This window comes from Nicotiana tabacum, chromosome 3, assembly GCF_000715075.1.
Source record: "Nicotiana tabacum cultivar K326 chromosome 3, ASM71507v2, whole genome shotgun sequence".
Taxonomy (NCBI): Eukaryota; Viridiplantae; Streptophyta; class Magnoliopsida; order Solanales; family Solanaceae; genus Nicotiana; species Nicotiana tabacum.
In genome coordinates this window covers 5,214,813-5,286,901 of record NC_134082.1, presented here as the reverse complement: position 1 = coordinate 5,286,901, position 72,089 = coordinate 5,214,813, and the positions used below count along the sequence as shown (strand labels likewise).

The 72,089-nt window shown below is 37.9% G+C and overlaps 4 protein-coding genes across 4 annotated transcripts in view; 3 read left to right on the top strand and 1 right to left on the bottom strand.

The window, feature by feature from the left end:
- Positions 1-899, top strand: part of LOC107772680 (large ribosomal subunit protein eL14z) — a 3,385-nt gene extending 2,486 nt beyond the window's left edge. Inside the window, exons 4-5 of the mRNA XM_075249115.1 lie at positions 106-218; positions 666-899. Of these exons, the coding sequence (XP_075105216.1) occupies positions 106-218; positions 666-722 (170 nt within the window). The 3' untranslated portion in view covers positions 723-899. The remainder of the gene's footprint in view (positions 1-105; positions 219-665) is intronic.
- Positions 900-35,445: 34,546 nt separating this feature from the next.
- Positions 35,446-41,165, top strand: LOC107773829 (vacuolar protein sorting-associated protein 2 homolog 3-like). Its single transcript, XM_075249114.1, has 11 exons — positions 35,446-35,626; positions 36,341-36,385; positions 37,983-38,017; positions 38,209-38,259; positions 38,359-38,463; positions 38,559-38,630; positions 39,187-39,258; positions 39,372-39,452; positions 39,794-39,829; positions 39,950-40,005; positions 40,906-41,165. The coding sequence occupies exons 1-11, from the start codon at positions 35,593-35,595 to the stop codon at positions 40,955-40,957; spliced, it is 639 nt and encodes a 212-aa protein (XP_075105215.1). The 5' UTR covers positions 35,446-35,592; the 3' UTR covers positions 40,958-41,165.
- Positions 41,166-43,751: 2,586 nt separating this feature from the next.
- On the top strand, positions 43,752-46,749 carry LOC107773278 (uncharacterized). Its single transcript, XM_075249113.1, has 3 exons — positions 43,752-44,178; positions 46,084-46,277; positions 46,378-46,749. The coding sequence occupies exons 1-2, from the start codon at positions 43,816-43,818 to the stop codon at positions 46,243-46,245; spliced, it is 525 nt and encodes a 174-aa protein (XP_075105214.1). The 5' UTR covers positions 43,752-43,815; the 3' UTR covers positions 46,246-46,277; positions 46,378-46,749.
- Positions 46,750-46,998: 249 nt separating this feature from the next.
- On the bottom strand, positions 46,999-53,659 carry LOC107772563 (casein kinase 1-like protein 10). The gene is made up of 14 exons (XM_075249112.1): positions 52,991-53,659; positions 52,804-52,844; positions 52,269-52,338; positions 51,808-51,956; positions 51,608-51,703; positions 51,323-51,393; positions 49,384-49,445; positions 49,210-49,273; positions 49,019-49,103; positions 48,706-48,832; positions 48,502-48,575; positions 48,352-48,412; positions 48,127-48,260; positions 46,999-47,553 (listed from the first exon to the last, which is right to left on the bottom strand). The coding sequence occupies exons 1-14, from the start codon at positions 53,064-53,066 to the stop codon at positions 47,293-47,295; spliced, it is 1,371 nt and encodes a 456-aa protein (XP_075105213.1). The 5' UTR covers positions 53,067-53,659; the 3' UTR covers positions 46,999-47,292.
- Between the last annotated feature and the right edge of the window lie 18,430 nt (positions 53,660-72,089).

The following is a 72,089-nucleotide window of genomic DNA, read 5'->3' as shown; positions in this document are numbered from 1 at the left end:
TTCTAGACAATATGGAGCAGATATTACTTTAGCAGTTCTTTGTCTATCCTATATGTTAGAAAAGTTTGTAAGGTTGACTATTTTCATTTGCTTTATGTCCTTCAGATGTGAAGAACAAGTGGGAGTCCAGTTCATGGGGAAGGAAGTTGATAGTGCAGAAGAGGAGGGCTTCACTCAACGATTTTGACAGGTTTAAGCTTATGTTGGCAAAAATCAAGGTACGATTGCATACGTATTCAAGTTAACTTCATCTAACTGCATTAGCCCACTCATACCAATAACTCAGTGGACTTCATGCGAAATATGGTTTACATGAAAGGGTTAAAAGAATGGTTTTCATTAATTGAAAAAAACTAAATGCATATGCCAGCCGAGGGTCTTTCGGAAACATCCTCTCTACCCCTTCGAGGTAGGGGTAAGGTCTGCGTACACACTACACTCCCCAGACCCCGCTTGTGGGATTTTACTGGGTTTGTTTATTAAACGCATATGCCAGGCTTGTGGTAGAATGTGTTTCTTACTTAGTCTCGTGCCAAGTATACTCCTGAAACAACATGCATGTTCTTGTGTAAACAATCCGAATATCACTTGGCTTACTTTTAATTGCATAAGTAATTTACCCTTGTGGGTTGTATCAATCTGATTCACTGGTGTTGATATTGCAGAGGGCTGGTGTCGTGAGACAGGAGCTTGCAAAGCTTAAAAAGGAGACAGTGGCTTAAGAACTTTCTGAGTAGCCACATTGGTTTAGAACAATTTTGGAAGTTGCATTTTTTTTACCTTGGCGAATGTATTCTCAATGAAAGAACCCCTGTTCTGTTTTTCTTTTTCCTTGTTTTTTCGACTGCTTCGAAATTATCTTTCTAATCTATGATGATGAACTGAGGATTGCTTGCTGAGTTGTTTCAAAATGTCTGTCATAGATTATTACAAGTAATTAGTGTGTTAGCCCAAGATCCTGAAAAATCGTTTATCAGGAGGCTGTCTTTTTAACAAAAACATATGATAACATGTCCAAAGATCCTCATATGGTGCTTGGATTTTTGTTGGTTTACTTTTGGAAATCAATATTGAGAGAAGGTAGTATTTGGACTTTGCATTTTGTCTAGTTTCTAGAAGCATTCAGCTGTAATAATTATTGAAAAATAAAATCTTCTTTGAATAACATTCAACTTTTGGAAACATTTGTAAGGTGAAATAGTATAGTTGGAACCTCTGAAAATTAGTTGAATTAATCATTGTTAGAATAGTTATGTAACCCTAATTCTATATGTGAGTATATATGTTATGTATATATATATAGGGCTCATTGTATCATGTTTAACATATGAGAATAATATCAATCATATTTTTTCTCGTGCATTCTCACATGATATCAGAGCTTTAGTGAGAAACCTATCGTTGTGCATCATTTCAGCGACTTCCAAGAAGAAAGATCTTGTCGCCGTGCAATTTTTCGGCGACTTTCGGCGACTTAGAAGGTTGCCCGTAATCACATCAATTTTTGTTGATGTGTGCAAAAAGCCAACACCACCACAAGACTCCTCAGGCTCCGGCGATCAAACCCCAGTAAATCCCATCGGAAAACTCACGCGCCCCCACGCGCCAGAAACTTCCCGGCGAGATCTGCCTTGCGCATGAGCACTATTCCAGCCATTTTTTGAAAAATTTCCAGTAGGACAGTCAGATCGCCTAGTAATTTCGAGTCTATCCATACCCTTTTCGTTTGATTCCGACCACTTTGAGTTTTTCCAGTGACTACACTGACTTTTTCCGGCAGCTACAGTAATTTTCCGGCAAAAACAGTGTTTTCTTCATCTGTTTCAGCGAGTTGTCAGTTGATTCTTTCTGTTATTTGGTGATAATCCAACGATTTCTTTGGGAGTCGATGCTTTCGGGTCTAAAAATTCGGGTTCTGGCAGTTCCGGTATTATGATTACCTCAAAACCTTTAATGGGAGGTTCAAACTACTTAGCTTGAACTTCGTCTATCGAGTTGTGGTGTAAAGGTCAAGGAGTTCAAGATCATTTAACAAAAAAGGCTAGTGACGGTGATGAAAAGGCCAAAACACTTTGGGAGAAGGTTGATGCTCAGTTATGTAGTATCCTGTGGCGATCTATTGATTCCAAGCTGATGTCCTTGTTCTGTCCATTCCAGACATGTTATTTAGTTTGGGAAAAGGCTCGTAATTTATACACTAGACATATCTCGTTTTTATGATGTAATATCGCGAATGACAAGCTTGAAGAAACAGGAATTGGATATGTCTACTTACTTGGGACAAGTACAGGCAGTCATGGAAGAATTTGAGACGTTGATGCCAATTTCTACTAGTATTGAAAAGCAACAAGAGCAACGACAGAAGATGTTTCTAGTTCTTACACTCGCAGGACTCCCTAATGACCTTGATTCAGCACGCGACCAGATTTTGGCTAATCCGACTGTCCCCACAGTTGATGAATTATTCTTTAGATTACTTCGCCTTGCTGCAGCACCAAGTCACCCAGTGAGCTCATCACATACACTTGACTCATCTGTCCTCGTATCCCAGTCAGTGGACAATCGGGCATCTCAAACTATGGAGAATAGACGAGGAGGAGGTCGTTTTGGAAGATCTAAACCCAAGTGCTCTTATTGTCATAAGCTTGGACACACTCGTGACGTGTGCTATTCTTTACATGGCCGCCCACCCAAAAATGCTTATGTTGCTCAGACCGAGACTACATGTAACAAGGGATTTTCTTTATCTGAAGGGGAGTATAATGAGTTCCTTCAATATCGAGCAAGTAAGCAGACATCTCCACAAGTAGCCTCTGTTGACTGATACTTCTGTTGCTGGTAATTCTTTTACTTGTGTTTCCCAGTCTAGTACTCTTGGACAATGGGTTCTGGACTCAGCCGCTTCTGATCATATCTCTGATAATAAATCACTTTTGTCAAATATTGCGTATTTTACTTTAGCCAATGGGTCTCAAACTAAAGCAAAAGGTGTTGGACAAGCGAATCCCCTAGCCTCTGTCATGCTAGATTCCGTTCTTTTATGTCCCTGGCTGTCCTTTTAATCTTGCATCTGTTAGTCGTTTGACTCGTGCCCTCCATTGTGGTATATATTTTATTGATGATTCTTTTATTATGCAGGACCGCAGTACGGGACAGACGATTGGAACATGACTTGAATTAGAAAGCCTTTACTACCTTAACTCACTCAATTCCTCCAAGGCATGTCTAGTTACAGATCCTCCGGACCTAATTCACAGACGTTTAGGACATCCAAGTTTATCCAAGCTTCAGAAGATGGTGCCTAGTTTGTCTAGTTTATCTACATTAGAATGTGAGTCATGTCAGTTCGGGAAACATACCCGAGCCTCCTTTCCTCTTAGTGTTGAGAGTCATGCAGAGTCTGTTTTTTCTTTTGTTCATTCTGATATATGAGGTCCTAGTAGAGTCAATTCAACCTTGGGATTTCGTGATGTTGTTAGTTTCATTGATGATCATTCAAGATGTACTTGGATTTTCTTAATGAAAGATCGTTCTGAGTTGTTTTCTATATTCCAAAATTTTTGTGCTGAAATTAAAAATTAATTTGGTGTTTCCATTCGCACTTTTTGCAGTGATAATGCCTTAGAATATTTATTCTCTCAATTTCAGCAGTTTATGACTTCTCAAGGAATTATTCATCAGACCTCTTGTCCTTATAGCAAAATGGGGTTGCAGAGAGAAAGAATAGGCACATCATTGAGACTGCTCGCACACTTCTCATTGAATCTCATGTTCCGTTGCATTTTTGGGGCGATGCAGTTCTCACAGCTTGTTATTTGGTTAATCGGATGCCTTCATCTCCCATCCAGAATCAGACTCCGTATGCAGTATTGTTTCCCCGGTCACCCTTATACTCTGTTCTCCCTTGTGTTTTTGGGAGCACTTGTTTCGTTCATAACTTAGCCCCTGGGAAAGATAAGTTAGCTCCTCGTGCTCTCAAGTGTGTCTTCCTTGGTTATTCTCGTGTTCAGAAGGGATATCGTTGTTACTCACTTGATCTTCGTAAGTAGTTTATGTCCTCCGACGTCACATTTTTTGAGTCTAAACCTTTCTTTACCTCTTCTGACCATTCTGGCCACCTTGATATAACCGAGGTCTTACCTATACCGATCTTTAAGGAGTCTACTATAGCTCCCCCTTCACTTTCCGCCACAGAAATCTTACCCATTCCAACCGTTGAGGAGTATAGTGTGGCTCCTCCTACACTTCTTGCCATAGGAACACCACTCTTGACATATCATCGTCATCTGCACCCAGCATCAAGCCCAGCTGATTCACGTCCTGCACCTGACCCTGCTCCTACTACAGACTTGTCTCTTCCCAGTACACCGATTGCACTTCGGAAAGGTATACAGACCACCCTTAATCCTAATCCCCATTATGTCGGTTTAAGTTATCGTCGTTTGTCATCACCCTATTATGCTTTTCTATCTTCTTTGTCATCTGTTTCCATCCCTAAGTCTACAGGTGAAGCATTGTCTCATCCAGGATGGCGACAAGCTATGATTGACGAGATGTCTGCTTTACATACGAGTGGTACTTGGGAGCTCGTCCCTCTTCCTTCAGGTAAATCTATTGTTGGTTGTCGTTGGGTGTATGCAGTCAAGGTTGGTACGGATGGTAAGGTTGATCGTCTTAAGGCTCGTCTTGTTGCCAAGGGATATACTCAGATATTTGGGCTATATTACAGTGATACCTTCTCTCCCGTGGCTAAGATAGCATCAGTCCGCCTTTTTCTATCCATGACTGTTGTTCGCCATTGGCCACTCTATCAGCTGGACATGAAGAATGTTTTTTTACACGGTGACCTTGAGGATGAAATTTATATGGAGCAACCACCTGGGTTTGTTGCTCAGGGGGAGTCTCGTGGCCTTGTATGTCTCTTGTGCCGGTCACTTTATGGTCTAAAGCAGTTTCCTCGAGCCTGGTTTGGTAATTTCAGCACAGTTATCCAGGAATTTGGCATGACTCGGAGTGAAGCTGATCACTCTGTATTCTATCGGCATTCTTGCTTCGAGTCTCTGTATTTATCTGGTGGTCTATGTTGATGACATTGTTATTACCGGCAATGATCAGGATAAAATTACTCAATTGAAGCAACATCTCTTTCAACACTTTCAGACTAAGGATCTGGGCAAACTAAAGTATTTTCTGCGTATTGAGGTCGCTCAGTCTAGCTCAGGTATTGTGATCTCACAACGAAAGTATGCATTATATATTCTTGAGGAGACATGAATGACAAGTTGTAGACCTATTGACACTCCGATGGATCCGAATTCTAAACTTCTGCCAGGACAGAGGGAGCCTCTTAGTGATCCTGCAAGATATAGGCGGTTGGTTGGTAAATTAAATTACCTTACAATGACAAGACCTGACATTTCCTTTTCTGTGAGTGTTGTGAGTCAGTTTATGGATTCTCCATGTGATAGTTATTGAGATGCAGTTGTTCGCATTCTTCGGTATATAAAATCAACTTCACGCAAAGGTTTATTGTTTGAGGATCGAGGCCATGAGCAGATCGTTGGATACTCAGATGTTGATTGGGCAAGATCACATTCTGATAAACATTCTACTTTTGAATATTGTGTCTTAGTAGGAGGAAATTTGGTATCTTGGAAGAGCAAGAAACAGAATATGGTTGATCGGTCTAGTGTAGAAGTAGAATATCAAGTAATGGCTATGGCGACATGTGAGCTAATTTGGATCAAACAGTTGCTCAAGGAGTTGAAATTTGGTGAGATTAGTTAGATGGGACTTGTGTGTGACCATCAAGCTGCTCTTCATATTGCGTCAAATCCAGTGTTCCATGAGAGAACTAAACACATTGAGATTGACTATCACTTTGTCAGAGAAAAGATACTCTCGGGAGATATTGCTACAAAGTTTGTGAAGTCGAATGATCAGCTTGCAGATATTTTCACCAAGTCTCTCACTGGTCATCGTATTAATTACATATGTAACAAGCTCGGTACATATGATTTATATGCACCAGCTTAAGGGAGAGTGTTAGAATAGTTATGTAACCATATGTATTAGGAGTAGGACATGTTATGTGTATATATATAGGGCTCATTGTATCATGTTTAACATATGAGAATAATATCAATCATATTTTCTCCCGTGCATTCTCACAGAAATCATAAAGACAATGAACTTTATATGACTCAATTATTCCTCTGTTAATAGCTGACTTTCCACAGACAAGAGTTTCATCAAAAGTTAACACCAATTGTTTCTGAAAAGAAATTATCAGCACCTACTATTTATTTTAAACTTGTGGATGTGTGATACATATCATTTAATCACAGTAAAATATATGTATACTCACTTTAGTTTATAAATTTTAGAACTAAATTACGTGGTTTAATATGTATTCTCACTGCCTTTGTCTTCAAAGAAATGGAATAGAATAGATTGTCATCAATTAACTGAGAAGATAATAAGGAAAACTAAAAACTCCTACTAAAAAAATGGATTGCAATGCAAGGAAGGTTGCTAACCAAGGATAGGATGATGAGGTTGCACATTAACGTTGCAGATACTACTTGTTGCTTATGTGAGAACCATGCACAGGAAATTGCAAGGCACCTATTTGCAGAATACTCTTGGATAAAGAAAGTTCGACAACAGCTGATGACATGGCTAGGAATTGTGAGCGTAACTGTGTTAAAACAAAAATCAGAAAACTGTTAGAAGAATAAAGAAATGTATAAAATAGTAAAGAATCAGAAATATTCCGAGTCCACAATTTTTCTTATGCGTCCTTAAGGAATTTTAATCCCCTCACACATTGCCAAGGTAATGGATTAAATCCTCCCAGGATAAAACGGAATAAACCTTCCTGCAACAGTGGCAATACAAACTGTAGGATACCAACGAACTCAAAGAACGGAGCAAAATCACACTTACGAATTTGAGAGAGAGAGACTGCGAATTAGGATGCCGTATATTCTGAAAGAAAGAAGTTCTGGAGTGTTTTTCGTATCTTGAAGATGCAGCTTTGCCTCAGAATTTATAGGCAAATATCAGAAGAGGTGTCTGGAAAGGTGCCTTTTTAGAAAATACGCGGCCAGAGAGCCTCTCTGAATCTGGCTGTCACGATTCTACCACGGTCGCGGCAGAACCGCGGCCAGCGAGGCCCTCTGAACTTTCAGCAGTGTTCTGGCGTATTTTCAGCAGTGATTTGGCATTTAATTAATTATTAAATAATTAAATAAATTTTGTCCAAAAAATAATCCAAATCCTGAATCTGACTGCCGCGATTCTCCGAAGCCGAAGCCGAGCGAGCGACGACGACGGCGCGAGGGTTCATTCTCTTCAACTCCTTAAGAGCTGAATCTTAAGGGTTCATTCTTAAGAGCTTTAAGAAGTGAATCTATATATTAGCACACAAATGTGATTGTCCTTCACCAATGAGAGACAAAGTGCAAGACAAAAGTTCACTTCTTCAAATTTTCATTTTTCCTCCATTTTATTTCCCTCCATTTCCAATTCACACTTCTTCTACTTTAAAACAGGAATTGCTATACAACTAGGAGAGGTTAAGCAAGTGCTGGAGTGGATAAATCGAAGACATTGGCCAAGATTAAAGCAGGAAGTGGTGACAAAAGTGTGAAGTGCAATGATGTATCATGCGTGGAGGGCCAGAAACTGGAAAATTTTCAAAGGAATAAAAATACATATAGAGATAGTTGTGACACAGATCAAGAAGGAAACCATAGAGAGAATAGAGATAGTTCAATTGTCAAAAAAGCTCGTAAATGCCAGAGTACGATTCAGAAACTTATTTGTAATTAGATGCAGTCGGAGGCCTAGTGTTTTGCAATACTCTTCCTAGAAGGTGATTGTAAAACTAGGTGCTCTTTAAATGTATAGATTTGTTTTGTTATGGTAATATTCACAATTATTACCAAAAAATATAAAATTGTTGTTCCCTCTGTACTTGTAAATAATGATTCTGGAAATTAGAATGTTAGCTTTGTCGCACCTCCTTTTTCCGCGCCCGCGAGGGTACAAGGGAGTTTTCTCCAATTAAAGGACAGTCGAAACGGGATTTGTTTGTTTGTTTCAGAGTCGCCACTTGGGAATTTTAAGGCGTCCCAAGTCACCAATTTTTATCCCTGAATCGAGGAGAATATGACTCTGTCTATTTAACAGTCTACGCACCAGAAATCCGGATAAGGAATTTTGTTAACCCGGGAGAAGGTGTTAGGCATTCCCGAGTTCCGTGGTTCTAGCACGGTCGCTCAACTGTTATATTCGGCTTGATTATTTTGATTTGTTAAATACATTTTTATTGCATGATTTTATTGTTACCGCTTCTATTTAGATTTAAAGACCCTTCTTTGAATCGAATCACGCGTACGTATATTCGTATTATAAATTATATTTTTACGTGAAAAATCGTGTTACGCGTACGTATACACAATGATATTGATAATATAATAATTATTATAATTATTTTCGAAATTATGCTTTAATAAAATCAAGAACATTCGCCCCTTTTGTATAATTAAGTAGTGAACCTCACATCTCGGGTTTTTATGAAATTAATAATGATATTCTCCGAGGAATCCCTTTTATTAAATATTCGATCGAAGTTGCGCGAACGCATAATCCGAATTGCTTTTAGAAATATAATCAGGTTACGTGAACGTATCCCTAATCACAAAAATATTCTTGATAAGGTTCTCTACAAATTGTTATTATGTGTTGACCGCGAGTCTTGTTTTACACATATGAATCATATACCTCAAATTTTAAAGAATTAATGGCGTGAAGAAGAAAACAGACAATATGTATCTAAAACTAACATTTTTTGTGGATACAACATTTGGATATCCATAAATCGAATGGTGTATAAAATTGGGAAAGAACTTAAAATGATAAACAAATTAATAGTTTCCGCAGAATCTTCATTGTTTCATTTAAGGCGAACTCTTCTTCTATATATCTTTTACATAAAATGCCACGATTTGTTTATAAATCCCATATCCTTCTCATGTATTTGTTTTAGTCCAAAGTTATAATTATTTAGTTGATTTTTTGATTACGAAGATTGAGTTTGAGATAAATAAACCAATTCTTATTCTCTGCCTATGCGAATATTTGCAAACACTAACTCTATATTTTGTAAAAAAAAAAATCATCGACATTATTTCATACATTAAAAGAAATGAGTTGATTTAACTACGCCATTTGTTATTAAGAAAGAGAATTAATCTACCAATTGATTTAATAAGACGACATCATCTAGCCTTAAACAAAATTGGATATTTGACAAAATAAGCTAGTAATGTAATTTCTGGGTATTTCCGTACTATTCTTTACTTAGCTAACAATATCACAAGATTTAATTAATGGCCAATTTTCTGCAATGTTCCCTATCAATTCAAACAGTAAATGTCATCACTAGTCCTCAAAACATATAAGATTATCGTGGAATTTACTACTCCAGAAGGTTAATTAGTTAACAGTTTATCATGTCAAGTATAATACTATACTAACCAATTAAAACAAAACTGAAACTTAAACTAATAAAATTTAAATGAGTAGAAGACATCCTTATAATTCCAAACTTCATTTACTTGCCATGTTGAAGCTTTTCATGACATGAATTTACAGATATGTACCTGATATTGGAAGCAAAAGAAAATGATGATGAGAATCAGCAGCAGTAATAACAGTACAATAGCAACGACTACCCAGCAACAGTAACAACCCAGTAACAGACCGGTGGAGTAGTAATCCCAAAAATAAAAGCTTTAAGCTTTAAATGAAACAACAACCATTAATACTAATTTCAAACAAAGAAAGAAAGCAGTAGATTTTTTTAGTTTTATCTTTATTTTGAAAGCTTAAATATTTTTTCGGAATTTTTCTCTCTTCTATTCTCTGTCCGTTTTTTCTCTCTATCTGTGTGTGTATTTTTTTTCGTATCTCTCTCTATTTCTGTACTCTCTGTATTCTATGTCTTGTGTTCAAGACTTCATATATATAATCCCATCCCATAAATCTTTTCATTAATTAAAATCAATACTTTTTCTCTACCCAACCCATTATCTTCCCACTCATCCCCATTACATTAAATAAACATATCACACCACCCCATTATATTTTGTCCCCCATGCTTCACTTAAAATAATACAAGATTCCCCCTTTAAATTAAATCTTGTCCCCCCTTTATATTAAATAACCATATCACAACCCACCCCATTTTATTTTGTCCCCCATGCTTCATATAAACAATTACAAAATGTACAATTCCTAAACTACCCCTCTGACCCTATTGCAAATTACTATTTTACCCCCGAAAGTACTATAAATTACCAAACTACCCATCAGCTATAACACATCAATTAATCAAACTTAACCAAAATATAGACCATATGATCAATTTCTAACAATGTTCAAACAACAATATGAACACGGATGAACATCATAACAACAATATCACATGAACACGATTTTAACAACATTTCAACAACAAATCACATGAACACAAATTGAACAACAAAGAACAACTAAAATTTGATTGAACAATATTTTAGCAACAAACCTATTTTCGGATTTAAACAACAACAACAATCAAACAAGTACATTTAGATTAAATTCAATAATATTGAACTTAAAATCAACTCTAACAACATTACAACAAACAATTCTTATATTAAACTTTAAACAAGATTATGAGAACAATTCAAGCAATAATCATAAATGGTAAACAAGAAATCAAACTATACAAAATTCGGATTCAAGATCATCCAAACAAAGTATGAACATGAATGAATCTATTTTAACACAACAAACATGACGAATTAAACGATTAAATCAATATATTCCTTTAACACAACTAAATTCTTTAAACAAATAACAAGATCGACGAAGAAACAATTATGAACTTAAACTTGAACTTAACAATATTAACAATTTCTAACAATACATAAACACATGAAGCAAATTGAAGAAATATTTAATTAAATTTCAATTTGTATCTAACAAATATCAAACTAACAAATATTCACTTAAACAATAATACAAACATGACATGAATATGAAAACAACTAATTAAACTTCCATTTTAAAATCTGAAAATTAATTTAACAAATAACACATGAACATGAACTAAAAATTAATTCAAACGATAAACAAAACAAACATTTGTTGATTTTAGATTCGAAAATATCAAAACAAAATACGGACAAAATAAAACTCAAAAACTACTAACCGGATCGAAAGACGAACAACGACCAAACAAACAACGAACTTGACGATGAACTCACGACGTACAGGATCTTCACTTGACGAAAAACCCTCGACCTTTGCCGGACTTTAACCGGACTGCCTTGCGTCGTCAACAACAGTACGAAGCGGCGAGCAGCAGCACGACATCGAGAAGCAGAAGCAGCGGCAGAGGAAGGAGGAGCAGCGGCAGCGTCGATGGAGCAGCAGTAGCAGATGCGTGAGCGGACAGCCATGGCATCTTGGTTCGTTTTGTGTTGTTCCGGCGTGGCTGGGGGTCGTTCGGAGGTGGTGTTTGGACGGGAAAAAAAAAATCTAAGCAACCATAGCAGCAGCTCGACGTGCTCGAAAGGAGGAAAAGAAGCAGCATGGTCAGCCATGGACGTCGAGCTCAAGTTTGAGCTCGACGAGCTTCGTCAATGGCGGATAGGGCTAGGAATTTCGGACGAAGAAGAAGGAGATGAAGACGATGTAGCCATGGGTGGTCGGATTTAATGGAGGATCGCTGGAGAGGTTTTGGAGAGGAAGAAGATAGGGTGGCCATTGTTGGCTTTCTTGAAGCTTGAGGAAGAAGAAGAAGATAGGGGGGGGCAGATGGTTTAGAAATTTTTTTAGGGTTTTTGTCTTCTTCTTTTTTTTTGTTTTGTTTTGTAAAATGCAAGACAAAGGGGTTTGGGTCTTTTGGGTTATGGACTGGGTCGACCCAGTTCGAAATGGACTGGGTCGTAGGGAAGATTGGGCCATTTTTTGGGCCTATAGCTTGAAATTGAAGAAGAGGCTCAATTCCGACTTTCTTTATATTTTCGCTCTCTTTTCTTCTTTTATTTTTCTAAAACTAAATTATAAAAATACTTAAACTATTATTAAGAACTAAATTAAGTTATAAAGGCGCAAATTAACTCCCAATAACAATTAACGCACAATTAAGTATTAATTAAGCATAAAATTGTATATTTGGACATTAAATGCTAAAAATGCAAACGATGCCTATTTTTGTAATTTTTAATTTTTGTAAAACAATTTTAATTACTAACAATTGTAGAATTAAATCCTACATGCAAAATGCGACATATTTTTGTATTTTTTATTAATTTAGCGAATAAACACGCACAGACAAATACAAATAATTCTTCAAAATATCACAAAATATCACAAAATTGCACACCAAAGAAAAATCATTTTATTTTTGATTTTTTTGGGAGTAATCCTCATATAGGGCAAAAATCACGTGCTTACAGCTGCCCCTATTTGCCCGGAGACACGAAGGGTTTTCGTGCAAAGATAAAGCGAGCGATTTTTGCCCATCCGAGTACTCCGTTGAAGCATTTTTTGAAAAAGATTTGACCGAACCTTTGCTTCAAAGGTTTCCTACATATCCTGGGCTAAACAGGAATCAGGTCAATGTAGTTCGAGAAATTTTGGTAGCTGGGACTACCGTTGGACTGCAATGTTACTGTTGTTGCATGCTATTACTACTGCTTACCGATCTCCTTGTTACACCGTGCTTAAAAAAACAAGAAGCTAGGCTAGAGTAAAATTTGTTTTTGTTGCCTTGCTTCCTTGTCTGCTTGCATTTCTTCCGGTGCTTTACTTCTTTTGACACATGTACTTGAGTTTGTACTGTGACCTCTTGTTGCAACCTTCTGTTTCCCGGTGCCGGGGAATTTTATTGTTTCTTGCTGGGGATTCCTATTGTAACCCTCTGTTTTATTGTCCTCTGACTTGATCTTGAAATGTATGCCTCTGTTATCTGGGCGGGCTCCCAACTTCAATACTTGAAAATTAAAGACTTGAAATGTATGCCTCTGTTATCTGGGCGGGCTCCCAACTTCAATGCTTGAAATGTAAAGACTGAAATGTATGCCTCTGTTGTCTGGGCGGGCTCCCAACTTCGACGCTTGAAATATAAAGACTGAAATGTATGCCTCTGTTATCTGGGCGGGCTCCCAACTTCAATGCTTGAAATGTAAAGACTGAATGTATGCCTCTGTTTTATGGGCGGGCTCCCAACTTCAATGAAATGTAAAGACTGAATGTATGCCTCTGTTCTATGGGCGGGCTCCCAACTTCATCAACTGAAATGTAAAGACTAAAATGTATGCCTCTGTTATCTGGGCGGGCTCCCAACATTAACAACAACTTTTAAAAATAAGCGTCATTCCTCTCTTCAGGCGGGCTCTTGACTTCAAATACACAACTTTTAAAATAAATGCCTTTCCTCTCTTCAGGGGGCTCCTGACTTCAACAACAATTTTGAAAATAAATCGCCATTCCTCTCTTCAGGCGGGCTCCTGACTTCAACAACAACTTTGAAAATAATCGCCATTCCTCTCTTCAGGCGGGCTCCTGACTTCAATCAATACATCGCCATTCCTTTCTTTAGGTTGGCAAGATTTCAACAACTTTTAAAAACGCCTTTCCTCTCTTCAGGCGGGCTCCTGACAACAACTTTGAAAATAATCGCCATTCCTCTCTTCAGGCGGGCTCCTGACAACAACTTTGAAAATAATCGCCATTCCTCTCTTCAGGCGGGCTCCTGACTTCAAACCATACATCGCCATTCCTTTCTTTAGGTTGGCAAGATTTCAAACACTAAATCGCCATTCTATTCTTCAGGGGGCTCCTGACTTCAACAACTTCTTCTTTTTTTTTCAAATTCAAACTTCTTCTTTTTTTCAAATTATCCTAGGAGAAAATTCATCAAACTAGGATTTGATATCTTATCTTAGGAGAAAGATTCATCGGACTAAGATTTGATATCTTATCTTGGGAGAAAAATTTCATCAGACCAAGATTGTGACTCTAGGAGATAAATCGTCAGACTAGGTCCATTTTGTTGTGATCTTAGGAGAAAGATTCATCCGACTAAGATTTTATCTTGGGAGAACAATTTCATCAAACCAAGATTTTGACTCTAGGAGATAAATCGTCAGACTAGGTCCATTTTGTTGTGATCTTAGGAGAAAGATTCATCTGACTAAGATTTTATCTTGGGAGAACAATTTCATCAGACCAAGATTTTGACTCTAGGAGATAAATCGTCAGACTAGGTCCATTTGTTGTGATCTTAGGAGAAAGATTCATCCGACTAAGATTTTATCTTGGGAGAACAATTTCATCAGACCAAGATTTTGACTCTAGGAGATAAATCATCAGACTAGGTCCATTTGTTGTGATCTTAGGAGAAAGATTCATCCGACTAAGATTTTATCTTGGGAGAACAATTTCATCAGACCAAGATTTTGGCTCTAGGAGATAAATCGTCAGACTAGGTCCATTTGTTGTGATCTTAGGAGAAAGATTCATCCGACTAAGATTTTATCTTGGGAGAACAATTTCATCAGACCAAGATTTTGACTCTAGGAGATAAATCGTCAGACTAGGTCCATTTTGTTGTGATATTAGGAGAAAGATTCATCCGACTAAGATTTTATCTTGGGAGAACAATTTCATCAGACCAAGATTTTGACTCTAGGAGATAAATCGTCAGACTAGGTCCATTTTGTTGTGATCTTAGGAGAAAGATTCATCCGACTAAGATTTTATCTTGGGAGAACAATTTCATCAGACCAAGATTTTGACTCTAGGAGATAAATCGTCAGACTAGGTCCATTTTGTTGTGATCTTAGGAGAAAGATTCATCCGACTAAGATTTGATATCTTATCTTGGGAGAAAATTTCATCGGACCAAGATTGTATCGGGAGGGAAATTCATCAGACTAGGACTTTTTATCCTAGGAAAAAAATGTAAAGATCAATGATTTGAGAAATTACCTTCGTAATTCCTTCTTTTCTTTTCTCCTTCCTTCGCGCTGCTTTGTTCTTGCTTGCTGGGGATAATACCACTGCGGTAGTTTTCTTTCTTCCCCTCCTTCAAATTCAATTTTTTTTTCTCTTTTTTTTCAGAATTTATTTTCTCTCAACACTGCTGGGGATAAAAGTGTTATCTTCTTGGGATAACGTCGTTGAGGATAACGTTGCTGGGGAATTTTATCCCTTCAAATCGATGCTTCATTCTTCTGGAAGCTCCTAGGGATGATAATGGCTTTTGTTTTTCTGAGCACAAATGTCATCCCTTTGTTCTGTCTGCTGGGAATCAATTTCCTCCATTGGAAACTTATTATAATGGGGCAACACTGGTTCAAAGACCACTTCCCTTGAGACTGGTGTTATTTTTTATTCTTCCTCAAATGGGTACCTGACTTCCAAAAAAATTTCCAAATGAAAGGAAAATTTTCTGCCCCAGTTTTACAGTCTCCTTTATGGCATGCATTTCTGTCATCAATGCCATTTCTTTTACCTGTTTCAAAACAAAATTTATTAGCTTAAATCATGGTAGTTGGTTGTGATACTCCACTGGGACGGCTTTTCCCTTTTTCCTTCCTTGCTCTGCATTCCACAAGGGATGATATTATTTGCTGGGGATAATCCTTTTCTGCTGGGGATATCCCTCTTCTTTCGTGGCATGGCTCGGAGACTTGCATTTTCCCGACCTTTTAGTCTCGCATGAATTTTCCAAGTCATGCTTATTGCTCTCCTTGTTTTGTCCACGGGCCTTGGCCTTGAGGTTTTAATAACCTCTGATTTTGGCAAGGATATCCCTCTTGACACTCGTCAATCCTTTTGTCAATTCCCTTTTGCTGGGGATATCTTTCTTGACACTGGCCTTGTGCTCGTTCCTTGCTGACTATACCACTTGGATGTACTAGCCAGATCTCATCTTGCATAATTGGAAAGCTGATGGCCTATTTTGAAGTCATTTCCCACTGGTTCTGACCAAACAGACTCTACTGGGGAATTTTCTATGAAAGGAGAAAGATAAAAAGCAACAGAATAAAAGACAAAGGAAAAAGATGACTTTTTAACAAAAGAAATTATAAATAAAAACCTATCAAATGCAGACACCGACTATAATGGTCATGACATGCATATGTGGCCTATCCTCCGTCGTCAATCGTCTTTCAAGATCTTCCCTTGACTATCCTCCATCTGATTCCCAATCTTATTCGACTTGTAGTGCCCAAAAGGTTTTCACCATCAAGTCTCTCTCATTTTGGTTTTTCTCTCAGCTTTCATCGCCTTATGGTGTCCGTGAAGATTTTCACCGATAAGACTCTCTCATTTATATCACTTTCCAGCTGGGGATTTGGAGTGTTGCCGGTATGACTCTCTCTGCTGGAGATTAGAGTCCTTTCTGCTGTGGAACAGAATATTATGTTCGCTGGTAAGACTCTCATTTGTCTGACTTGGCATCTTTTGCAGACTGATCAGAAGGTCTTTCTTTGGACCGTAATGTGGTTTTTTTTGGATAGGCTTAGAAAGAAAAGGTATTAAAGGCTCAAAAAAAAAATAAATTTGGGGTTTTAAAATTACAACCTTCGGAACCAATTTTGCTTACAACGAGTACAACTCTTGCCCCAGTTTCTTGCTTGGAGATTATTTATTTATTATTTTTTAATTTCTTTTAATACCATGACCGAGCCGTGAGGCGCCTACGTATCCTCTTTGAGGAATCAGGTCAAACGTAGTTCCCAATTCCTCTGTTTTCTTCTGACTTTCTTTTGTTTTTTTGTTATCATTTTTCTCTCATTTTTCGTTTTTTTTTTTATTATTTTTTGTTGATTTTTTCTTTACCTTCCAGGCTCGTATTTCCTAGTCGTTGCTATTGATTCCGAACGACGGGTATGAAAGAAAATAAAATAAGGCTCAAAAGGGGTAACGAAGGATAAAGTGTTTAGGTAGCAGAACAAAATGCCTTCGTCATTCCAGTCTTCAAAACATGCCAAGTGCAAACAACACAATTGAACATAGATTTATAGTCTCTTCCGATGGTGCTGGACTTGACAATTATGTTAAACACTTGCTTTTTCATTTGTCATTTCTAAAGCACTGCTGGGCGACACTCTCACTCTCATGCACGACCCTCATGCCAATTTGGTGAATCTTGCATTTAACGGTTTTCTTTATGTTTTACTTGCCCCAGTTCCACATGGCTCGGGTTTCAAATAATATCAAACTGTTCTTATTTCCCTTAAATGCTTTGATCACCTCTCCAGGGTTTTATGATTAACTTTAAAGACTAGGCCCAAACTGTGTGCGCATGTCATGTCCCTAGAATCGGCATTGAACGAAAATGACAAAAGGACTAAATAAAAAGATGACCGGAAATAATAAAAGACCGGCTTTTGTATTAGACTTCCGGCGAAATGGTTAGAAAAACAAACAAAACAACCAGAATAAAATCTTAACACAACATCAACGAGACTTAAACAAACTGATACGACAAAAATGGAAAGATAAGAAGGTTTGACACAAGACAATATTCGGATTACAACCCTAAGAATAATCCGGATAACAGAAATGACAACAAAATAAACCACCAACAGCTTCTCTCTTGCTAACCAAGGAACGGAGCGTCCTCCCATTTTATCAAAATTGGCATCTTAGCCACTAAGCTTTGCATTAGTATTGCCAAGACCATTATCAGCTTCCATATCATCAACCTCCGTCAACAAGTTCTCGATAGGGTTTGAGTGCTCCATGTTACTGTTATCGATCACAATCCGCCCTTCTTGGATCATTTTCTCTACTTCCCTTTTCAAATTACGACAACTCTCAATGTTGTGCCCTATGACATTGGAGTGGTACGCGCATTGCGCTGCCGGATCAAAGTTTCTTGCATGTGGATCTGGAGTATATGCGGGGAGCGGCTCAATCAAGCCAGCATGCTTTAGCCTTTCAAACAGACTTGCATAAGATACTCCGATAGGGGTGAGAGCCTTTCCTCGTTTCAGCAACCTTTCGTTCCTAAATGCTTGATTGGGCCGGAAACCTGATCCAGGGGGCTTCCGGTAGGCTTGTGAGGGTGGATAGGCCTTCTGTGGAGCTGGGTATTTGGAAAGTGAAGCCCATCTTTGGGAACCTCGTGGAGAGAAGTAGCATTGGGGAGGGGAGTAGCGTGGACGAGTGATGGAGCTACTCGGGTAGCTAGGAAAGCTGTCATAAGTGGGTTGGGATGGAGAGTATGGGGGATGGGTAATGCCAGAGTTTGAAAAGCTTGGCGGTGGTGGGGGTGGTGCTTTCCCAGTTATCCATGCCTGATACATGTCTGCCACATGTTGTCTAAGCATTTTCACTTCTTCTACCAACCCGTTGTTCTGTTCGACCAATTGTTGTCGGTCATCAGTACCGACCCATCCTGTTTTGATGTTCTGTGTCATTTGCTTTGCAGGGAGGAGTTACCACAACCAACCACTTTTCTATATATGAACACAACAAAAAGAAGTCACCACATTAGTGTCAGGGCATTTGACAGATAATCATATATTAGAGATGCAATGCACCTAAGCAATTAAACTGTTCTATCAGAAATGCGATGCACTTGCGCTTTCCTTTATTTTTCTTTCTTCCCTTTTTTTTTCTTTTTTAGTGGTGGTCGAAACTTATAGAGATTGCCTACGTATCATGACCCCGCATGAATCAGACCTTGCGTAGTTCGGACCAATAGACTGGGTAAGAACAATGAAACACATTTTTTCTTTGGAATTATCAATTTTCATAATAAAACAACTGGATTTCAAAGGTTTAAAGATGACCTACAAACTTGAAAATCAAACGACCCACATATTCTAATCAAAAGATTTATAACCTCAAAACAAAAAGGTCAGCTTCCTTTCCCCGTTTGGACAAATGCAACCAAACGATTATTTTTGCAAATGTGGCCCCTTCCAAATTTTGAGGCCGGAGAGGATTATTTTATGACACTTTACACACTTGTCCGTCTTTTACGAAAATAGCCTTTCGACAACTGAAAGATACTCTGAGGCTATTTCGGCAAGAACGGTTTAAGACGCGGCCGAAGCTGGCTCGGCTTATTTTGACCAAAAATCTAAACGGTATTCACCCGACCGTTGACTCTTTGTTTTTTTTTTCAAATTACAATAAAAAACAGGTGTTGCAACACGGCCCTTCAGCGCCTCGGGGACGAAGATTTTTTAAGGCTGTGTGGGTCAACTGGACAAAAATCCTAAACATGACCCAAAAAGTGGCTGTTTATGCAAAGTCAACCTTCCGGCGTCCTTTTCGGGAACATTCGGCTATGTCTTGACAAAACAGCATCACCCGACTTCTTTATGACAAAATTAAAATTTGACATATATTTTTTTTTATATTTTTTTTAGCAAAAGGGGAGGCTGGACACCGCCCGACTTATTTATGACAAAATTAAAATTTTGACACGTTTTTATTTATTTATTGGTTTTTGGTTATTTTAGCAAACAGGTGGGGTTGGACCCGATGAGGGTTGCCTACGTATCTCACATCCGGTGAGAATAAACCCGCGTAGTTCGGGCAGGTCATGAATAAAGTAAGTAAACTAATTTTAAATTATTATTATTTTTGAATTTGTAAAAGAACTGCTTTAAAAAAAGAAAAGAAGTATATATTTTTTTTGGATTTTTGATTGATTTTCTTTTTGAAAAAAATACTTCTAAGAATTCCTTTTCTTTTGATTTGAACTTTGAGAATTTCAAAAGTAAAAGGAAGATATTTTTTTGTTTTTTCTTATTCTAAGAAGAAAGAAAATATTTTTTTTTTGAATTTTACCTTTAATAAAAGAAATGCTTTCTAAAAAAAATATTTTTTTGAATTTTGAATTTTCTCTTCAATTTTTTAAAGAAGAAGGAGAATATTTTCGAATTTGTTTTATTTTATAATGTAAATATTTTTTTTAATAATTAAAAAGACTTTCTAAAGAAGTCAATAATGGAAAATATTTTTGGATTTTTTTTGTTTTGAAAATTGGGAGTCTAAAAAAAACTTTTCCAGACTTTTTGGGCAGGACAAATATTTTTGCAACAAATAAAGATATATATACATTTTTTGGAAATAAAGAAAAACTTTTTGGACTTTTATATATATATATATATATATATATATATATATATATATATATTTTTTTTCAGCAACAAATAACAAAACCACTTTCAAAGCACGACTATTTTCATTTTCTTATTTTGAATTTTTCAGAAACGAATAAAAAAACTATTTTAAAAGTAAGACTCTTTTTCATTGTCATTTTCAGGGGAAGACAAACTATTTTCCTTTATATATATATATTTTATTTTTTTGAAAAATAAGACAGAACAACGATTAGACAGAACAACGATTTTTTTTTTCTATTTTTTCTTTGGTTTTAATAAACAAACTAATAAAACATTTTTTTTCATTTTCTCAAAATTTCGGCAGAGTTTTGACAGTATTTGGGCATTGGTTTTTTTTTTCAAAAATAAACAGTCAATTCCCTAACCGCTATTTCTTTTTTTTCAATTTTAAAATATTATTCCTGATATTCAAAAGTCAGTCAACACACAAATCCGGATCAAATAAATGCGCAAGTAGCAGCAAGTAAGATGCATCAGGATGGTCATTTGTTTTTGGTACACCTGTCCTAGACAGACCCAACCCCTGTGTTGAGTCTCCAAAGTCAAATGCACGTGATGCAAACAATCGCTCCTACTAGGGATCCGGCATGAAGCTGAGTTATTCTAAGTGAAAAAACCTGAGGCATATTGATCTAGCCCTGGCTTACCCAAGTGGACAGCTTGAGCCGAAATGGGGGCAACGTACCGGGAGCACGAAAGTCTGTCCGGCCTAGTTACTTGTCCCAACTTCGTCTTATTTGGTATGACTTCTAACAGAAAGGTGGGCCACGCGCACGTGTACACCATAAATTCAGAAGACTCAGAAAGAAGAAGGGTTTCGTAGCAGTTTTATATACACAATTCAGATAATATTAAAGCGGTAAAAGCATCATTTAGCACATTAGGCATATATCATGTAAAAATCAGATAAAAAATAAAGCCAACTATAACAGTTATTTTAAGCTCGAATTCTTGAACCCTGAACCAGTGGTTCTGGGTTTTATCCCCAGCGGAGTCGCCAGAGCTGTCGCACCTCCTTTTTCCGCGCCCGCGAGGGTACAAGGGAGTTTTCTCCAATTAAAGGACAGTCGAAACGGGATTTGTTTGTTTGTTTCAGAGTCGCCACTCGGGAATTTTAAGGCGTCCCAAGTCACCAATTTTTATCCCTGAATCGAGGAGAATATGACTCTGTCTATTTAACAGTCTGCACACCAGAAATCCGGATAAGGAATTCTGTTAACCCGGGAGAAGGTGTTAGACATTCCCGAGTTCCGTGGTTCTAGCACGGTCGCTCAACTGTTATATTCGGCTTGATTATTTTGATTTGTTAAATACATTTTTATTGCATGATTTTATTGTTACCGCTTCTATTTAGATTTAAAGACCCTTCTTTGAATCGAATCACGCGTACGTATATTCGTGTTATAAATTATATTTTTACGTGAAAAATCGTGTTACGCGTACGTATACACAATGATATTGATAATATAATAATTATTATAATTATTTTCGAAATTATGCTTTAATAAAATCAAGAAAATTCGCCCCTTTTGTATAATTAAGTAGTGAACCTCACATCTCGGGTTTTTATGAAATTAATAATGATATTCTCCGAGGAATCCCTTTTATTAAATATTCGATCGAAGTTGCGCGAACGCATAATCTGAATTGCTTTTAGAAATATAATCAGGTTACGCGAACATATCCCTAATCACAAAAATATTCTTGATAAGGTTCTCTACAAATTGTTATTATGTGTTGACCGCGAGTCTTGTTTTACACATATGAATCATATACCTCAAATTTTAAAGAATTAATGGCGTGAAGAAGAAAACAGACAATATGTATCTAAAACTAACATTTTTTGTGGATACAACATTTGGATATCCATAAAATCGAATGGTGTATAAAATTGGGAAAGAACTTAAAATGATAAACAAATTAATAGTTTCCGCAGAATCTTCATTGTTTCATTTAAGGCGAACTCTTCTTCTATATATCTTTTACATAAAATGCCACGATTTGTTTATAAATCCCATATCCTTCTCATGTATTTGTTTTAGTCCAAAGTTATAATTATTTAGTTGATTTTTTGATTACGAAGATTGAGTTTGAGATAAATAAACCAATTCTTATTCTCTGCCTATGCGAATATTTGCAAACACTAACTCTATATTTTGTAAAAAAAAATCATCGACATTATTTCATACATTAAAAGAAATGAGTTGATTTAACTACGCCATTTGTTATTAAGAAAGAGAATTAATCTACCAATTGATTTAATAAGACGACATCATCTAGCCTTAAACAAAATTGGATATTTGACAAAATAAGCTAGTAATGTATTTTCTGGGTATTTCCGTACTATTCTTTACTTAGCTAACAATATCACAAGATTTAATTAATGGCCAATTTTCTGCAATGTTCCCTATCAATTCAAACAGTAAATGTCATCACTAGTCCTCAAAACATATAAGATTATCGTGGAATTTACTACTCCAGAAGGTTAATTAGTTAACAGTTTATCATGTCAAGTATAATACTATACTAACCAATTAAAACAAAACTGAAACTTAAACTAATAAAATTTAAATGAGTAGAAGACATCCTTATAATTCCAAACTTCATTTACTTGCCATGTTGAAGCTTTTCATGACATGAATTTACAGATATGTACCTGATATTGGAAGCAAAAGAAAATGATGATGAGAATCAGCAGCAGTAATAACAGTACAATAGCAACGACTGCCCAGCAACAGTAACAACCCAGTAACAGACCGGTGGAGTAGTAATCCCAAAAATAAAAGCTTTAAGCTTTAAATGAAACAACAACCATTAATACTAATTTCAAACAAAGAAAGAAAGCAGAAGATTTTTTTAGTTTTATCTTTATTTTGAAAGCTTAAATATTTTTTCGGAATTTTTCTCTCTTCTATTCTCTGTCCGTTTTTTCTCTCTATCTGTGTGTGTATTTTTTTTCGTATCTCTCTCTATTTCTGTACTCTCTGTATTCTATGTCTTGTGTTCAAGACTTCATATATATAATCTCATCCCATAAATCTTTTCATTAATTAAAATCAATACTTTTTCTCTACCCAACCCATTATCTTCCCACTCATCCCCATTACATTAAATAAATATATCACACCACCCCATTATATTTTGTCCCCCATGCTTCACTTAAAATAATACAAGATTCCCCCTTTAAATTAAATCTTGTCCCCCCTTTATATTAAATAACCATATCACAACTCACCCCATTTTATTTTGTCCCCCATGCTTCATATAAACAATTACAAAATGTACAATTCCTAAACTACCCCTCTGACCCTATTGCAAATTACTATTTTACCCCCGAAAGTACTATAAATTACCAAACTACCCATCAGCTATAACACATCAATTAATCAAACTTAACCAAAATATAGACAATATGATCAATTTCTAACAATGTTCAAACAACAATATGAACACGGATGAACATCATAACAACAATATCACATGAACACGATTTTAACAACATTTCAACAACAAATCACATGAACACAAATTGAACAACAAAGAACAACTAAAATTTGATTGAACAATATTTTAGCAACAAAACCTATTTTCGGATTTAAACAACAACAACAATCAAACAAGTACATTTAGATTAAATTCAATAATATTGAACTTAAAATCAACTCTAACAACATTACAACAAACAATTCTTATATTAAACTTTAAACAAGATTATGAGAACAATTCAAGCAATAATCATAAATGGTAAACAAGAAATCAAACTATACAAAATTCGGATTCAAGATCATCCAAACAAAGTATGAACATGAATGAATCTATTTTAACACAACAAACATGACGAATTAAACGATTAAATCAATATATTCCTTTAACACAACTAAATTCTTTAAACAAATAACAAGATCGACGAAGAAACAATTATGAACTTAAACTTGAACTTAACAATATTAACAATTTCTAACAATACATAAACACATGAAACAAATTGAAGAAATATTTAATTAAATTTCAATTTGTATCTAACAAATATCAAACTAACAAATATTCACTTAAACAATAATACAAACATGACATGAATATGAAAACAACTAATTAAACTTCCATTTTAAAATCTGAAAATTAATTTAACAAATAACACATGAACATGAACTAAAAATTAATTCAAACGATAAACAAAACAAACATTTGTTGATTTTAGATTCGAAAATATCAAAACAAAATACGGACAAAATAAAACTCAAAAACTACTAACCGGATCGAAAGACGAACAACGACCAAACAAACAACGAACTTGACGATGAACTCACGACGTACAGGATCTTCACTTGACGAAAAACCCTCGACCTTTGCCGGACTTTAACCGGACTGCCTTGCGTCGTCAACAACAGTACGAAGCGGCGAGCAGCAGCACGACATCGAGAAGCAGAAGCAGCGGCGGAGGAAGGAGGAGCAGCGGCAGCGTCGATGGAGCAGCAGTAGCAGATGCGTGAGCGGACAGCCATGGCATCTTGGTTCGTTTTGTGTTGTTCCGGCGTGGCTGGGGGTCGTTCGGAGGTGGTGTTTGGACGGAAAAAAAATCTAAGCAACCACAGCAGCAGCTCGACATGCTCGGAAGGAGGAAAAGAAGCAGCATGGTCAGCCATGGACGTCGAGCTCAAGCTTGAGCTCGACGAGCTTCGTCAATGGCGGATAGGGCTAGGAATTTCGGACGAAGAAGAAGGAGATGAAGACGATGTAGCCATGGGTGGTCGGATTTAATGGAGGATCGCCGGAGAGGTTTTGGAGAGGAAGAAGATAGGGTGGCCATTGTTGGCTTTCTTGAAGCTTGAGTAAGAAGAAGAAGATAGGAGGGGGGGGCGGATGGTTTAGATTTTTTTTTAGGGTTTTTGTCTTTTTTTTGTTTTTGTTTTGTTTTGTAAAATGCAAGACAAAGGGGTTTGGGTCTTTTGGGTTATGGACTGGGTCGACCCAGTTCGAAATAGACTGGGTCGTAGGGAAGATTGGGCCATTTTTTGGGCCTATAGCTTGAAATTGAAGAAGAGGCCCAATTCCGACTTTCTTTATATTTTCGCTCTCTTTTCTTCTTTTATTTTTCTAAAACTAAATTATAAAAATACTTAAACTATTATTAAGAACTAAATTAAGTTATAAAGGCGCAAATTAACTCCCAATAACAATTAACGCACAATTAAGTATTAATTAAGCATAAAATTGTATATTTGGACATTAAATGCTAAAAATGCAAACGATGCCTATTTTTGTAATTTTTAATTTTTGTAAAACAATTTTAATTACTAACAATTGTAGAATTAAATCCTACATGCAAAATGTGACATATTTTTGTATTTTTTATTAATTTAGCGAATAAACACGCACAAACAAATACAAATAATTCTTCAAAATATCACAAAATATCACAAAATTGCACACCAAAGAAAAATCATTTTATTTTTGATTTTTTTGGGAGTAATTCTCATATAGGGCAAAAATCACGTGCTTACAAGCTTATGAACGTAAATATAAATAAAACAGAAATTAATTCGAGCCCACTGAATTCACAGTGTTTCCTTAAGGAATTTAATTCCCTCCTAGTACCCAAGGTTATAGATTATTTCCTCCCAGGATAGAACGAATTACACACTGGTGTACTTCAAACCCCAGTGTTTCAGCGAACACAAAGTTCGGCAGCAAATCACACTTATGGATGCTTTGTTTGTAGTTAAAAACAAAGCAGAATAAGGAGGACAACTCAGAAGTCGAATGAAAATTCGGAGAGGAAGGAATGCAAAGTATAGCCAATGTTGAATTCTTACTGAAGAGAATATCATATTGCAATTTGTTTTTCCAGTGTATATGCAGTGTATACAGAGTGTATATCCAGTATATGTAGAGTGTATATCCAGTGTATACAGAATGTATATTAAGTGTATACAGAGTGTTTCGAGTGTTTTTTCCGATGTGTTCTCCTTTCTCTCCAACTTATGCTCTATTTATAGCAGTTATTTGAGAGAAATCTGCCCCCTCCATGGTGCAACAAGCACTAGGCTATCATGGAGGAAGCACTTACATGGTGGAATGTACACTTGCTTGGTGGGAGGAGCACTTGCACCATTGTGGGAGGTGCACTAGGCTGCTTATTGCTTAGTGTTGCAACACAATACACGGATTGGAAAACATCTGTTACAACACAGATTATATCACGTTAATATTCACTATTAACAAATAGATTTGGTCCAAAAAATTAATCAATCGATCGATCATTTGACCAAATCCGAATCGAAATCCAAATCCAAATCCCATTTTCCATTCACTCTAATTTTAAGACTATTTCATCTTAAACAAAAACTCAACAATCCCCCACATGAATGGGGAATGGCTATATCACGGAAGTATGCATGAAAAACTTGTGTGATTTGCAAGCAAGAATTAATTGCATCTGAATAAGTAGGTTTCCCTTTGAACTTTCCGTAGTGAACTTATGTCGGATATACTCGGTCAATCGGTAGATTTGATATCTTTGAACCGTCGAACTTTAGTGTATACCTAGACAACTATAAGTCACACAATCAATCCTTTAACCGTCTTTGGTTCTCATTGTTGTGTTCGTTTCAGCCATGAACACTACCTGTTTTCATAAGTGCGTAGAGAATTGGCCTTGCTAAATTCTCCTTGAAGCGGCTAACACTTCACACTTACATAGGTAATTCCTAAATGTGTCATCCCGTAGATACACAATTTGATATACCATGTATCAAATTTAGAAATCATTAAAAAGCCTTAATGCTTTATCCTTGTTACTGAACATTGTCTCATCACGAGAATGGACTAAAAAAAATTTTTGTTGACAATGTTGAACCGTCATTAATGACTTTGTTTGATCTCCTTGAACCTAGATCTTGGGATCTCCAGTCTTCTAGGTAGAGTTACCGCCACAATGACTTGTTCTCGGCCATAGTCCCATTCCCCTCGATGATTTCTCAACTACCTCTCTAGTTAGGACTTTTGTAAGTGGATCCGACACATTATCACTTGACTTTACATAGTCAATCGTGATAATTCCTCTAAAGAGAAGTTGCCTAACGGTTTTATGTCTTCGTCGTATATGACGAGATTTACCGTTATACATAACGCTCCCAGCCCTTCCAATTGCCGCTTGGCTATCACAGTGTTTGCATATTGGTGCCAATGGTTTGGGCCAAAATGGAATGTCTTCCAAGAAATTTCGGAGCCATTCAGCTTCTTCACCGGCTTTATCTAAGGCTATGAACTCAGCCTCCATTGTAGAGCGGGCAATACATGTTTGTTTGGACGACTTCCAAGATACCACTCCTCCACTAATAGTGAATACATATCCACTTGTGGACTTCGAATCAGTTGAACCGGTGATCCAATTTGCATCACAATATCCTTCAATCACCGCAGGATATTTACTGTAGTGCAAATCAAAGTTTTGGGTATGTTCTAAGTATCCCAAAACTCGTTTCATTGCCATCCAATGAGATTGGCCTGGATTGCTCGTGTATCGACTTAGTTTACTTATAGCACAAGCTATATCTGGTCGTGTACAATTCATGATGTACATTAAGCATCCCAACACACGAGCATAATCCAATTGTGATATGCTTTGGCCTTTATTCTTTGCTAGTGCAAGATTTGCGTCAATTGGAGTCTTTGCAACTTTAAATCCCAAGTGCTTGAATTTTTCAAGTACTGTCTTAATATAATGAGATTGCGACAATGCCAGATCTTGAGGAGTCTTTTGGATCTTAATCCCCAGAATTAAATCCGCAATTCCCAAGTCCTTCATATCAAACTTGCTAGTTAGCATACACTTAGTAGCATTTATGTTGGCAATGTTATTACTCATTATCAGCATATCATCCACATATAGGCAAACAATGACTATGTGATTTGGAACATTTTTAATGTACACACATTAATCACATTCATTTATCTTAAAACCATTTGACAACATTGTTTGGTCAAATTTTGCATGCCGTTGTTTGGGTGCTTGTTTTAATCCGTAAAGGGACTTAACAAGTCTACATACCTTATTTTCTTTACCTAGAACCACAAACCCTTCAGGCTGTTCCATGTAAATTTCTTCCTCCAACTCTCCATTTAAGAAGGCCGTTTTAACATCCATTTGATTAATTTCAAGACCATACACTGCAGCTAATGCTACTAACATTCGTATGGACGTAATCCTTGTAACTGGGGAGTATGTATCAAAGTAGTCAAGACCTTCTCATTGTCTATACCCTTTGACAACAAGTCTTGCCTTAAATTTATCAATAGTGCCATCATCTTTCATTTTTCTCTTAAAAATCCATTTAGAACCCAAAGGTTTATTTCCAGGAGGAAGATCAACCAATTCCCATGTATAGTTGTTCAATATGGATTCTATTTCACTATTGACTGCCTCTTTCCAGAACAATGATTCCGAAGAAGACATAGCTTCTTTAAGTGTTCGACGCTCATTTTCCAATAAGAAAGTCACAAAATCTGGTCCAAACGAAGTAGACGTTCTTTGACGTTTACTACGTCTTGGATCCCCCTGATTAAATGTACTTTCTTTTGTTTCTTCCCGAGGTCGTTTAGATCCTTCACCAATCAACTCGCATTCCTTTTTATACGGATATATATTTTCAAAGAACTCAGCATTATCTGATTCTATAACCGTATTATTATGAATGTCGGGATTTTCTGATTTATGAACCAGAAATCGATATGCTTTACTATTAGTCGCATATCCTATGAAAACATAATCAATTGTTTTCGGTACTATTTTACCCTTTTGGGTTTAGGAACTTTCACCTTTGCCAAACACCCCCACACTTTAAAATAATTCAAGTTGGGCTTCCTTCCTTTCCATTTTTCATATGGAATGGATTGTGTTTTACTATGGGGTACTCGATTTAGTATTCGATTGGCCGTAAAAACGGCTTCCCCCCACAAGTTCTGTGGCAAACCAGAACTTATCAACAATGCGTTCATCATCTCCTTTAATAAACGATTCTTTCTTTCCGCAATCCCATTGGATTGGGGCGTGTAAGGGGCTGTTGTTTGATGAATAATTCCATATTCTAAACATATTTGTTCAAAAGGAGATTCATATTCACCACCCCTATCACTTCTTATCATTTTGATTTTCTTGTTAAGTTGTGTTTCAACTTCATTTTTGTATTGCTTGAATGCGTCTATTGCTTCATCTTTACTATTAAGTAAGTAAACATAGCAATATCGAGTACTATCGTCAATAAAAGTTATGAAATACTTATTTCCACTGCGAGATGGTATTGACTTCATGTCACAAATATCTGTGTGAATTAAGTTAAAGGATTTGAATTCCTTTCAACTGACTTATAAGGATGTTTAACATACTTAGGTTCCACACATATTTGACATTTTGATTTTTCGCATTCAAACTTAGGCAATACTTCCAAGTTTATCATTTTTCGCAAGGTTTTATAATTGACATGACCTAAACGTAGATGCCATAAATCATTTGACTCAAGTAAGTAAGAAGAAGCTGAAGTTTTATTATTAGTTTCAACAACTATTACATTCAGCTTGAAAAGACCCTCAGTAAGGTAACCTTTTCCTACAAACATTTCATTCTTACTAATCACTACCCTTGTCAGATACAAAAACGCACTTGAAACCTTGCTTTACAAGAAGTCCAGTAGAGACTAAGTTCTTCCTAATCTCGGGAACATGAAGGACGTTGTTCAAAGTCATGACCTTGCCAGAAGTCATCTTGAGAAATATCTTACCGTATCCTTCAATTTTTGTTGTAGCAGCATTTCCCATAGAGAGTGTCTCTTCGGGTCCAGCAGAAGCATATGTACAAAATGCTTCCCTCACAGCACAAACATGACGAGTGGCTACAGAATCAATCCACCACTCCTTTGGGTTTCCTACCAGGTTGCATTCAGAAAGCATGGCGCACAAGTCATCAACATCATCATGCTTTTCTACCATGTTTACTTGACCCTTTTGCTTGTCTTTCTTCCGAGCACGACACTCCGTAAATTTGTGTCCGATTTTCCTACAGTTGCAGCAGTTTCCACTGAACCGTTTCTTGCTTGGGTTGTATTTCGGACCAGAAGCCTTCTTTCTCTTTTTGTTATCTTCAACAATATTTGCTCCCATTATTGTTGAATTTCCACGGCCTCTCCTTTCAGCAGCTTTATTGTCCTCTTCGATTCTCAATCGAACAATGAGATTTTCAAGGGACATCTCCTTTCGTTTGTGTTTCAAATAATTTTTAAAGTCCTTCCACAATGGAGGCAACTTCTCAATTATTGCTGCTACTTGGAATGCTTCATTGATGACAAGACCTTCAATGAAAATTCCGTTAGTAAAATTACTAAAAATTTTACTTTCAATATCAGCATTTCTTTGAAATATACCTTCAGCAAGTAGATCATGAATAATCACTTGCAATTCCTGAACTTGGGTAATAACAGACTTGCTATCTACCATTTTGTAGTCCAAAAATTTTGCGGCGACGAATTTCTTCATCCCAGCATCTTCAGTTTTGTATTTCTTTTCAAGCGCATTCCACAATTCTTTTGACGTCTCCATGACACTGTATACATTATACAAATTATTCTCCAGTCCGCTAAGAATATAATTCCTGCACAAGAAGTCAGAATGCTTCCACGCCTCAATCACGAGAAAGCTATCATTCTCTGGAGTTTCATCTGGAAGATCAGGAACATCTTCCTTGATGAACTTCTGTAGACATAACGTAGTCAAGTAGAAGAACATCTTTTGCTGCCAGCGCTTGAAATCCATCCCGGAAAATTTTTCGGGTTTCTCTGCCGGTGCCAACGCCGGAGTTCGACTTGTCGATGCGTTGGCAGTCATCATCGGAACAGCTTGGTTTCCGCTTTCATTTGCCATTTTTCTTTTTCTGTTAAAAATGACACAAACAAATGTTTAGAAAACGTTTTAAATTTGGAGGGGAAAAAAATCACGTAGATTTTAATTTCCAACAAACTGCCACGAAGGCTTTACTCTCCAAACGGGAGTACACAAAAACCACAAAGGTTATAGTTTCCAGAATAATAAAAGTAACACAAATACAGAAATTAAAATTATTAAATTCCTTAAGATTGTTGTTCTCTCTGTACTTGTAAATAATGATTCTGGAAATTAGAACGTTAGCTTATAAACGTAAATATAAATAAAACAGAAATTAATTCGAGCCCACTGAATTCACAGTGTTTCCTTAAGGAATTTAATCCCCTCCTAGTACCCAAGGTTATAGATTATTTCCTCCCAGGATAGAACGAATTACACACTGGTGTAGCGGTACTTCAAACCCTAGTGTTTCAGCGAACACAAAGTTCGGCAGCAAATCACACTTATGGATGCTTTGTTTGTAGTTAAAAACAAAGCAGAATAAGGAGGACAACTCAGAAGTTGAATGAAAATTCGGAGAGGAAGGAATGCAAAGTATAGCCAATGTTGAATTCTTACTGAAGAGAATATCAGATTGCAATTTGTTTTTCCAGTGGATACGCAGTGTATACAGAGTGTATATCCAGTATATGTAGAGTGTATATCCAGTGTATACAGAGTGTATATTAAGTGTATACAGAGTGTTTCGAGTGTTTTTTCCGATGTGTTCTCCTTTCTCTCCAACTTATGCTCTATTTATAGCAGTTATTTGAGAGAAATCTGCCCCCTCCATGGTGCAACAAGCACTAGGCTATCATGGAGGAAGCACTTACATGGTGGAATGTACACTTGCTTGGTGGGAGAAGCACTTGCACCATTGTGGGAGGTGCACTAGGCTGCTTATTGCTTAGTGTTGTAACATAATACACGGATTGGAAAACATCTGTTACAACATGGATTATATCACGTTAATATTCACTATTAACAAATAGATTTGGTCCAAAAAATTAATCAATCGATCGATCATTTGACCAAATCCGAATCGAAATCCAAATCCAAATCCCATTTTTCATCCACTCTAATTTTAAGACTATTTCATCTTAAACAAAAACTCAACAAAATTTTCATGCAGGGATAAGTAGTTTGTCTCTTAACATTAAGATTTAACTTTATTATTAACTTTTTATGATATTTCAGTTTTTTTACTGCACTACAAAAAATAGTACTCCTACTATTATTATCTAATCACTAATTAAGTGGGAAAGAAATGCAACCTTGAACTTTATGTCTATATTAAGGTTAAGATCAACTATGTTATTAACTTTTTATGATGTTTCAATTTATTTATTCTTACTCTGCAGAAAAGGAAAAAAAAACTTCCACCATTGTTTTTTGACTAATTAACAACAATAACAACATACTCAATATTATCCCACACCATTGACATATGAAGAGGGTAGTGCGTACGTAGACCTTACCCCCATACCTTGTAAGGATAGAGAGGATGTTTCCAATAGACCTTCGGCTCAGGAAAGTATAAGCACCACATTAATGAAAATATAGACAATAAGGGATGGTACCAAAAAGCCATATAAAAGTAAAATAAAAACAACATGATAGTAAGGTGATCAACAATAAAAGAAAATGTTAGTCATAAAAACTTATTACCAACAAAAGAGAGATTGCGTGCCAATACTAGTGTTATGAACACTCTAGACTATCTACTCTACTACCCTAATCCTCGACCTCCATACCTTCTATCAAGGTTCATGTCATCGGTCAGCTGAAGCTGCGCCATGTCTTGCCTAATCACCTCTCCCCACCTCTTCTTTGGCCTACCTCTACCTCTTAGTAGGACCTCTAATGTCATTCTCTCACACCTCCTCACCGGGGCATCTACGCTCCTCCTCCTCACATGACCAAATAACCTAAGTCGCTCTTCCAGTATCTTGTCCTCAATAGGGGCCATACCCACCTTGTCGCGAATAACCTTATTTCTGATCCTATCTAACCTGATGTACCTGCACAACCATCTTAACATCCTCATCTCTGCTACCTTCATCTTTTGGACATGAGCGATTTTAACTGGCCAACACTCTTCCCCATACAATATCGTTGGTCTGACCACCACTATGTAAAACTTACACTTAAGTTTCGGTGGCACCTTCTTGTTACACAAAACATCGGAAGCGAGTCTCCATTTCATCCATCCCGCCCCAATACGGTGTGTGACATCTTCATCAATATCCCCACCCCTCTGAATAATAGACCCAAGGTACTTAAAACTCCATCTCCTTGGGATGACCTATGGGTCCAGCCTCACCTTCCCTTCCCTTCCTTGAGTCTCACCACTAAACTTACACTCTAAGTATTCTGCCTTGGTCATGCTCAACTTGAAACCTTTAGATTTCAGGGTCTGCCTCCATACCTCATATTTTGGGTTCACACTGTCTCGCGTCTCGTCAATCAATACAATATCATCTGCAAATAGCATGCACCACGACACCTTCCCTTGGATGTAGCGCATCATACGCCCATCACCAAAGCAAAAAAAGGGCTGAGTGTCGACCCCCGATGCAACCCCATCATAACCAAAAAATGGTTCGAGTCCCTACTCAGCATCCTTATTCGGGTCTTTATTCTATCACACATGTCCTTAATCAACCTAACGTAGGTAACATGTACACCTCTAGCCTCCAAACATCTATACAAAACCTCCCTAGAAACTTTACCGTATGCTTTTTCTAAGTCGATGAACACTATATACAATTCCTTCTTTCTCTCCCTATACTGCTCCATCAATCTCCTAACAAGGTAGATGACTTCTGTAGTCGAACACCCCGGTATAAACCCAAATTGGTTCTCGAAAATAGACACACTCCTCCTCACCCTTAGCTCTACCACTCTCTCCCAGACATTCATAGTATGGTTAAGTAGCTTGATACCCCGATAGTTATTACAATTTTGGATATCACCCTTGTTCTTGTATACAGGAACCATTGTGCCACCTCCACTCTTCGAGTATCTTCTTCGTTCTAAAAATAATATTAAATAACCTAGTGAGCTACTCCAAGCCTGCCTTGCCCGCACTTTTCCAAAACTCCACCGGATTTCATCCGGCCTGGTCGCTTTGCCCCTGCTCATCTTATGCATAGCCCCCTCCACTTCATCAACTCTAATCCGCCTACAATACCCAAAGTCACAACGACTCCCGGAGAGTTCCAAATCACCTAGTACAATGCTCATGTCCCCTTTGTTGTTCAAGAGACTATGGAAGTAGGTCTGCCATCTCCGACGGATAAGCCCCTCATCCAACAAAACTCTACCTTCTTCGTCCTTGATGCACTTCACTTAGTCCAAGTCACGCGCCTTCTTTTCTTGCGCCTTGGCTAACCTGAACAACCTCTCGTCCCCACCTCGGCCCTCAAGTTCCTCATACAAACGACTAAAAGCTGCGGTCTTGGCCGCCGTAACTGCTAGCTTTGCCTCTTTCTTAGCCACTTATAATGCTCCCTATTCACCCTCTTATCCTTCTCGTCCACACTTTCCACTAGCTTCAGATACGTTGCTTTCTTGGTTTCCACTTTTTCTTGCACCTCTCAATTCCACCATTAGTCTCCCTTGTGACCACCAGAGTAACCCTTTGTGACCCCTAATACCTCTCTCGTGGCTTCCTTAATGCACTTCATAGTCGTGGTCTACATAGTGCTTGCGTCCCCGTTACTCCTCCAAGCCCCCATAGTCACCAGCTTGACCCCAACTCTTTCGCTTTAGCTTCCGTCAAGGCTCCCCACTTGATCTTATGTTGGCTATACATCGCCCTCTTCCTCCTTTTTCTCGTGATCTCAACGTCCATGACCAGGAGCCTATGAAGGGTCGAGAGGTTCTCACTCAGGATGATCTTGCAATCCGTGCAAAGACCTCTATCAGACTTCTTGCGGAGTAAATAATCAATCTGAGTCTCGGCCACCGAACTCCGAAAGATGAACAAGTGCTCTTTCTTCTTTGGAAAACTCGAGTTTGCTATCACCAAATCAACTGCTCTAGCAAAGTCCAACAAAGACATTCCTCCTTCATTTCTATCTCCAAAAAACCAAAGCCACCATGCACATCATCATACCCCAGAGTCCCAGACGTTCATATCTCCCTTTCTATCTTTGACTAATTAAGTGGGGGGGGGGGGGTGCAACCGTGAACTTACTGGCTATTTTTTGTAAAAACCAAAACTTATGGGGCTTTGAGAAAAATATAGAAAGTCTCCTCTCTCTCGGAGTTGACTTATTAAATATATCAAAGGTACAAATTCCCAGGTAGCTTCCCTTCTTCTGTTTAACCGTACAGTGTATATATAGTCTCACCGCGTATATACATATATTTTCACTCCTATATATATCATCAAACCCAGATTCCCAATTATCCATAAATCTTCCTCTGTTACACAGTGTTGGTTCAATCAACAATGAACATCTTTTCCAAGAAACCCAATGCTAAAGGTTCGATTTTTAAGTTCTTGATTTTCATAAAAAATAAAAATTTGAAGAACCCCTTTTGTTTATTCATGTAATTTCTACCTTAGAATACACAATTACACATTATATGATTTTTTTCGACACATATAGATGATTCATTTATAGAGGATTCATATAACAAATAGTGACTGGTTTGGGATTGCGGAGTAGTTGATTGATTGATTGTTAAGTTCTTGTTTTTCATAAAAAATCAAATTTTGAAGAACCCCTTTTGTTTGTTTCTATATTGCTACCTCTATAATACATTTAGATGATTTTTATGTATATTGAATACTGTCTGGTTTGGGATTGAGGCATAGTAAATTGATCGATTGTATGTTACTTAATTATGACAAGAGGGGTTGCTCTGATGGTAAGCAACCTCCACTTCCAACCAAGAGGTTGTGAGTTCACGTCACCCCAAGAGCAAGGTGGGGAGTTCTTGGAGGGAAGGATGCCGAGGGTCTATTGGAAACAGCCTCATGAGGTAGGGGTAAGGTATGCGTACGCACTATCCTCCCCAGACCCCACTAGTGGTATTATATTGGGTTGTTGTTGTTGTATGTTACTTAATTATATTTGAGCATTTAGTATTCTTCATGGAATTGACATTTGATCTTCTGCTGGGTATTGAGCATCCACAAAATTGAGCTGTGTTTATATTTACTAAGTGTTCAAGTTTGATATTTTTTTTGGCAGAGGCACTTCGGGAGAGTAGAAGAGAACTGACCCATGCTACCAGAGGTAAACCGTTTAAAGTTTTAGTCCCCCACCCCCACATTGAGCTCATAGGTGGATTCAACATATAAGCACATGGGCACCCACTGTCTCGAAATCAAACTATATAGATGCAGAGGTGAATTCAGGATTTAAACGTGATGACTTCAAAGTTTTTAGCACTGAACAGATCGGGCTTTGAAATTATGGTCCAAAATATTTAATTGTTAGAATTTTAATGTTTTTTTACACGCATACACACACATCATGTTTCAGTGTAGAAATAGCATGTTTGGTTGAACCGGTAGCTAATAAGCTACATCCGCCACTGTATACATATACAGAAAATTCAAAGAAAAGTTATAAAATATGTTAAGCGGTACACACTGCCTTTCAATATTCGTCTTTGACTGAGCTAGCTTTTTGATCACTTTGTAATCATACACTCTGGCTGAAGCTATAAAATGCCTCAATTGTTAAAACTTTCCCCATTAGTTTTTCTATGTTATTTTCACAGATTTATAAATGGCCTTTTGTTCACCTTTATTTGACAAAACATTGTGTAGAATGACGGGGAAAAAATGCAAGGGGTAAGGTACTATTTGAATTGTAAGTAGCATATTTGACCTTTTCATTTACACTCATAGTGACGATTTTCTGGAATTCATTAAATTATTAGGTAATTGTAAATGGAGGAGGCTTGCGGTAGATTGATATAATGGCTAGTGTAAAAATAGTCAAATATGATTTGAATACTCCATATACAAAGAAGTCATATAGTCTACCCTGGCAGTGTAGTTGATGTATGAGATTAAGTTGTTAGTTCATTGGTACCAGATGATATTGTTGGGGCTTTATGCAATTGCACCAATAGTAGTTCAGGTAGTTGATAGAAAGTAATGCTTAATCTCAGTGTTTCGCATATCGAGATATATGAATACCTAAGGTATACAAGTGATATGAGCAGTGAGTCAGTGACTCTCCGAGCTAAGAGAGTAAAACGGGTAAACTCGCCAGCAGAGGACTTAAGAATTACTCTAATCTCAAAATAAACGGAATGCCCTTGGAAGGTCTCCAAAATAGTGAAGGTCCATTTACTTCTTTGTTTGAATGGGTCTGATATATCTTCCAGATGTTCCCATTGTCATCAAGCGTCTTCTAATTGCTAATTATAAATCACAACTATGCTTAGTATAAGATTAGTCAAGACCTATCTGTTTGTGCAAGCAGTGTAAAGTGGTGTTTGGACTGTGCTCACATTTCAGTAATTGTGGATTAAATTCTTTTCTTGCCCATTTTTTGTACCTATGCCGTCAATTCTACTAGAAGGACTTTATAAGTAGTGCACCTTTATGTAGCTTTAATAAGTCAGGAAGCCAGTTGAGATCATGTTCAAAGGAGGGTAAATTAGGCTAAACCGTTCTGTAAATAGGGAAGTGACTTGATAATAATTCATTGATAAGTTGTAATTTCTTACCCATCGGAAGACAAAATTTCTGTGAATAGAGAGGGAAGGTTAGGAAGACTATCGCATTGGTATCTACAATTTCAGTTCTCAATGTGTGAAAAGGCTTCTTTTAAGTAATTGGCGAGTAACTCAATTTAGTTTAAAATTGTGATGTAGGTATTGAGAAGGAAATTTCTGCTTTGCAATCAGAGGTATGTCTAGAGCTTCTTTCTGTTGCTAGCCTATTCTTGAAAGTATTTTGAGTCTGTTCGAGAGACAGAAATTTATGCAATTTTAGAGCTTATACTGCCTTTTTCCTTTATATCGCACTCCCTTTACTTACTGTTCTGCACGCGATGTAATATCTGTAAGCGACATTTTGATGTATTTCTTGGTGAAACAGGAAAAGAAACTTGTTGCTGAGATAAAAAAGACTGCTAAAACTGGAAATGAGGTGGGTCTTAAGTGTCAGCATCGAACGCTTAATTAGCTGTCATAAATTACCTCTCTGCTTTGGAACTCATATGTCATTTGTTTACCCCTGCATTTTCAGACAGCAACAAAGGTATTAGCACGTCAGTTAGTCAGACTTAGACAGCAAATAGCCAACTTGCAAGGTAGTCGGGCTCAAATGAGAGGTATAGCGACTCACACTCAGGTACTCTACAAAGTCATTTTACATGCATACTGATTTCAGTTCTTTTGTCCACTTTCTGTGAAATGAACTTGAAAAGCTCTTTTGCCTTTTTGCAGGCAATATCTGCCCAATCTTCGGTTGCTGCAGGCATGAAAGGAGCAACTAAGGCTATGACTGCTATGAATAAGGTTCGATGGCCAACGATCACGTGTCATCTAATTATAAGTTTTCTGTTTGTTTGCATGAAAGAATGAAATATAAATGGGACTTTTCCATTTTGGCCTGGTGGCCCAAAATAACTACAGTCTGTAGCCCAAATATACATAATATGTATATTTATATTTAATATATAAAACATATACATTTGCCGGCTATTATTTTGTTGGGCGGCCCAAGAATGTAATTATCCCCTTATAAAAAAAACTCATCTTCATACACATGGAAATGAATGTCATGATGAGAGGGCATCTGCAGTCTTCACTGGTTGGTGGAATGTTAATTAACTTCTCATTCTCTTGAAACCTCTTGGCTCCTTGCAGATAAATTAAAGATGTGGTTGATATTGGATCTAGCAGTCTGATTATCTCGTGTTTCTTTACACCTCTTTTTTTTTGTGTCAATTTTGCTCCTCCTCTTCCATGGCCTCCGTTATTTGGTTTATTTTCATATATTGCTCATCAATTTCTTCATATGTGAAGTCATCTTCTTGATTCGTTCTCATAATTATCAGTTGATTTTATGCAGCAAATGGACCCCACGAAGCAAGCGAAGGTGATGCAAGATTTCCAGAGGCAATCAGCTCAATTGGATATGACGGTAAAACTGATTGATCGCACACTATCTGTTAAATCTTCAAATAAAATCATATTTCCTTCACGTCAACTCATATTATTACAAGTCACCTCAATAGTTGGTGTTTGTGTTTGTAGACTGAAATGATGTCAGACGCCATAGATGATGCTATAGATAATGATGAAGCGGAAGAGGAAACTGATGACTTGACAAACCAGGTATGCTCTTAAAAGCCCCTTTCAATTATGATTTATGACTGGAAAAAGTTAGCAGGTGTGTTTACTTTATGATTAGCTTAGTAGTTGATTTAATTGAAAATATCATATAAAGTTTTGATTGTTCAGATAGCATTCTGGTTTTCTTCAGGATCGATGTTTTCTTAATAAAATGTGTTAGCCTGGACTCTTTTGCTAATGGAACTAAGATTGAATGTAGAATTTTATTTTTAGGAATCAAACAACTATTGAAGTGCATTTTAATGTACATGTTAATATCTATAACACATGGTCACAACTATGTATCGTTTTCTTGCAAGTTAATTTGGTTCTTATTTTTGCAGGTCCTTGATGAAATTGGAGTCGATGTTGCCTCACAGGTTAGTTTTTAATTATGTTTCATAGTGAAACAACTAGTCTTCTTACTTACAAGAAGGAAAGTAATTTGACGTTGGCAATTACCACGTTAAATTGACAATCCCATGTTTTTATCTTGACAGCTGTCAGCGGCTCCCAAGGGGAAAATTGCTGGAAAAAGGACCGAGGAATCAAGCAGGTTCGTTCTCATTTTCTTTTGATATGGTCTACTTGTTACTTTATTGCCCTTTTCCTTCACTCGCATGCTTTTTCAAGAGATAAACTTATGGAGCCAAACAGTAAAGGTTTACGCAGAAGGATGTGTGGTAGGTGCACATAATGAGTTCGAATTCGACTGGTGAACTAAATTTGGTATTTACATGGAGAAGGATAGAGGGAAGGGGCTCAGTATCCACCGAGTTTTGACGCTAGAAACGGCATATTTCTTGGTTATTCAAAAAAAAAAAAAAAAAGAAACCTAGAAAGCCAGGTTTCACTAACATGTGTCCTTCACTAGAAATTGCCTTGGCCATGTTACCTTCTAGATCGCGAGCCTAGTTAAAGCTTTTGTAGTCTTCACTTGGTAAAAATGGATACTATTAACTCATTTATGACAGCTAAGCGCACTTTGTTTTTTCACTCATAGTAAACTTTTCTTATATTAAATAGATAGGGGAAACAATATGGGGCGGAGGGAGAGTAGAAGCTATGGGTTCGGTCGAACCCAATAGCTTTGGTTCAAACCATGTATTTGTCTTAAAAAATTCAAAGAACATGTACAGATTATTAATTTGGAACCCAGTAACTTAAAAGATTTAGAATCTCAAATCCATAAGCTTCAAATCTTGGCTTTGTCTCTGGAAATAGTATAATTCGCTTCAAGTACTACAGTATCCTCAAGCAAATTATTAGACATTTTGAATGCACTGCTCGCTGACAGATCAAAGTACGTGCATTTTTCGGTTCTTCATTTTTCTTCTCTTCCTGTAAATAATCGTATTAATAAGAAGTGCATTTTTCATGTTCTGCGATGAGCTTACTCGCTGTAATCTCATTAACTCTCTCACATAAGTTTGTTCTGGTGTTTTCGTACTGGCAGTTCGGGGATTGATGAACTGGAGAAAAGATTGGCTGCACTTAGAAATCCTTGATCTCAATATCTTGGACTAGTCCTTATGTTGTTGCCTTCAACATGAAACAGGAATTTCCATAAGTTGTTGTGTACATAATTTTGCTCCAAGAATGATGTGATGCATCAATCCTTGGTCTTCTTTGAGCTGAAGTGTCATAAATTGTTGTCCGAAAGCTACAAACAATGTATTAGTTGTTTGATAAAATCTTGGCATGGCTTTCTTCTTTCTTCTCTTGTCATGAAATTTCTATTCTGTAGTGTGCTAGTGTGTGTGCATTTTTTAATGACAGTGATGTTCGGATCAACTTGTCCACTCCTTCATTATTCACTGGGTAGCCCGAGGCGGACTTATGTATAGAGAAGAGGGATCACCAGATTCATTTAACCTCGACAAAAATTCTAGATATATATGTGCATATATGTTGAGAACATTCAACATATTTTGCCTGAATCCCTTAAGATCAAAAGTACGATAGGACACTGGTTGAACAGTCCGCTTATGTGCCCCGGCCACCTTCATATCCTGGATATCCTGGGTCTGCCTCTGGTATTCGCTACCTTGACCAGCACATGTACCGAGTAATTATGTCACAAATAATTAGACAGAAGGGAAGAAATCACGTGGCATTTCTTCGCTGGGACTCTGCCTTGAGTAGACTAACCAGAAAGAGATGATATATCTAGTGCTACAAAGTGGTAGCTCTCTTCAGCTACATTTGATCAGTGTTGTGTATATGAAAATGGAGTGTTGGAAACTTTTATTACATGGACCTCAAGGTTTTGGTTCAATAGTAAAGGTGGTACATGGGGATGTGTGGTAGGACTTGTTGAGTAAGGCCGACTTTCGAGCCCAAGCCCCTTTACTAGGTTGGGCGCTTGAGTGCATCTTTCTCATATTGATCGAGGCTTTCCTTGAGTTTGAAATAAGGGGCAAGAAGCAAGGGCGTAGCAGTTGCGCGAAGTTACGCTCGATCTTTCTCCGCCAGCGGCTTATGTAATGGTCGGTCTTATAAAGCTCGCCAAGCCTCACTTCCCTCTCCCTTCACTTATTAATTAAGTGGAGAATAGTCGTTGACATTCTATAAGCGACTTGACCGAATCTACGAAGCTTTGCTTTTCTTGTAGTCGGCCCGTAATGCCTCCCTTCATTTGTTTGCCTCCTTTCAGCTCAGAATGCCTAATGCAACGTACACTACGAGTTTGAATCTCGCTGTTAATCAAATATGATTTTTAAGTAGAGAGGCTAGATAGATAGATGGACTCATTATCCAGAGAGTTTCGCAACTTTAAACAACAAATTTCTACGCCCTTGTAAAAAATTCGAAAAGTTCTAAAGAAAGAACTAGTAAAAAGTAAAGAAAAAAAAATAGGATATGTAATTGTAAAATAAATTTTTTGATGATTTATAATTGGAAACACAGTAAAAATAGCTGTTTTGTTGCCAAAACAAAAGATCGAATTTTTATTCTAACTACTACAAAAATTAACCAAATTGACATAAACATTATTCACTATTTATCATTTTCTTAATAAAAAAATGTAACGGTGAAAAATTGACGGAATGTGGCAAATATCAAAGTTAAAAATGACGGACATAAACCATTTAAATAATCGTTACCCTAATTTACGACTTAAAACAATAGATTTTCTATCAAAGTTAAATGTGATTGATATATCTTATTAGTTATAAATTTTACTTTAAGTGCAATTTACGACAATAGTTATTTTATATCAAAATTAAACCGACAGGCAGACTTCAAGTTAAGACTTACTACAATAGATATTTCCTCCGGATGTTAGCTTTTTAACTAAAAACTAATTTTTTTAATGAAAAAATGACATTGTATAGCAGCTCTTAAAATAATAGCCAAAATATATATAAAAATTATACACTTTTTTGGCTACCGAATATAAATAATTTTTGGCGCGGGATAAAAGTCTAATTTAGTAAGTGTTTGGACATACGAATTGTAAAATTCCGAAAAAGTGTTTTTTTTCAAGTGAAAATGATATTTGAAAATTAGAGTTGCGTTTGGACATGAATATAATTTTGGGTTGTTTTTGAGTGATCTGAACGAAAATTTTGAAAAACAACCTTTTGGAGTTTTTCAAATTTTCAAAAAATTCTAAAATTCATCTTCAAGTGAAAATTGAAAATTTTATGGTCAAACACTGATCTCGAAAAAAATAAAAAGATTTCGAAAAAAAAGTATACAAATTTTCATGGCCAAACGGGCTCTTAATGTGTTACACAAATGAGAAGCAAAAGATACATGCGTCAAGATGGATGACTTTGTGTTTGGCCAAACTTTTTTTTTGGTCAACAGTAATATTTTTCAAAGTCAAGGAGTAAACGGTTTTTAAAAGGAAAAAAAAATACTTTTGAGTAAAAACAAAAGCTGTTTTTAAGAAACTGAAAAAAATAGTTTTTTCCAAAAGTACTTTTAAGAAAATACACTTAAAAATGCTTTTTAAAAGCTTGATCAAACAATATTTGCTGCTCAAGTACTTTTAGAATTGATTGGCCAAATACAAATTATTTTTTACCAAAAATACATTTGAAAAATTACATTTGAAGGCGAGGCGTAACAGGTAAAATTATTGTTATGTGACTAGGAGGTCACGGGTTTAAACCGTGGAATCCTTATAGTCGAACCTTTCCCCGGACCTGTACATAGCGGGAGGTTAGTGTACCAGATTGCATTTTTTGACTTTTTCAAAAGAAAAAAAAGTGTTTTTTTTTCTTTTTAAAATTTTGGGAGCCAATTTGGCGGCAAAGTCTATTCATTTCTAGTTTAATTTTTCAATTTCGGCATATTATAGCCTAGGGTTTGTAATTGAAAGTAAATACAATCTGCCCCAAATTCTTTGTAATAGATGGCTACAGAGGTTTTCGAATGGGAAATCGTAAACGACGATGGCTTTATCTACAAGCGGAGAAAGCTGCAGCAGCTGCAAGTTTCGAGCTCTACCACCTCCGCCTTCGCCGCCCCGGTGCGGTCAAATCCGGCGGTGGCTAAACTGAAAAGGAAGAAACGGGTTCTCTTAAGAATTTTAGAGAGGTTTGGTAAAGATATTGAAGAGTTGGAGCTCTGGGAGAAAGCAGTGAACGACTTGAAAGTAAAGTCGAAAATCCAACAGCAGAAAAGTAGTGATCCGCAGCCGCAGCAGCAGCCGCGGCCACAGCCGCAGCTACAGTCATCGTCGGGTTTCAGCTCAGTTGATCAGCGCCTCTCTCAGGTATTTGCTTGCTTGCCATTTCGTCTCTTTCACGAGTTGTAGGGGTTCACAGGGACATCAAGTTAATAGATACTAATAATTATTGAGTTCGCACTCAAATATTTATAGATATTTAGTGGATAATGACCCTGTTGTTCCCTGCGAGAAATTCAGAAACAATCTTATTTTGAATCGGTAACTGAAATTAGATTCAAAACTAATCGAGATTTAGCCACTTTTTAGGTAAAAATAATATTTGGACAAACATACCCGCTTTTCACAGAGTTGTAGGGTTTTCTACCGCGACATTAAGTTAATAGATTCCCTCCATAAGTTACATTGTTGATCCGTCTTCGTTTGTCCGGCAAAGTATTGGTTAAAAGGTGATTATGTTAATTGCTTTTTGCTAAAAGTGCAAGCTAAATTAACTACTCACCCATTTCACTTTATTTGTCGTAGTTTGTCTTGATACAAAATTTAATAAAGAAAGAAAAACTTTTGAAGTTTGCGGTCTTAAATATGTCATAACATTTGTGTGACTAAACCTTTTGAAACTTGTGGTCTTCAACATGTCATATAATTTATGTGGCTATAAAAGCTTCTCACTAAGGAAATATAGGAATGATTGTATTGAAATACTATAATTAATGCATTTGTTTTCTGGTATTTTAAACTCTGATTTTGTTTGGGCTCCAGGTCCTGTTGAATATATTGGCAACGGAAAATACTAATAGCTTGTGCAGATTCAAATGTTGATTTTTTAAAGTTTTCTTTTGAAAGTAGAGTTAGTCAAAATACTAGTATATTTTTTTGTAGGAACTAAGAATTATGGAAAAGATGTCTGAAAAATTAGTGACCATCAGTATTGGCACTTTTGAGATGCAAGAGTAACATATTTCATGAGCTGTCAGATTTTCTCTGTTGATAAAATGGCAACCTGGAAGGTTCTGTTTGTTTTGGTAACCTGAAATAGCAAATAGCAACCCGAAATACCAAGTCTGATGCTTAAAAGAGGTGAAAGAACAGGGTGAATTAGGTTTCAAGATTGAAAGGAGTGGTAATAAGAGGATGATAATTTCAGATAACCTTTATGCTGATTACACACTACTATTGTGTGAAGCAGATAAGGAACAATTTCTCCATCTTAATAAGAGGAATTCTGTTAGCTTTTGAAGCTGTTTCAGGTTTATAAGTGAACCTTGCTAAAAGTAGTCTATTCAGTGTTAATGCAGACAGTAGTACTAATGAATGATCTGTAAACTATGGTCAGAATGTCAAATTGAAGGTTGGAACTTGTTAATGGAAAAAAAATCAGGTTGTGGACTGATGTTATACTGGGACAGGTCCGAATTTCAATTTCAGGAGAAATTTCTATGATTGGAAAATAAATGAAGTCAGTCAATTATTGCTTCATTAGGAACCTCTGATTTTTTATGCCAATAGGCTTGACTCTCTGATTTGGACAGCAGGTAAGGATGATGACAAATTCTCTGTTAAAATCTGCTATAATATGTTGTAGAAACAAATTGCTACCTTTTTTGGGGAAAATATGATCCAAATGTATTACGGTAGGGTGGTTATAACGGTAGGGTGGTTATACTGAGAAACTGGAATGGAGGGTAGATGTAGCTTATTTTCAATATTAAAGGGGCAAATATGGCCCTTTTCTTGTTTTTTATTTCCGTCTTTCTGAGCCGAGGGTATATCGGAAACAGCCTCTCTGCCCTATCGGGGTAGGGGTAAGGTCTGCGTACACATTACCCTCCCCAGACCCCACTTTGTGGGATTTTACTGGGTAGTTGTTGTTTCTGGGTGTTTCAGGGATGTAGCTGCAACAATTATGGTGCAACTTTTTATTTTTGTACTTTAATGAAATTCCCTTATATCTCATTAGCTCTCTAACTTGGTTGTTATCACTTAACTTAGGCTGAAGCTAAGGAAGATTTAATTCACAATATATTAAAGCGCTGTGATGTTGCTGAAGCCCTATGCTCTGCAGCAGAAGAAAGGGTAAAACAACCATTTTTTGATCTTCCAATTTGGGCACATTCGCCACGCAGTCTTATAAAATCACTAGGTGAAGAATAACTATGAGAATGACACTAGAGAAAACAGTTGAGGTGAAAATCCTTCCCCTGAGCTTGTTTTACAACAGTAATTGTTTGGCTAAATTTAATATTGTACTATGACTGACAATGTCCTGGAAATTTGATGTTGCAGTTTTGCTGGCATTCAAAGAATGTAGCTAAGTTGAATTGTATTGCAAGTTTGCTAAAGTGGTTACAGAGCTCAACTTGGCCCAAGCTTCATGAGTGAACCACCTAAAGAACTAGATACAACATGTTTCTTAGTTGACTGATCGAGCGATAACAACTAGGAGGTTGGCTGGTTACAAACATAACTTTGTCATATTTTGGCATGTTTATATTAGTTACATATTGTTGTACATATTCTGAATGAATGCAAAACTAAACTTAAGTTCATCGACTTTGCGTTTGCCTTGTGCTTTTGTGTAGGATAGTTGAGAGAATTACATGATAACTCTTGTATAATATTGGGACAGTTTTCATGTTCTGCTGATTGTTTCCCTTAGACTGTATTTCTTTCAGTTTTTGTTTTTTGTGTTTTTCGGTTGACGTGTCTCTACTTTATTGGTTGGGTTGCCACATCACATTTGGTCTTTTGGACTGATTGTTGGTTTAGTGTTTAGTAGGCACATTTCTTACAAATGTCAGGTGTAAGGTTCCAGGGGCCGCATATGTATTCAGCCAAATTATAATCATCAGTGTTTAATTCCCATAACGAAATTCCTTCTCTCAAAACAATCGAAAAACATGTATATGAGTTAAAAAGAAACATTCATGGTACAATAATAATATTTATTACATCTATCCGAGTGTACATGTATAAAACTCTAGCACTTTTTACTCATCATTTCTTTAGATGAGTCTAAAGGCTTTTACAATGGCCAGAAGCTCTAAATCAAAACCAAAACAAAGGGATAATGGAAAGTTGGATAAGCTTTAGTTGTCACATAGAACATTTTCAATATACAACACTTAAAAAAGACATCCGTAAATAGGATAGCAATGTTCCAAACAAACAGGAAATTATCTCTTTACAAGTGCGTGACATTTACTTTCTGATCGAAAGGAACTCAAAGCTCCGAAGAGGGTCATCACGTGTCCCCTTACGTGAGAATGGTGATGGTTTTGGTTCGATGCCAGGATGAGTTCTTTGTGTGGTAGACACGCGGCCATTGCTTGCCACTAGTCTGCTCGAGCGACTATCAGTGATGGTGGGATCACCAGAAGAGCTCGGTCTGCTGCTAGAAATGGCAGCCCTTTTTGAAGAGCTTCCATTTCTCGAGGTACGGCCTCTTTCTGAATCAGGTTGCTGCAACATACAAGCAGATTTAGTGATAGTACTACTTTGGCAACTGGCAAGCATATAATCCAGTCAATGAAATGCAGTGATGGAACTAGGAGTTCTAATAAAGGGGACTAAAAGAATGCAAGAATGCAACACCTCAGATTCAGACCTGCAACCTAAAGCAATTTTTTGCCTCCTTTGCAACTATACTAGAAGCTTCCCTTACGGTTGGGGTTTCAATTGAACCCCCTTCAATACATGTAGCTTCGCCCCAGCTAAATGCTAGTATTCGGGATACCACAAAAGGAAAAATATATGCAACTATTAGTTAATAAATTCAATTTCTCTTCTACGACAGTTTCTGTTCAGGATTGAGGCATAGTTATTCTATTAGTACTATTTTGGAAGACTAAGAGCTATTGCACACAGGAATAAATAAGAAGCACTAAACTATTGATTCACGCATTGGCTAGTCATTACTTCTTTTTTTTAAATACACAGATCGACTAGTTACTAAATTAAGCAAGAACAAATAAGGCAACTAAAAAAACAGCACCAACTCCAAAATACAATTGAAAAGAGGGAATGATCAAATACCACATCTTTAGATGAAGTCATATCCTCTGAAGTCTTGTGTCTGGAATGTTCCCCATGCCTTCCTGTACCCGAAGCATTCCTTCTCGAAAATGCTTCAACAGCACCAGAAAACTTGTCTCGAATATCTTGTCCAACTGGATTACAGAAGCAAAACATGTCAAGCTTAATTGACAATAAATTGTCAGTAGCAATGGTGCCATTTACTACTTCGTTCGAATATGATACCTGTCCTTCCTGGTCTTTCAGCAGATGGCCCAGCGTTTAGTCCGGCACTTCCACCAGGAGCCTGGTAGCAAGAGCATGCATGACTATCGTTCATAATAAGCGAGAAGAATGAAAAGTAATAATCGAAAGGAAAGTTTGACAAGCACTAACTCGTCCTCTAGAACTGGCACCGATCTGAGGATACTTCAAAATGGTCCAATCAAAAACATAGTCAAATTGATAACCTGACGTGATGTCAAAGATTAAGGTTAAGAGACTAGAATACATATCAAATAAAGACAAGAATCGAGTAGTTACAAACAGACAGCCGTTGGACCTAAATTTGTAAAAGAAAAGAGCAGTAGTATTATCTACCTTCACGGATAAACAAGTCTCTGAAAAGCCTCTTCAAATATGAATAGTCAGGTTTATCTTCAAATCGTAATGACCGGCAATAGTGGAAGTATGATATAAATTCTGATGGATAGGATTTGCATAACACCTGTTACAGTAAAATGGAATCATGTGTTAATTGCCTCATCAGTTGTAGTGAAGAATTTCCATCATAGCTCAACAAGATAATACGACATAAGGATCGCTGGAGGTGTCACGACAGATGCTCTTGTAATTTACAAAAGGTGATGACGGTGTCACATAACTAAGACACTCTGATGATCACAACAAGTACCTCTATTGGAGTTAACATCTTCTTCTCACTGATTTTGTCGTATTTCTGCTTCTTGGTACCAGCTTTCAGTCCTTGCCATGGAAGGCTAAACCAAGAAGAAGGTGTCGGAGGTCAGCAAACAAGTCTACAATTTACATTAGGAAGAAACAGAGAGATGCTAAAACAAAAAGGTGAAACCCCCAAAATCCAACCTTCCTCTAAGAAAATACATAAGCACGTAGCCCAGAGATTCTAAATCATCTCTTCTGCTTTGCTCTGTCCAGGGAAAAAAAGAGAGAAGAAAAACAACAATTTATGAGTTATAAATGACTCTAAAGCTTCAGTAGTGCCGTGGTTATTTGACAACTTAAATGATATACACCTACCAACTCCAAGGTGCGTGTTGACACTGGCATAACGAGCTGTGCCGGTCAGATTCTTGTTTTCTCTGGAAAATTATTGAGAAAGAAAACATATCAAGGGTAGTCCAGATACAATTCATAATTGAGGGGAAAGAAACAAAGAGTAAAACCAAAATTAGATTGACAACGACATAAGATTTTATGATCAGAAGGTAACACAATCTAGTAGTACCAGTCAGTTCAAACAATCAACATTTGCAAAGGCCATCTATAGTGAAGACCTTTCTGAAGGTTCTTCCTTTCAACTAACACTTGGAAACAAGAAAAAAACCGGCTAAAAAAATCTCAATGGGATACCGTAAAATCTCAATGGGATACAGTGGGAGATGAATTGAATTTCTTACTCTACTACTCTAAATGTACATGAACTCCCATTTTCACAGATAAATTCATACTTGTACTCTAGTAACAACATATATGTATTTTGAGTAATAATTACAAAGGAAGCCATGGTTCAATTTTCTGAAATACTAGTAACAACAACAACAAACCCAGTGAAATCCCACAAGTAGGGTCTAGGGAAGGTAGAGTGTACGCAGACCATACCCCTACCTTATGACGGTAGAGAGGTTGTTTCCGAAAGAGGCTCGGCTCAAGTGAAGTGAAAATGAAGCAATAGAAAATGAAGCAATAAATAGATAGTAGCAACAACAAGGTAGTAAGACACGGAAGCAAATGGTGCAACATGCAATAACAAAGGTCTAATAATACGACACTATAAGAATAGAGCCAATCCTGCTGGAAATAATGACACACCGTGTAATAATGGACTAGGAATAGGAAAATACAAGACTAGTACTAATACTACTGGAAAGACTAGACGAAACTCTAGACTGCCTGTCAGCCTTCTACCCTAATCCTCGACTTCCACACCCTCCTATCAAGGGTCATGTCCTTGGTAAGCTGAAGTCGCGAAATACTAGTAATGATACTAACATTTCTTCCACGAGGCTCCCCTTTTTTTATGTTTTTATGTGGAACATGTTTTTTTTGTCTTTTCGGCTTGAACTGGGTCATGCCATCGTATATTTAGAGAGGCATACACAAGCTGGAGTCTTTGGGAAGTTGATAAGGCCATCAAGTAGATCTGGTTAATGATTCCTGTAGTTATTTTTTGGAGTTTGTGGAATGAAAGGAACCAAAGATGCTTTGATGGAATCTCAACTCCAAATCACACTCTTAAAGCTAATTGTTTGCTCAGCCTTTTTAGCTTTTGGACTTTGTTAGCTCCTTAGTTATTGTTTAGCACATCCTAAAGGGGCTTACAAACTCTTTATTTTCTGTATTTTTGTCTTCTGATTTTGTAACTATTGCATCTACTTGATGCCTTTCTAATGAAATACCTTACTTCATCAAAAGAAAAAAAACTTTACTAGAAATTGAATACTCAATTCCTTGGTAGTATATTACATAAAGATTAATTATATTCAATAATCCTATCACCACCAATAGAATGTCATTGAGCTTTTTGAAAGCCAGATAGAATTTTCTATGATGCTTGATAACTGTGAGTTTACTGTTTTGAAAATGCAAAAGTTTTTATCAAGTGTGTGTGCGCATATATATGTATATAAGAGTAAATTATTCTAAGCGTGTTTCCAACACGACAATAATGCTGTACTAAGAAGTCATTTGACAAATATTTCCTTGCTAATTTTTCACGGTGGACAAAGAATCTCCAGAAATGTTGATTTCTCCATTAAATGTCACCATTGCTTGTAATTAGTCCTATGCAGGCCTTTCACCTAAAGTGAAGAAAACAACAAAATCATTTATGCTTCAATCCAAAGCTAGTATAGGTCGGCTAGGTGAATCTTCATTCAAATGTTCAATAGTTTGGGTTCTCTAACTTTAGATTCTCTCAATATATAAAGTGAAAAAAAAGGTAAAAAACAAACAGTACCTGTATGGTATATGCTTGTGAGTCTGTAGGTCCCTATACTTTTTGGCAAGCCCAAAGTCGATCGCGTAAACCTGTCATTAGTTTGTAGAATTAGTTTTATTGCAATATAACGACTTTCATATTCTGCAACATATCCTTTTCATTTGAAGCCCTTACCTTCAGCACTAATATTTGGTAATGGTATCACAAATATTGAAGCACAATAGCTAGAATAGTTTTATAAAGTAAATGATGGCTTTAAAATTGCATTTCCTATTCAAGAATAAAAATAGCATGAACAAATACCTGATTTGCTTTGCGACCTAGTCCCATTAAAAAGTTGTCTGGCTTTATGTCGCGGTGAAGAAATCCTCTTGAGTGCATATACTCAACTCTATTAATCTGAAAATGACACAGATCAAGATTATTACGTAAGACCCATACTCAATAGTTATAAAAAAAAAGCTAATCTATGAAAAGAAGTGGCATGACAATGAACTACTTACTAGTTGATCCGCAAGCATTAAAACTGTTTTCAAAGAGAACTTCCTATTGCAATAGTTGAAGAGGTCTTCCAAACTCGGTCCAAGAAGGTCAATAACCATTACATTGTACTCGCCCTCAACTCCAAACCATTTGAGGTTGGGAATCCCGGCTTCATAATTAATGGCAGAGATAAGTAGTCAATTTTCTATACATATCATTCCCATCCCAATAGTTCTTTGATTAGACGAAACACAACAGAACTAATTGGTTGCTACTTCCACCCGACCAAATATTTTCTAATCAGAACAGACGTCATGTAAAAGGGGAAAATAGCCTATAAGAAATTAACAGGGCCCATTCAAGCTAATAATTAGCGAAGAAGGGTCTGTGAGTATGAACTTCTGACAAGTAGCGTATAACACAGTTGCATCATTAATAGAAGAAAGCCGAGGATATGTAAAGGACATGAAGAAATACTTACTTCCTCCTTGGAGAAGCATATATATTTTTGATTCATAATGAAGTTGAGGGTGCTTCGTCTTGACAGATTCCTGATATTTGCGATAATAAGATGAGATGAACAGTTCCACTAAGTAGGAAAGCAATCTATTATGTAAGATTTTAGGTTTAGGAAGAGCAAAACAATAACCATCCGTAAATGCAATGCAGAATCAGGACAGTAGTTGTTCCTTAACATTTTAGTGCTATAACTCCACTAATATTAAAAAGACGAGCTAAATGTCATATCAATAATTCAATCAATCAACTACAGTTCAATCTCAAGTTACTTGGGGTCGACTATATGAATTATCTTTTCGTTCAAATGAGTATGAATCATCTGCATTTATTCCCATATATTCCGGCTCATTTCATTCCAATACTACATAATTTATCTTAACGGTTCTCTAAAACTAAAGGTTCTCTAACTTCCACACAAATCTCTACATAGACATAACACAACAACAAAGAAACAACTTAACAGTATGAACCAAACACTAAGAAGCAAAAGCCATTACCAGCTTAATGGCAACTTCTTCTCCATTCTGTATATTCACACCTGAACCAAAAAAGCAACAACAAACAGAAAAACATAAGAAACACAAAAACAATAGCTAAAAAACTACACTAAAAACACACAAAAAAAATCAAAATTAAAATGGAGTTGACCATAAAATCAAAATCTACCAAGTGACATGCACATACCTAAATAAAGCTCACCAAAAGAGCCACTACCAATCTTCCTCCCAAGCTTAAACTTTCCGCCCACAACATGATCCATGTTGATTCAAGATTCAAAATCCCCACTTCAAAATTTTCACCAACAACAATTTTCAACAGCTAAAATAAATAAAAAATTACTCAGATTTTCACCCCACTTAGATTAACCCCCCCAAAAACCAAGAAAATCCAAGAATCAATAACCCCATCAAATCAAGAATCCATTGTTAAAGTTCACAATTTTGAATTAAAAAACAAGAAAAGAAGGAATAAAAATCCTATCTTTACAAAGAAAGGCCTAAAAATTATTGATCAAGATTCAAGAAAATTATTTTGCAGCTACATCCTTAGATAAATACAAACACCCATCATCTAAAAATACTCAAAAAAGGAACAAAAATCCTATCTTTATGAGCAAAATCACCCCATTGATTAAGAAAAATTAAATCTTTCTGCAAACCCAGATGTACAAACTAAAAAAGTGTAGTTCGGTTCTCTTTTTTTTTTTTTCTGCCGTGTTTCTGTTTGACAGATGAATCAAAGAAGGGTCAAGAATTCTTGGCAATGGAGAAAATGAAAGAGAAGGGACAAATGAGCTAAGATTGAGGGGAGAGAGAGAGAGATTTTAAGAAAAATAACAATTAATTTTGTGGGAAAAAAACATTTAGTGGGCCTTTGGACATAAGAATTGTAAAATTCTGGAAAAAAGTGAACGAAAAAATTTTTAAGTGAAAATTTTATTTGAAAATTATAGTTGTATTTGTACATGAATATATTTTTGGGTTGTTTTGAATTTTTTGTGAGTAGTTTAAGTGAAAATTTTGAAAAATAACTTTTTAATTTTTTTTTAAAAAAATAAAATTTATTTTTAAATAAAAATTAGAAATTTTATAATCAAATACTTATTTCCAAAAAAATAAAACTTCATGTTCTTAATTTTGTGTTGTGGAAAAGCAAGGAGGACAAAGAGAGGAGGATTGATTGGTAATATTATTTTGTTTCTTTCTTCTTCTGTTTTTATTTGTTTATTTATATCTGTCTTGTTGTTTAATATATTTTTAGAAATATATAAAAATGAAAATTATTTAATAGGGAGTACTAAAAATTATGTGAGTGATTATTAAATTAATAGAGTGCAAATGATGATTTGATGAAAGTTTAGAGCTTTGTCTTCTCAATTTGTCTGCCGCCTAACACGTGTGTTTATCCTCTAAGAAAAAGAATACATTTTTTTTGTTTTATCCGCATTTTTTGGTGTTTACCAAATTAATTTTGTATACATATATTTATCATTTTACTGTAAATATGACCTCAAAATAACAGAGGTCAAGGTCGAATAGTGAGACGATGGGGAAAAGCTTCATCGTCTAAAGGGAAACAACCCAAATCACCAGCTAAGACCCCTAAATGATCGTTCTATGATAAAGGAGGTATGGATGCAGAGACAGTCAGAAAGTTTGCCTAGAAGCCACCACCTTTGAAAGAGTGTGTGATAGCTCATTGATCGAACGCTATTGTATCGAAGATGAATGGGACTAAGCGAGCCGCCCAAGCTGTGAGATGTAAAAATACATCGGTAGGGAAGCGTTCTGCCTTAGAGAGAACTAACAACAACAACAACAACAACGACCCAGTATAATCCCACAAATGGGGTCTGGGGAGGGTAATATGTACGCAGACCTTACCCCTACCCCGAAGGGTAGAGAGGCTGTTTCCAGGAGACCCTCGGCTCAAAAAAACAATAGGAGATGATATATTAGTACCATAAAAATGCGTAATAAAAATAACAACAATATATAAGAGATATGAAATATGAAATACAGGATACGAAATACGAAATACGAAATAGATGGCTGGTATAGTACAACTAGAAGGTAAAGCCCTGCATCAATAGACGACCACTGACATTCCTAGTCTAACTCCTAACTAGATAGTCTCCCTCACTTGTGCTGTAGAAATATTCACACTCTCCCCTAACCTACAACCTTAATGCTCGACCTCCATAATTCCCTATCAAGGGTCATGTCCTCAGTAATCCTAAGTCGCGCCATGTCCTGTCTGATCACCTCTCCCCAATACTTCTTAGGTCTCCCTCTACCTCTCTGCGTGCCCACTACAGCCAGTCACTCACACCTCCTCACCGGTGCATCAGTGCTCCTCCTCTGAATGTGCCCGAGGAGGAGTAAATACATATTTTAGAACGTGCCCACTACAACTAAATAATATATATTTTCAATTTAATTTTTAAATCTTAAAGTTAAATTGTTTGATTATATAACATCAAATTTGAGTAAATACATACCTCTTCATTCCCCCCCCCCCCACCACATCCATTCATCACTAAGAAATGCATGCTTAATTTTGTGAAGACACAGGATGCAAATAAGTATCTTCCTTGAACATTTGCCCTTTTCTTGATTTTAAAATTTTTTCTAACATGAATTTATTTTCATATTACTTCATTCATCTCATTTTATTCTGCAGTATTTGACTTAAGATGTTAGTTTAAAACTTTTTTGCTAACTTTATACAAGTGTTATTTCAGTGATACTGTAAAAAAAATTACAATTAAGAATGTTGATTTAATAGAGAGAATATTACATCAAAGTTTAAAATTTATATTATGGTGAAATATAAACGAGATGTAGAATAATATTACAAGTAGACTGTTAACAATTTTTTTTAATGTTTAAAATGAGAGGAATATCGAAATGTATAAATTTATAACAATCTCACCGCGTATTACTGATTTTGAATCTTGAATTCGCATTATACTAGCAATAGTAATGTGATCACTTTTGGTGATTTATAATTTTATATATATGTAATATAAGTATTTGTGAGAGGTAAGTTTTACGAAGTGGTGGTTATATCGACTATGTTATATGGGATAGAGTGTTGGCCAGTTAAGAACTCTCATATTCTAAAGATGAAAGTAGCCGAGATGAGGATGCTGAAGTGGATGTACGGGCATTCCAGGTGAGATAAGATTAGGAAAAAAGTTATTATAAGTTCCGTGAGGAGTTGTGAGAGATTGGCTATGGTTGGCATAAAGAGAGGTAGAGACAAGCCTAAGAAGTATTAGGGTGAGGTGATTATGCACGACATGACGAAACTTCATCTTACCGAGGACATGACCCTAGATAGGAGGGTGTGGAGGTCGAGGATTAGGGTAGAAAGATTAGGGTTAGCGGGGTGTATTCCATTGTCATCCTAGTGGCAATAGTATTAGTCTTGTAGTCTCTTTTTTTCCCTCTTCGTAGAGCTATATTCCTACATGTTATTTATTTCGATTTAGTTATTTTACTATATCGTTGTTATTTATATATTGATGTTGTTATTGCTTATTGCTACTGTTCCTTTTCATTTTGTCTTTGAACCCAGGGTCTTCGGAAATAGCTTTTCTATCTTGGGGCAAAGTCTGCGTGCACACTACCCTCCCTATGCCCGCTTGTAAGATTATACTGAATATGTTTATGTTGTTGTTGTTGTAGTAGTAATATAAGTATTAGATCGTCTGTTATTACAATTTGATTTGTAAGTGAGTTTAAGTTTGGGATTCTAATAGTTGTATGTATTAAAGTTTCATTTTATGTCCTAAATTGATATTTATATAGCATTATTTTTTTGTAACTAAAAAGACACTCAATTTTACCTAAATATCATTAAAATAAGTCTTTTTTTGTAACCCAAAAAGTAACTTAGTGGGCGTTTGGACATGAAAATTGTAAAATTCCAGAAAAAAATAAAAATAAAAATTAAGTAAAAATGATATTTGAAAATTAGAGTTGTTTTTTAATTTTTGTGTAATTTAAATAAAAAATTTGAAAAATAACTTTTGGAGTTTTTTAAATTTTTGAAATCCTTTAAAATTCATCTTTAAGTGAAAATTGAAAAATTTATGATCAAATACTGATTTCAAAAAAAATTAAAAAAAAATAAAAAAAAAAGTGAAAAAAACTCTATGGCCAAACGGGCTCTTAATTTTGTCTAAGCAGAGACAGGAGGAGGACCAAGACAATATTATTTGTGTCAAAAGAGTTAGGAAAACGTGGAAATAACAACTGCCCACCAATCTCATTAATTAATACTTTAATTAACTGTAGCAGTAGTAATACATAAATGTCCCAGCTGGTGATTTGTACAGTATTGTCATGTCTTGCAAGAAATGCATTATTAGATCTTGAATCTTGTTGTCGCGTAGTTCGGGACTTGAAATTTATGGGTTCGGGATTTTACATTTTTAAATTGTTAGATTCTAAATTAATAATTTATACATATTCAATAAATTTTTAAGGCAAATATATAGTTTGGACCAAAGCTACTGGGTTCGACTGAATCTGTAGTTTCTACTCTCCCTCTGTCCCTGGTTGTTACATCTTGCATGCACTGATGTGCAGAGACGAATGAAGAATTTGAAGTGTATGAGTTTCTATAGCGCCTTTAATTTGATTTATATAATAATAATAATCAGGTTCCTAGTCACATATTTATAAATATTTAATGAATTTTTTAATATACATATTGTTGGATTCTAAGGATGGCAATGGGGCGGTGCGAGTGCGGGGCGGGGCAGGTTTGAACGTTAGTGGGGTGAGGCGAGTTTGAGAGTTTGCGGTTATGGTCGGGGCGGGGCGGGTTCATTTTTAAATAAATAAAAAACGCGATGCGGGTCGCGGGTGGAGATTTAATTTTTTGAACTAACAAAAACCTAAGGTTTTGGGGAAATTCTGGGTAAATTGCTTGGTCATCCACCTTGATTTCTTGGCTGGAAAGACTTCCAGGTAAATGTTAGTAGTAATTCGTAAGAATTGCACGGGCGCCCTATTTCGTCGCTCCTATTTAACCTATACCTATTTTTTTTTAAAAACTTTTAACTTGTACCCACTTTTTAAAAAACTTTTAACTTGTACCCACTTTTTAAAAAATTTCAGTCCCCTTTCTCCTCCTCCTTCTCCCAGTGATCTCCATACCTCTCCGGACTTAACATTGATGTAGCAATATCTCTCCTTCTGTGGCTTCACTCAATTCCTCAGAAGCCATCTTACTATGCATAATTAAAATAATTGTAACGTAAGAAAACCTTTTTGTGAAATGAATATTTTATAGACCGAGACGGTTCGAAATCTTTATTTTCAATCTGCTTCTTCAATGTTTGTCAAAAGAAAAGTCAATTGTGTTACCGGAATCCCAATTTAAAGTGTTGCAGCTCAAAAGAATCTAGTCTTTTTGACATTTATGGAGCTATAATATCCCCAACAGCTAAAATAGTACTACTTAATGCTATTTAAAGTCATCAGATCGCAAACTCTCGCATGCAGAAAGATCAGGTGGATGAAGTTAATCAATGATTTTTCTGCAGTACTGGTCATGTATATATCCATGCAGAAGGTATGAGTTCCTCCCCCAAAAATAGAAACTTTAGCAGTACATATTCAAGGGTTTTAAACACTTCAGCTCTCGCCAGTTACAAACAAAAACTTTAGCTCTAGAGCTGAAGTTCGACAGTTACAAAATAAAACTTCAGCTCTAGAGCTGAAGCTTACAAACAAAAACTTCAACTTTAGAGCTGAAGTTCGCCAGTTACAAACAAAAACTTCAGCTCTAGAGCTGAAGCTTACAAATAAAAACTTCAGCTCTAGAGCTGAAGTTCGCCAGTTACAAACAAAACTTCAGCTCTAGAGCCGAAGTTCGACAGTTACAAAACAAAAATTTCAGCTCTAGAGCTGAACTTCAGGCCTGGCTACTAGAATGTTGAAGTTTTGCGTGATTGTCTTTGCTACTTCAACCCTGTATGTTGAAGTTATGCGAAAAAGCGGGTACGTTTGCAATTTTTTTTACAAAGCGGACATAAGTTAAAACGTGACACAAAAAGCGGGTATAAATGCAAATGCCCCTAGTAATTCATTAGCTTCAACAGTTTCTAGTCTATTTTGACAAATCAAGTATTTCTCCGAGTATTTTGAAACAAAAACTAGGACTTTGTTCTTTAACTGTTTTTTATTTTTATTTTTTGCTTTCTCTTTAATTTCCTTTTTAAGTGTTGTCACAATTTTATATTTTTATATTAATTTTCCAGCTCTGTATGTGCCCCAACAAGGGATTTTCTTTGTTACATAGAGAATTTTTGCATTTCTCAACTGCTGAAATCGGCCATGGTGTCACTCCTATTATTTTTGTGCACTGAAAAGCAATGACAAGCAAAAAGGCTACTTCAAAAAAGCTAAGTATATGAAAGAGAGAGAGAACAATTTGGATATAATTAATTATTTTGTTAAAATAATTAGATTTAAGTCTAGCTTTCTGAAAAAGAAAGAATTTTTATTAAAAAAATTTGCGGGGTGGGGCGGGGCGGGTTTAAATTGCGCGGGTTCAGACAGAACCCGCCCCGCACCGCCTGCCATTCTGTGCACGGTGAAATCGGAGGGACCATTTTCCTCGTTATTATGATGCCCCGTGAACACACTTCCCAAGGTTCGAGACTGGGGTTGAGTTTCACCCTCGAGGGCTGTCGAGGCTCGGCCTCGGGGTAGTCTATATCAACGACTATATTAGAGGGGAGAAAGTCTGTCAGGCTAGACCAATGTTAGTTTGAACCCGCATCATGACATCAGCCAGGTGTCCCATCCCCCTTCTTTTCTTTGTAATCAATGTTTGTTGTACTATGATGGGGTTCCCCTCTTATATAAAGAGGATCCTTGTCACTTTGTAACTTTCTGTTGTTGCTCTCATTGCTCTACACGAAATATACAAGAAACATTCCATTTTGCTCTCTAACATATTCTCTTGATATTATTGCTTTCATTTATTATCTTCATATTTGTTCATCATTTATAGCTTGTCATTGGCCATAAAGAGCCTCCGTTAATTTTATTATAACTGTTAGTCACATAGCAACTGCCTTTGATAGCTCGTAATCGAGCCTCGGGATCAACCTTGAGGCCCAGAATTGACAAGACCAAGGCCCAGGATAACTAGCCTATCGGTTTGATTATAGCTCTCTCCTTAACTTTACTTTGCCTTTAAGTCTCATGTATCTAGCATTAACTGCTTAACAAACTATCATAAAAATAAATTACGTATTTTTTAGAGTTCCATCAACAAATTTAATTGTTATTATCATTTTCACGGTAAACAGTTTGGCGCCCACCGTGGGGCTAAAAATAATAGTGATTATTTTCTTGCTGGTTTTGTCACGTAACACAAGTTATGTTTCACACTTGTTCTTGTCCAAGATCTTCAAATTTCAGGTTGAAATGCCTAACTCATCAGATAGAGGTGAAAACAACTACCTGGAGAGCCGGGGAAAAAATGGTGTGGCTGTCCCAGCCTGGGCACAAAAAGAGATCCCTCAGCATGTCGTTCATATGATTATCGGAGGGATCGACATTCCCCAAGGGCCCGTGATCAAGCGGACAAAAATATATGCTGCAATAGAAGGGCCGAGTTAAACCTGTGCTCGTGGATCCAGGCAGCTCGGCCAACGTAATCAGGTCAGAGGTAGTAGAACAGCTTGGGTTTCTCGACCAGATCGTACCCGCCTCCCGGGTCCTCCACGGCTTCAACATGACCAGCAAAGTAACAAAAGGAGAAATCACCCTCCCAATCGGCACATCCGATACGGTTCAGAACACAAAGTTTCAAGTCATCAATGACGACATAAGGTATAATGCATTGCTTGGCAGGCCGTGGATACACAGCATGAGGGCAGCACCGTCGACCCTGCACTAGATGATTAAATTTTTGGCAAAGGATGGTATAACAACCATATATGGAGAACAACATGTAGCGAAAGAAATGTTTGCGGTTTACAAGGAGGAGTCGACCCCCCACTTCCGACCTCGGACATGTCTGGGAGCATACAGACCCCCAAGGATGACGAAGAAGATTTCCTTGCTCCTCGAACTTTCGTTTCCCCCGAAGAGTCGGATGCAACGAAATCGACGATCTGAAGCAAGTTGTTTTGATCGAACACCTCCCCGATCGTAAGGTATACATAGGGACGTGATTAACCCCCGAACTCAGGAAAACATTCATTCAATTTCTTATCGATAATATCGACTGTTTTGCATGGTCCCACTTAGATATGATAGGTATCCCGCCGAAAATAACCTTCCACCGACTGAGTGTCAACCCCAGGTTCAAACCGATGAAGCAAAAAAGAAGACCTCAGTCCGAGATAAAACACGCATTCATCAAGGATGAGGTAACAAAACTCCTTAAAATAGGATCCATTAGAAAAGTGAAGTAGCCCGAGTGGCTGGCCAATGTAGTAGTGGTACCCAAAAAGGGGAATAAGCTAAGAATGTGCGTAGACTATAAAGACTTAAATAAGGCGTGTCCCAAGGATTCGTTCCTATTGCCTAACATCGATTGTCTGATCGATGTCACGTCCGGCCACGAGACCCTCACCTTTCTCGATGCTTGTTCGGGGTACAATCAAATTCAGATGAACCCCGAAGACAGGGAGAAGACCTCGTTCATCACAAAGTATGGTACCTACTGTTACAATGTAATGCCTTTCGGACTAAAAAATGCAGGGGCCACATACTAGCGTCTAGTTAAAAATGTTTGAGAGTCAAATAGGCAAATCCATGGAAGTTTATATTGACGACATGCTAGTTAAGTCCCTGCGCGGAGAGGACCATTTTACTCATTTGCAGGAAACATTCGACATCCTCAGAAATTACAACACGAAGCTCAACCCCAAGAAGTGTGCCTTCGGGGTGAGGTCGGGCAAATTCTTAGGCTTTATGGTATCAAACAGTGGGATCGAGATTAACCTCGATAAAATCAAGGCCATCGAAGAAATCACGGTGGTAAATAATGTAAAGGCCGTGCAACGGCTAACAGGTCGGATAACGGCTCTGGGTAGATACATATCCAGGTCATCCGACATGAGCCATCATTTCTTCTCCTTACTCAAAAGAAAGAACAACTTCGAATGGACTCCAGAATGCCAACGCGCCTTAGAAGAGCTAAAGCGATATCTAACTAGCCCACCTCTGTTCCACACGCCAAAAGAGGATGAAACACTATATCTATACTTGGACGTATCCGAGATAGCGGTAAGCGTTGTGCTAGTTCGAGAAGAGCAAGGTGCACAATTCCGTGTTTATTACGTAAGCCGAACCCTAGGGGATGTTGAAACTAGGTACCCACACCTCGAAAAATTGGCTCTTGATTTAATAAATGCATCACGAAAATTGAAACCTTATTTTCAATGCCATCATATTTGTGTTCTAACGACATACCCCCTCCGGAGCATATTGCACAACCTGCACTATCGGGTCGATTGGCCAAATGGTTTATCGAACTCGGGGGGTATGGCATCGGGTATCAACCTCGAACAACCATCAAGTCCCAGATCCTGGCAAACTTCGTGGCCGATTTCTCGCCCTCCCTCGTGCTCGAGGTAGAAAAGGAATTTTTACTAAAATCGGGCACGTCTTTCGGGGTATGGACCTTGTTCACTGACAGCGCCACAAATGTGAGAGATTCGGTACTAGGTATAGTCCTAAAGCCACCCACGGGCGGCGCAATCAGGCAATCCATAAAAACTGCAAAATTGACTAACAATGAGGCCGAGTACGAGGCTATGATTGCAGGTTTAGAACTGGCCAAAAGCTTGGGAGCTGAGACCATCGAAGCAAAATGCGATTCACTCCTGGTAGTGAGCCAGGTGAATGGGAGTTACGAGGTCCGAGAAGACAGGATACAGAGATATTTGGACAAACTCCAAGTCGCATTATGTCTCTTCAAAGAATGGACTTTAGTCCATGTACCTCGAGATCAGAATAGCGAGGCCGATGCCCTCGCAAACCTGGGATCATCTGTTAAAGAAGATGACTCACTCCCTAGGGCTGTCGTTCAGCTATCTAAATCAGTAATCGAGGAAGGCCATGCGGAGGTTAATTCCACCAGCCTAACATGGGACTGGAGAAATAAATGTATTGATTATTTGAAAGATGGAAAATTGCCTGAGAATCCAAAGGAATTTAGGGTCGTGCGAACCAAAGCAGCCTGATTCTCGCTCGATGAAAATAAGACTTTGTAGAGAAGAACTTTCGACGGCCCCCTAGCAGTATGTTTGGGGCCAGGGGATACAAATTATGTACTCTGAGAAATTCACGAGGGCGTCTGCGGAAATCATTCTGGTGCTGATGCCTTAGTTCGAAAGGTAATCAGAGCATGCTATTATTGGGACAACATGGAAAAGGACACCAAAGAATTCGTCCGTAAGTGCGAAAAATGCCAGAGATTTTGCCCCGATGATTAACCAACCCAGTAAGCAGCTGCTTTCGGTCTTATCACCATGGTCGTTCATGAAGTGGGGGATGGACATCGTCGGACCCTTGCCAACGGCACCAGGTAAGGCTAGATTTATTTTGTTTATGACTAACTATTTCTCCAAATGGGTGGAAGCGCAGGCCTTCGAAAAGATAAGAGAAAAGAAGTCATCAGCTTCATCTGGGACCACATCATGTGCCGATTCGGGATTCCTTCCGAGATAACATGTGATAACGGGAAACAATTCATCGGGAGAAAGGTAACACAATTCCTTGAGTATCACAAAATCAAGAGAATCCTATCGACACCCTACCACCCGTGTGTGAACAGCCAGGCCAAGTCCACAAATAAAATCACCATCCAAAATTTAAAAAAGAAACTGGAAAGAGCCAAGGGAAAGTGGAGATAAATATTGCCACAGGTGTTATGGGCATACCGAACAACTTCAAAATCGAGCACAGGGGAAACACCGTTCTCTCTAGTGTACGGCGTCGAGGCTTTGATACCAGTGGAGGTCGGGGAGACGAGCTCCAGATTCCAACACACCACTGAGAGCTCGAACAACAAATCCATGACAATGGCCCTCGAATTACTAGATAAAAGATGAGAAGCCTCGCTGGTCCGAATGGTCGCCCAAAAGCAAAGGATCAAAAGATATTATAATAGGAGAACGAACCTCCAACATTTCGGAGTCGGGGACTTGGTTATAAGGAAAGTCACCCTTAACACCCGAAACCCTAATGAAGGAAAGCTAGGCCAAAATTGGAAAGGACCATACCACATCCTCGGAGTAGTCGGTAAAGGGTCTTATAAGCTCGGCACCATGGAGGACGAACAACTTACAAGAAACTGGAACATATCAATGCTAAAACAATATTATTGCTAGGGCATCCATTGGAAAATTCCGAGAACATCCTCGAGCACTCGTTGCACTCTTTTCCTTCAACCGGATTTTGTCCCTAGAAGGGTTTTACCGGCAAGGTTTTTAATGAGACAACGGCCATGCAGCACCTAAAGGAGACCCAACAAATATTCAAGCTTTCTTTTACAATCCACTTCAAATACTGGGGGCCCCCCGGAAGGTCATCTACTCGGGAAAGCCAAGGCACCCCAAATTGGACCTCGATAGGGAAAGTAATGTACCGAGCCAAATGGTCGAACGAATTGTGCCCATATATAGCAACCAAGCTTTTAACAACAAAAACATGTGTATTTGTACCAGGTAATCAAAGAACACTTTTCATCAAAGCACTCTATGCTTCAAAAGAAACTCGAAGTTTCAACAAAGAGGATTCCTCTGTCAAAATGTCCCGAACACTCGGAGACTGGCGTCATCAATTCAACACCTGAACGACCTCCGGGTCGGGACTCCAAAATCATAAGCCCTCAAATAAGGCAACGTGAAAATCGTGAAACATCTCCAATGCCGAAAGTACCCCGAATACTCGGGGACTGGCATCAAAATCTCAAAAAACACACGACCTCAGGGTCGGGATCTCCAAAATCGTAAGCCCTCGACGAGGTAATACAAAGTTTGCAAATAATGGCTCCCGAGTCAAGAAACCCTCGATGACTCGGGGACTACCGTCAAGCGCCACCTCCATCGACTTGTCAAAACTAGAGGCTATAAGACCCCGAGCAGGCAGACTCGATATCATAAGACCTACATAAGGCAACAACTATATCTGTAAGTCCTCAAGCAAGGCATGAATCACACTTGTACTAAGTGACAATATCTGTAAGACCTCAAGCCTTGCATGAACAATACTTATACCAAGTATCCAAAACTGTAAGACCTCAAAGGCATGAAAAACTTGTAAGACCTTACTAAAGACATAAACCCGATCTCAAAGTTTTGGCTATATATCGAACTTGTAAGACCCTTAAAAAGGCATACCCTCGATATAGATGCCGAAACTATCTCACTCGGACTCAAAGGCTCCAGCCGAACACAAGTGATTTCGGTCACACGACTGTACCAGCCGAACTAACATGACTCGGAAACACCTGATTGTCGCTACAAAATCAAATGCCTTCAATTACTCCGAATCTACTTCGGAAAGAACCGGTTAAACAGGCTACCCTCGATACAAGCAAAAGAGCTTCGACCATGTCAGCTCCCAAACATCAGCTTCGAGATACTCAGCCTCCGAGCCAAAACCTCCTGAGGTGCTCGATCATCACCATATAATGACTCACAATCGAGGTTTTTTATTAAGCCATCGAAGAGTCAGGCAAACACTATTTATCCTTATCGAGGGAAAAATAAAGCCCACATAAATGGTCACATCGACCAAGCGCGTAAGAGCCATTGTCGCCAGCATAATGAGCCTCAGGGCCACACACATAAAAGGTCGCATCGACCAAAAGCGTAAGAGCCACTATCGCCAGCCTGAAATCTGAAAACTTGAGGGTCAAAATGAGCTCGAGTCGTAACCCGATTCGGAGACTGGACCCAAAACAGTTAACCAAATATGCCTAATGGGCAAAAGTGTAAGAGCCATTATCGCTAGCCCACACTAAAAGGCCGCATCGGCCCAAGGCGTAAGAGCCATTGTCGCCAGCCTAATGAGCCCCAGGGCCATACACATAAAAGGTCGCTTCGACCCCAAGGCATAAGAGCCATTATCACCAGCCTAATGAGCCCCAAGGCCACCCACATAAAAAGTCGCTCCAACCCAACACGTAAGGGCCCGAAGTCCATCTCGAAATTCTAAAAATTTGAGGGTAATATGAACTCAAGTCGAGATCCAACTCGGACACTGAACTTAATCTAATAAAAACGCTTGAAAGCAAAAGCACAAGAGCTCAAATGCCAGCTTACTCTAAGAAGGGGGAACCGACCCAATGTGTATGAATCATTGTCACCAGTCTCGACGATAGCGAAGCCCGAGGGTCTAACCCGAAGATCGGGATCTTGGGTAGAAAGTCAAAGAACATCATATAATATTTCCGAAAAGCAAAAATGAAGGAAGGAATAGGAAATAAAAAGCCTTCTTATAATCTCCAGGGGGATGTTTACAAGTCTTAAAATAACCCTTACAAAGAGAAAACCGAATAGAATCCTAATCCGTCATCGAGCCTACATCTTTGATAAAGGTTGCACTCTGACAATTACGGGTCCTTTAGCGGATCCTATTCGACGGCCTCTTCCCCTCCAGGGGCTCCACCTTCTTTTTTATCACCTCCTGAGCCATTGCTCGGCGTACTACCGAAAGCAAGCAAGGCAGAATCTCCCTTCACCAGGGTCTCCACTTTCTCGAACTTGGCAGGCAAAATGATATCTCCAACATATATGTCCCCAAAAGTCTTCCCCAGAGATCCTGATCGAGCATGCTCCACTGCTTGAGTCAACCACGGTTCGGCCCCCTCGGGTGCCCCTCTGGCTTGAGCACTTATCGCAATAGAATCTTCTCCATGCAAAGATATAAGCGTCTCGGCTTCAGTCCTGATCCTGGATAATGTAGCCACCAGCTCTAAATAGAGACCTTTGTACCTGCTACTACCCTCCCTCGCCTCACTAAGCTGACACCCAGCTAAGATCACATTCTCCTGGAGGGCATCCCTCTTAGAAGTTATCCCTCTCTCACGCCGTTTGAGTTCGGAGACTTCAGAGTCTATGGCCCGAAGCTCCTCTCTCAGCAGGGCTCCTACTTTCTCAAACTACACAAATCAGATCCAATATGTTAAAGCATCGGGATCTGGCAAAACGGGGACTAGATAACCTGCTCAGTAAGGAGAGCCTTCTCATGCTCGAGACGGGTCGCCTCGACCTGAACCAGGTGAAAGTCTGATTGTAAAGACCTTGGCCTGAAGACACGAAAAAAGACAAGTTAGAGAGACGAAGGTCAAGGCACCTGAGGCCTGAGCGATAGGCAGGGTTAGCAAAGATTACTTTCTCGCAGAGCCTACTCATTTCGCCAAAAATAAAGGAAACATTGATCTTAGGAACTCCCTCAGAAACGGTTGGGAGCATTTCGAGCACATCCCCGCCTTTGACAGGCATCCCCACATCGGGAGATTCTTCTCATGGGGCATGTTGCACTTCTTTAAAAGGTAGGGTCGTTCCCTGAGGAGAATCAATCACAACCACGACACTGGCAAGGTCAGCCAAGACCATCCCTTGTCCATTCGGAGTCCCTAAACTAGGCCCCTCTGAACCACCTAACGAAGGCACCTTAGACAGAGGGGAACTCTGATCACCGACCAGCTCGAGTGCATAACCCGATACTCCCTCGGTTGTCTCTCCACCACGAAGTGGGACCGCAACGATATCAGTCTCCGACTCGAAAGCCACCACCTTTACGACCCCAGGATCGACCAGGTTTATCCCTCATTCAGGCACTGTCGAGAAGTTGTTCTCCCCCTCACCCTCAACTCGAGGGTTTTCCACCGTTTCCAGGGTCAGAGTTATCGGGTCAGCCTTATATTCTTCCACCTTAATCTTCTTAGATTCAGAAGGCCCGTTCGACGGATCCCTTTTCTTCCCTTCATTGGGTGTCAAATCACCTTCCCCGTCGGGTAATGCTCCCTTCATCAAGGGGACTTCCCCCAGACCTACATAAATACAAGAGGTAAGCACAGGGAACGAGAGCGCTTCCAGTAGCGATTTAAGTCGAAAAGGATGACTATAGCAAGGGTAGAGGCTCACCATGATCCTTAGCTTCCCACCGGGCCCGGGATAAATCACGCCACACTCGCTCAGCATACGGGCAAATCGAGTTCAGGTGACCACCCCAGCCCAGGAGGTCCAAAATCGCACCAGGGTAAATCGTTGTGGCTACGTTGGCAAGAAAAGTTAAGTGCATGGAAGAACATATTCAAAGAGAAACGAGGGAATGCTAGATAATGTGTCCACTTACATTCCACATTCTACCTCTTGGGAAACAACATCTTTTCCGCCGGGATCAGGTTAGAAGTCCTTACTCAGACAAAACGGCTCATCCATCCACCATTCCTGGGCTCCTCGATGCAGGTTAAGAGGGCCATCGGGGCTCAGCCACAGAGTTTGATTATCCCCCCACAGAAGAGACGGGGGTTGTACATCCTGATCAGATGATCAAGGGTGAAGAGCAGCTCCCCGATCATGTTCACGTAGTACCTGATCATGTAAACAACACGCTAGAATGAAGGATGAATCTGGCTAAGAGTCACTTGGCATCGTCGGCAGAAGTTGAGAATCGCAAGGTCGATCGAAGGGGAAGATGGCCCCACCGGTCCTAGAGTGAACAGATAAGTATACACACTGAGGAAACCTATTTTGTGTGTCATAATATCCTCATCCCAAGAAGGGATCTCCACAAGCACCACGTCCCCCCAGCGACAATCAGCTTTCACTCTTCCGATGTCTGTTATCGAACTAATATACTGAGTCACGACTCGCTGTGCCCCGACTTCGAAGAAGGCCTCTCGCCCTTGAAATCAGAAGCCATCGTGAAAGATCCTGGAACACATTCCTCTGCACTAGGAGGCATTGTCACTTCACCTTGAGATAAAAGAGAAGAGGATGAGGACATATTCTCCTGGGAAACAGAGGCGGAAGTTTTTGCCATTGCTAGAAAATTCCGGGAGAGAAAGTGGAGTCGTGTTCCTAAGGAAGAACAAGGGTAAAGAAAGAAAGAATCTTTTCCTTTGGGTTTTGGAAATGTAATAAGTTGGGAAGAGCAAGGAGGGGAATATTTATAGGATCCCCGTGTGCGCATTGAAGAAGGCCAAGAGGCATCTAACTGCCATAATCAATGTGGAAGCCTCCAAGGGCTGCGTACACCGTCTTTTGGAATATCGGAGGGGGCAAATGGTCAAAGTCGTTTCTTATCACTTTCACTCTAAGAAATGTGGAGACTATCTATGCACTGTGAAATCGGAAGGACCAATTTCCTCGTCATTATGATGCCCCACGAACACACTTCCCAAGGTTTGAGACTGGGGTCGAGTTTCACCCTCGAGTTTTGTTGAGGCTCGGTCTCGGGGTAGTCTATATCAACGGCTATATTAGAGGTGAGAAAGTCTGTCAGGCTAGACCAAGGCTAGTCTGAACCCGCATCATGACATCAACCAGGTGTCCCATCCCCCTTCTTTTCTTTGTAATCAATGTTTGTTGTACTATGGTGGGGTTCCCCTCCTATATAAAGAGGATCCTTGCCACTTTGTAACTCTCTGTTGTTGCTCTCATTTCTCTACACGAAATATACAAGAAATATTTCATTTTGCTCTCTAACATATTCTCTTGATATTATTGCCTTCATTTATTATCTTCATATTTATTCATCATTTATTGCCTGTCATTGGCCATAAAGGTCCTCCATTAATTTTATTACAACTATTAGTCACATAGCAACTGCCTTCGATAGCTCGTAATCGAGCCTCGGGATCGACCTTGAGGCCCAGAATCGACAAGCCCGAGGCCCAGGATAACTAGCCTATCAGTTTGATTATAGCTCTCTCCTTTACTTTACTTTGCATTTAAGTCTCACATATCTAGCATCAACTGCTTAACAAACTAGCATAAAAATATATCACATATTTTTAGAGTTCCATCAACAAATTTAATTGTTATTACCATTTTCACGATAAACACATTCCTATTGGATTCACACGAACCCATAATCAACACCTTAGATCCGCCCATGCAGTGGTTTGCAAGCTTGCATATAAAGTAATAAACTTAAGTTCTATACGCTACATAGCAAAACAAAAAAGAAGAAGTTATATCAGCAAAAGTACGATTTAAACCAAATCACTATTTGATGAACATTTATGTAATGATATAAGAAAAAAACTTATATATTGTGATTGAACAAAACTTAACTTTAAGTTGTAAATTCTCTGATGTATTTTAGTTGTAACATCGACACTAGTGAGCTATTTTATAATCTGAGAAAAGAAAAGTAGTCAAAATAGTTGTTACGTGACGCCTTCATGAGATTCCTTGGAATGGCGACGTAAGGCTAAACAACTGATGTCAATGCAGTTACTATCCGTCAGCTGAGGTCCCCTTTGTATGCTAGATGAGATTGTTAGTACTGTACGGAAAAACCAATGTCAAGAGCAATTGAGAAAAAATAATTAAGAATGAAAGCTTGATTGCATTAGTGAAAGTTATTATAGAAAGGCTACTTGGTGTCGACGGGAGAGACACCAGTACTGAGAATTGTTTGCTTGCTTGATTGTTTGATTGCTTGATCCCCCTAATAATGCTTAAAGAAATAAACCAAAGTTACAAGACTTGAACTAACTAAGCTAGAGAGATACAATGGAAGTACATGAAATAAAACTACTCTATATTTATAATGAAAAAGACTTAATTTTCTACAAGATAGAAATAGGTTCATTGGCAGCAACCTTGTCTTTGGCATCAGGGTCTGCACGCATGGCGCTGTTGAAATCTGCCTACGGTTGGGCACAGGCGATTGGCATCACGGTCTACATGCACGGCATTGTCTGCACGCGCAACGTTGTCTGTGCACGCGGCGCTGTTGGCATCTGCTTGCGGTTGGGCGCTGGCGAGGACTATCGGTGGGGCGACATAGCCACATACGCGCTTGTCACTTAGCACAACCAAGACCACGTGGCCGTCCATGACGCTAGGCATTGAGAGGCTTACTAGGAAGCCATGAGGCGTGTCCAAGAGGTCATAGGGAATGGCTGGAAAGCCGCCCATAACGTTCTCCCCCACTTGAGTTGGCGACATCGTCGACGCCTTACTTGCAAGATAATCATCAATTAGGCTCTTGTAGGATTTGACGTTTGTTACCCTCTCCCAAGTATTCCCCTCTACATCACAGTCCTGCCATTTCACCAAGAACTCTTAGTGATCTTTCCTTGAGGCGTGAATCACTCGATCATAGAGAATAGCTTCAGCAAGCCTTTTTCCGGTTGAATTAGGGCCTCGAATACTGGATATTGTGAGTTGGCTCCGTTTAGGATCCTCCATGTCTTCCCAAAAAGGTTTCAAAAGGCTAACATGGAAGACGGGATGGATTTTCCATGAGGCTGGGGTATCCACCCGGTATGCAACTTTCCCAATGCGTCTTTCAATGGATAAGTGTCCAATTTATTTTTGCAATAGGAGAGAGTCATGGACCCCCAAAAACAAGTACCGTTTTGGGATTTTGACTATCACTTTGTCTCCTACTTGGCATTCAACAAAGTGACGATTTTGATCGGCATGCCTCTTCATCCGCTTTTAGGCTTTGACAAAATAGCTCCAAATTATCTCCAAATTTTGCTTCCATTCTTTTGAGAAGCTAGTAGCTCGAGGAGATTTTGACATGTTTGGTGCGTTCACAGTGTATGGGAGTAGCGGTTGCTATCCGGTAACAATTTCAAAAGCATTTTTGTTGGTACTAGAGCTCTTTTGTGAATTCAAACACAGTTGAGAAGCATCCAAAAGCCTCACCCAATTCTTCTGTGATTCAATTAAAAAGTAGCAGAGATATTCCTCTAGCATGCAAATGAACCACTCAGTTTGTCCATCATATTGCGGATGAAAACTTGAGCTGTGACTCAATTTTGACCCGAGGCACTTAAAGAGTTGAGTATAAAAATTGCTAGTGAAGCATGAGTCGCGATCATTAATGATGTCTTTAGGCATGCCCCAATATTTGAAGACATGAGAGAAAAAGAGTCGAGTTGTATCTTCTGCTGATATATATTGTGGGGCTGCTATAAATGTAACATAGTTGGAAAACTGATCCACTACAACCAAGATAGTTGTGAGATCTCTGACCTTGGGCAATCCATGATGAAATCCAGGGAAACGCTTTCCCAAGGTCTCTTTGGGATAGGTAGTGGT

What these genes read in the sequence shown, in the direction of transcription:
- LOC107773829 (XM_075249114.1), top strand. Translation starts at nt 35,593, where the DNA reads ATGAACATCTTTTCCAAGAAACCCAATGCTAAAG. An exon ending in ACTGACCCATGCTACCAGAG is followed by an intron (nt 36,386 to 37,982) that starts GTAAACCGTTTA and finishes ATTGTGATGTAG; the next exon opens with GTATTGAGAAGGAAATTTCT. An exon ending in AGGACCGAGGAATCAAGCAG is followed by an intron (nt 40,006 to 40,905) that starts GTTCGTTCTCAT and finishes TCGTACTGGCAG; the next exon opens with TTCGGGGATTGATGAACTGG.
- LOC107773278 (XM_075249113.1), top strand. Translation starts at nt 43,816, where the DNA reads ATGGCTACAGAGGTTTTCGAATGGGAAATCGTAAACGACGATGGCTTT. An exon ending in TTGATCAGCGCCTCTCTCAG is followed by an intron (nt 44,179 to 46,083) that starts GTATTTGCTTGC and finishes CACTTAACTTAG; the next exon opens with GCTGAAGCTAAGGAAGATTT.
- LOC107772563 (XM_075249112.1), bottom strand. Translation starts at nt 53,066, where the DNA reads ATGGATCATGTTGTGGGCGGAAAGTTTAAGCTTGGGAGGAAGATTGGT. An exon ending in TAGGTCGCAAAGCAAATCAG is followed by an intron (nt 51,394 to 51,607) that starts GTATTTGTTCAT and finishes AACTAATGACAG; the next exon opens with GTTTACGCGATCGACTTTGG. An exon ending in GTGCCAGTTCTAGAGGACGA is followed by an intron (nt 48,413 to 48,501) that starts GTTAGTGCTTGT and finishes TCTTGCTACCAG; the next exon opens with GCTCCTGGTGGAAGTGCCGG.